The sequence below is a fragment of the Gallinula chloropus genome, assembly GCF_964237585.1.
Source record: "Gallinula chloropus genome assembly, chromosome: 10".
Taxonomy (NCBI): Eukaryota; Metazoa; Chordata; class Aves; order Gruiformes; family Rallidae; genus Gallinula; species Gallinula chloropus.
Genome location: NC_140095.1, coordinates 9,154,260 through 9,223,984, shown reverse-complemented (window position 1 = coordinate 9,223,984; position 69,725 = coordinate 9,154,260). Strand labels below are relative to the sequence as shown.

General features: G+C 50.1%; 2 protein-coding genes across 2 annotated transcripts in view; both read left to right on the top strand.

Annotated features, from left to right (window-relative positions):
* SLC22A4 (solute carrier family 22 member 4) overlaps positions 1 to 6,462 on the top strand; it is a gene marked incomplete at both ends in the record, with an annotated part of 21,506 nt that extends 15,044 nt beyond the window's left edge. The window contains 5 exons of the mRNA XM_084268709.1: positions 1,401 to 1,501; positions 2,521 to 2,735; positions 3,353 to 3,535; positions 5,593 to 5,728; positions 6,387 to 6,462. Coding sequence (XP_084124835.1) covers positions 1,401 to 1,501; positions 2,521 to 2,735; positions 3,353 to 3,535; positions 5,593 to 5,728; positions 6,387 to 6,462 — 711 coding nt within the window. The remainder of the gene's footprint in view (positions 1 to 1,400; positions 1,502 to 2,520; positions 2,736 to 3,352; positions 3,536 to 5,592; positions 5,729 to 6,386) is intronic.
* A 3,891-nt stretch (positions 6,463 to 10,353) lies between these two features.
* Positions 10,354 to 34,210, top strand: LOC311195207 (organic cation/carnitine transporter 2-like). Its single transcript, XM_084268569.1, has 10 exons — positions 10,354 to 10,782; positions 19,736 to 19,839; positions 21,183 to 21,337; positions 22,624 to 22,795; positions 23,734 to 23,860; positions 27,989 to 28,089; positions 30,640 to 30,854; positions 32,559 to 32,741; positions 33,171 to 33,306; positions 33,916 to 34,210. Exons 1-10 carry the CDS (start codon positions 10,390 to 10,392, stop codon positions 34,001 to 34,003), a joined length of 1,674 nt encoding a protein of 557 aa, XP_084124695.1. The 5' UTR covers positions 10,354 to 10,389; the 3' UTR covers positions 34,004 to 34,210.
* Positions 34,211 to 69,725: the final 35,515 nt, after the last annotated feature.

The window sequence follows — 69,725 nt, the reverse complement described above, 5'->3', positions numbered from 1 at the left end:
TCCTTGTGCAGAGAAACCAGGAACCTCTTCCAGCCTTGTGCCATCATAGAATCGTGTGTAAGGTTGGAAGGGACCTTTGGAGACCATCCAGTCCAACCCCCTGCGGCGAGCAGGGACATCTTTACTAGATCAGGTTGCTCAGAGCCCTATCAAGCCTGACCTTGGATGTCTCCGGGGATGGGGCCTCCACTACATCTCTGGGCAATGAGCAGTTGTCTGTATGTCATACCAGCACCCACGTTTTATGGCTTCTGACATCTCCAGACAGCCAAGCACTGCTGTTCCTTTGTGGTGTCTGGAGGAGAGGGATGCTGCGTGCTGCACCTCCTGAGGCAGGATCCAGCTCTGGACTGTCATGTTACGTTTGGGCTGAGCTGCTGAAGATCCCTTTTCCTGCTGTAAAGTGAAGTGTGTGTTCCACCTACGGGATGTTCATTCTACTAGAAACCATGGAAAAGCACTTTCTTCACAGCCAGTTTCATACTGGATGGGACTTTTTCAGGCTCCATTGTGTCAGTTTGCATTTCATCACCCCTGCGTGTTTTGAGTCCAAGTAGCAGCTCAGCAGCCCTTGGTGGGAATCTTGTGTGCTGAAGCATCTGACTGCAAACGCCTGAGGCTGATGTTTGTATGTTTGGTCCTCCACTGGAAGTACTTTCCAAACACTGCTAGAAGGATGCTCCTCAGAAACCATCCTCCCTTCCCAAGAAAGGGAATCTGGGTAGCTCCATGGGGAGGTCCAGGGCGGTTTGCTCTTTGGGCTTGATGGGAAAGCTTGGCCGTGAGCACTGGCTTTGCCCTGGAGAGGGCTCTCTGTGCAGGCAGGAGGACACCCTAATGCCACCCAGAAGATTTCCTCTTCAAGCCTCCAACTGGACCCTCCATCTCTGATCTGGGGTGGTGGATGTTCTCTTGTGATACGTCCTGGCCTCCACGCTGAGCCCTGGCATTGCTCCCCACCCCTGGCACGGTGTTGGTACCCAGGCAGTGAAACTGAGAGGTTTTCTCCATTTATTTCCCACCATTTGAGAAGGTTGAACAGAAGAGAATTGAGTGGACAGTGCATGGAAAAACACCTTTAGTAACGAGCTTACTCCTGGATGTGCTGTGCTAGATCCTTAAGGAGGTGTTGATGCATCTTCAGAGCCAGCATGGAGCAGTGTCTCAGGGCTACCCTTTTCTTGACCACAAAAACCTGGGAACCACCACGGAGTGGAGCTGGGTGCAGAGACAAGCTCTACCTAAGGACCTCCCATCCTGGTGCAGAAGTTGCCCTTGGGCTGGCTAGTTATCCCTGGTAGTCCTGACTTGGTGACTGCCCAGGCTGGTGGGTGTGCAGGCATTGTTTTGCTCTTAGGTGTGTGGGAATTTTTTTGGTTTTGTTCTCCTTTTTCCCTCAGATGGAGGATTGGAAGCCTCAGCAGCAGCAGAAGGCTATCCTTCTGGACCTATTTCGAACCCGAAACATTGCAACTATTACTATTATGTCATTACTTTTGTGGTAAGGAAATGTGTATTCCTAAAGTACCCAGGCAATAGAACAACCTCTGATTTGAGGGCTGCAGGTTTAGATAATAAGTCTCAGCTCCTCAGAGCCCATCTACACGTGGTCCCTGGTTGGTACTCAGCCCTCTGTGTCCCTGCACCCACACTGCATTAATCCACGAGTATGGAGACAGCAGCCTCGACTCAGATGTAAAACAGTTAGGAAACTCGGTGTAACAACGTGTGTATTTTAAAAATTCTGTGGCTTTTTGTTCACTTTGGTTTAGTTTTGTGGTTTTTTTTTTTTTAAGAAGCTCCCATTTCTCTAACCTCTCTTTGAAGAGAAGTGGCTTTCTTGGAGCAGAGGCAGCAGCTCAGTAACATAACAACCAGACCCATGGCCAGCAGTTTTGTTCCATTTCCATACGGTGCCCATCTCATTGAGATCCTGGTCCCTGCCTGGGCAGCCATGAGGAGTGAGGGATCCCAAAATACAGTGTAGAAAAACCAGGACCCTTTTCTGTACCTATTTCCCCCAGCAGAAAGAAACTGGCTAGCACGCTTAGCGTGCCATAGAAAGGCAGCTTTGAGATTTGAAGCCCAAACATCCAACTCTCTTGTGAAGACTGAGTAAGATGTAATGGATCTGCTGAGGGTGGGAGAGCCTGTAGCTGGACCTGGCTACAAGTAGGTACGTAGTAGCATGGGAAGCTTTCAGGAGTTATTTCGTTGTGCTGTTTATGAGCCCACTGCAGCGACAAGCCTTTGTGAAGGACTTCCACAAAGCTTTTTCCTTGGTCTAGTGTGTGCAGGAAGGAGAGAAGTCAGAGGTGCCTTCAAGCCGCTGTGGATACCATGACTGGAAGGGATGGCAGAATTAGATGGGGTTGCCACTGAGGCTGGGTGATTTTAAGCCACGATGCCTGTGGCGATGCGTTGTGACATCCTATTTTTGTAACAACACCTGAGGCAGCGCTGGAGGCTGTCAGACATGGGTGTTTCTGGAATCATTTGGGTTTAATTGCTTTTCCTCAGGTTTTTCACATCCATTGGTTACTTTGGGCTGTCCCTCAGCACTCCCAACTGGCACGGTGATGCCTACATCAACTGCTTCCTCTCGGCTGTTATTGAAGTTCCAGCCTACCTGATTGCCTGGCTCCTCCTGCGCTCCCTCCCTCGGCGCCACTCCTTATCTGCCACCTTGGTTTTAGGGGGAGCCGTTGTCCTCTTCATTCAGCTGGTGCCTGCAGGTACTAGAGTCAATACATGACTTAAGGATATAAAAAGTTGTATAAATGTTCTGTAAAACATTTGGAAACTACAAACACATTTAGATTGAGGCCATGTTTACGCTGGTCCCTCAGGGCCATGAGTTTTTGTGTGTTTTCAGATGGGTATGTGTGTGCTGAGTCATGCAGGGTGCTCATTTACTGCATCAGGTTACTGAGCTTTTTATAGTGCAGGGGAAACAGCTTGGAAAAGGAGAGCCAAAAATGCACTGTGATTTATCTGGTAGTGTGTAGAGGCTGAAAGAACCCAGGAGTCTCACAGGTTCCACTGTATGTAAAGGCTTGTGTGACAGAGAGGTGGATTTAAGCTTGTACTTTGTTGCTGTGTAATGTTGTGTTCCATTTCAAGAACACTGCTTTACTGAGAGAGAACAAAATAACCTGAGCATTTACACTGTGCTCACTGGGAGCTGTGGAGCCAAGTCATCTAGGGATGGGTAATTAAAAAAAGCCAACCCAAACCCACAACTGCCAGGGAAAAACCAGTGATAGGATCTTTGGGATGTTGAAGAAATACAGGTAGGAAGCACAGGGTGGTGTTTATTCACCTCAGCTGTGTTTTTTCTTTTCTCCTCCAGATCTTAAGGCTCTGTCTGTTGCCCTGGTGATGCTTGGAAAGTTTGGCATCACCGCTGCATTTTCAATGCTGTATGTGTACAACGTGGAGCTGTACCCAACAGTCGTGAGAAACATGGCAGTTGGAGCCACTTCCACAGCTTCCAGGCTGGGCAGCATCATTGCTCCTTACTTCGTTTACCTGGGTGAGACACCTTTTCTTTCTTGCTTTGCACTACAGAACTGCACTGATAACTTCTCAGAGCTTCCAGAGAGCAGGCTCAGCTTCAAGTCCCTTCATTTGTTGGTTTTTAAGTCCCTGCTCTCACGCTTGGTCTGAGTTCACTGTCAAACACTGTAGAGAGGAAGCAAAGCTCCTTGGTCACATCTTGGCAACAGGCATCGTTACCTCTGGGACACCAGTTAGTTTCCCAGGAGAGTGTGGGAAGAAGTGGTCTAGCAAGGAAGAAGTCTGGTGATTGGGAAATTGGTTGCATCATATTCTTTGTGTGCATCCCAAGATGGGTATGTGAGGAGCAGGTGAACCAGGCAGAAAGCCAAACATCCCCTGAATCTCTGCAGTCTGTGGAAAACATGCAGATTAAGCAGCACAAGAGCGTGTTTAATTGTGGCCTTCATGAAGTGTTTGGGGTTTTGTTTGTTTGTTTGAGTTACAGGTACTCCAGCACTCGTTTTGCTTTCTCTTGCTGTTTACACCTTGGTCTGTAAGCAGAATTATTGACTGTCTCCTAGCCTTTTTTGACCCTCATGATCACCACATGATCATGAGTGCTGCACAAATATGAATTGATTTTATTTTATTTAATCCTTTTTTTAAAGTACATGGAAATGATCCTCATGTTGCAGACAGGAAAGGGCTGCACACATCAAGGGAATAAGGGTGGAAGCTTCTGAATACCATCTGCTCGTTCTGAGGTGCTCAGTCACCTTGTTTTTTTTGCTCACACGTGACTTATTTCCTTCTACCATCACTGACCCATCTCAGAACTTCACTGGTGTACTGCTAAGGGGTTACTGTGGTTCACCATGCCAGGAAAGGGAGGAGGAGACGACTCACTGTAGCTCACCTGTGTGGTCTCACTTCCACATTCCAGTATAACTGTACCAAAAATGATGAAAATACATTGTCATCATTTCATACTTGGAGAGTGGGAATGTAAAGTAAAAGGGATAGCAGGACTGTGATGCTCCTTAGGGTGTTCAGTCTCCGCTGCAGAACAGGTAGCAGAAATAAAGAGTTGTAGGCAGGATAAAGTTTTACTGTTGTTTTCTCTCCTGGGTTTCCACAGACTCAACCTTTAAAACATCTTGTTCCAGTCATCAAAATAGTTTCCTAAACTTTAGGAGGTTTTAGGAGAATCCCATCAGCTGTTGATCTTTGCTACAGCTAAATTTGGACCACGCAGTTCATGCAGCCCATGAACACAGAAGAGATCAAATCACAGACTTCGGCTCTGTGTGAAATATCCAGGGATCTGCCCTCTAATCCCAGTTTATTCCATACATTATAACGCATACTGCTCTAGCCCAACTGAAAAATAAAGCTGTCAGGTCCAGTTTGGTACTTTCTCTACTGTAAATACTTCTAACTCCTAGCTAATCCCTTTACTGAAAGGCCTTTTCACTGCTGGGCTATTGTGGCTGGAAGCTCTTGCATCCTGCCCAAACACTGGTGTGCTGGCTGCAGGCTGCTGGCAGGGGCCGCTGCCTTCCAGCCCAAAATAATCTTCAGAGCAGAGCAAGGTCAGAGCCTCACGTCTGTCCTGGCCTGAAGTTCTCTCCCTGTGCAATAAGGTAGTTAAGGATTCCCCTGTTAATGGCCTGTTAGGGTATAATTGGCCTGGATTTGGTTCCTGATGACAGCGTAGTGCTGAAGGCTCTAGCAGTGATCCCAGCCCAGCTGTTACCTTGCACAGATGTTGGTTATCCCAGCTGAAAATGTACCAAAAAAACACATTGCCACCACACAAACACAGGGGATGGCAGGAGACTCCTGGGAGGTGTTGAGCATCCCAGAGCATGTGTTGTTGCTTTAGAATGGATGTGTTTTAAAGTGCCTGTGTTTGCTGGCAGGTCAGAGGCTTAACTCATTCTGGATCCACCTTTGATATTTATGAATAATTTCAGCTAATTCTCCCAGATTAATCCCACATTTACAGCAACATCTGGAGCGTAAACATGACATGTGGGTTTGCTGATTGTGGATGTGTCAGTAGGGTTGTCGTGACTTGTGTTCTGCCAGGTGCCTACAACAGATTCCTGCCATACATCCTGATGGGAAGCCTGACTGTGCTGATTGGGATCCTTACCCTGTTTCTCCCAGAGAGCTATGGCAATGCCCTGCCTGAGAGCTTTGAGCAGATGCTGAAGGTGAAATGGTAAGGTGGCTGCTGCTCATCCCGTGCTTCTCAAGAATTCAGGGCCTCTTTCTGTGTAGTCCCTCCTCGCTGTGAGGAAACCTGTTGCATCAGATCCACCACAAAACATCAAAGCTTTCAAAGCTTTTTAAAGGAGCTGCGGAGGGAAACTGAATTAGCCAAGGTGCAGTTGGACAGCTACCCGCCCCCCACCTTCCTGAGAATTGCTTTCAAGCAATAATAGATTGAAAAAGCTGGAGTTGCCTGCATCTAATCCCTGATCGGTATAAGGAGCTGTCATCATGCTTCTGGAGTAAGAATTCCTGGGCCAAGTTCCTGGGGAAGGGCACGTTGTTCTTGATCACAATTAGGGGCTTCTCCTTTGTTCTCCTATAGCTTTTCAGCTCTGCAGCTGACAAATCACAGGTAGAAATCCTAGAGTCAAACTGCATCCCCCTCACAAGTTTACTGTGTAAACAGCCTGGTGTAACCAAACTCCAGTTACCGGATTGTGTCTGAGCTCCAAGTGGTGTTTGCTGCAGTGCAGAAGGACATGCTCCACAGAGCACTCTCTTTTTTTCCTAATTTAGTAGTGTAACGTTGTTTTAGTGGAGGGGGGAGGGTCTGGTGATATCCTGTAAAACCTTGTTCAGCTTCTCAGTCTTCTCCTTGCTTTCAGTTTCAGGAATGGGCAACAAACCACTGGCACCAGGAATTCAATGGGGAGTCCCAAAGTGCTGATAACACCCATGTGAAGAAGGACACACACTCTGAGGGGCTGGAAGGAGAACAAAATGCAGCTTCTGCCAGAAAACAACAAATGAAACCCAAGAGTCAACACTACTGCACCACAGTCATCCTCCCCTGTGCTACTGTACCCAAACAGTTCTCTGAGCAGATGCTGTCTGCTGCCATAGGACTCTCAGGCTGTTAATTCGGTGTCTGATGCCCAGGGTTTGTCAGCAGATAGTGTCTGTGCTGACACGATTTGAGGAGCAAGGTAAGCTGGAAGTGAGCTGTAGGAATACAGCAGTGACTCCAGTCAGGTATTCAATGAAAGCTGCTTAGAGTGGGTGGGGGAGGGAAGGAAAAATGGCAAATGTAATGCTGGTGGGTTTTCCCACTGCGTGTTGAGCGAGTGAAGGGGAGCTGAGTGTCTGAAGATCTCAGCCCACACCCCTGAAGAAAGGATCCCAGCTGACTTTGAAATCTGTGTCCAGAGCCTGATAGACTAAATTGGGGCAGGATTGAGTTGTGGCCAAGCAGACACAGGTTTCTAGATCTTTAAACAAGCATTGGAGCATCTTTTGATGCCGCTTGCTTTTCCCTGGACCTGGGATCTGCTTCTGATCCCCTTGTCCCTGTAGAAGCTGCTGCTTTTTCCTAAAGCCTGAGCCCACTGACATCCTTGGGCTTCAGGAAGGTTCGGTGTCTTTGGGGATGGGGAAAGCCTTTGCACTGAGGAAGGACTGTAGCTCACTGACCTTCTCATGGGCCACAGTCCTATCCAAACATGCCAAGCTGTTTTAGCTTTAGGCTATATTGGCATATGCAATTTTTTAGATCTTTTGGTGGTGTTTTTTTTTCCCCCTGAAGTATTTAATTTCTCCTTTGAATATCTACCACATTGTCCTGTACCTTCAGAGAAAGCTTGCTACATTTTCCAAAGCTTCTGCAGACCCTCTGTACCACTTACAGATTTAAAGGGGATTTGATGCTCCCAAAAATCTGGTGTTCTGTGCAGGAGATGTGCACCTGCAGCCATCAAAAGTACCAAAGGGCTAATTTGCGACCAGAGTTTTTTCAAAGGCAGAATAATTACCCCAAAACCCACACCACCAAGGCCAGTGTTTTCTTTTTCAAATCCTACAGGGTAGGTACTTGGGTTTTGTAAAAGTTCAGCCAAGCTAGATCAGATGAAAACAAACACAGAGGTTAGAGTTGTGCTACTACTGTTTTGTGAACGCTGCATAGTTTGGGGGGAAAGCAAAGTACAATACTACCTTTTATTTTTCTATTTATTGACTGTGTGTGCACTTTTTGGCCACATAAAGCCTATCAGACCTGGTAGATTGATTTTTATCCTCTATAAATGACACGATTCACCTTCTGTAAGAGCAAATAAAAGCACACTGTCTCCTCTCACCTGTCAGAGGTAGGGCGGGTTGCCTTTGCGCTGGCATTTGGCCCAGGAGTGGAGCTCTCCCTCTGAGTTCAAGCCCAAATAGAGAGCTTTGTAACATGTAAATGCAAGGAGAGTGTGCAGTCATTTCAAGCTGCTCTCTGGGATGCAGAGATGCTATTTACTTGCCTGTTAATCTTCTGCAGTTAGGCCTTTGCCATAAACCTAACATGGCATGAGGCACCCATTACCCTGTGATGCCTGATGTTCTCATCCCTTCCCGAGCTGCAGTTTCTCTAACAGCAGCAATATTTAATCCTGGGTTTACTTCCTACAAAGCTAATCTATAGAATAGTTGTTTAGATGTGACTCAGTTTCTCAACGGAGCCTTTGTTGAGCACAGGATGGGTTTGAGGACTTGGTTAAATATTGGTGGCCATATTTGTGTGAAGATTTTATATATTGGGTTGATACTTATTTTATGTGATTGTAGGCTTGGGTTATTTCTAAAAGGTAAATATTTTTGTACTCTTGGAACTTCGTAGTACCTTTTAAAACCTAGTTTTCCTTTTTTAAATAAGAAAAAAGGCTTGTGAGGTTTTTTTAAATGACTTGTTTTAATCAGTCTCGTTCTTCTGGCTTATACTGTTCATCTCCAGCTGGTGTCACATTTCAGTATGTTGAGTGGCAGAGTTCTTAAAAAAAAGTCTTTTGCAAGAGCAGAATGCCCCTCTGATAAGTAGGTGGTGATGTTGCATGGTTTAACGGTGTCTGTGAAGAGTGAAAACAAGGAAAGGAGATCACCTCAGCTGGTGAAGCGCTGGCAAAGGGAGTTTCTGTCCTCTGCCAGTGTCTTCCCTGGGGTCACACAGGGATTCCTGAAGAAACCCAGAGCAACAGGCTGTGGAAGAACTGACGCCACAGGGGCCGTGTCACCATGCCACATCTGTCACCATGCCACATCTGTCACCATGCCACATCTGTCACCTTTACTCGGGTCTCTGTGTGTGCAACCTTTGATCCTCAGCTGGCTTATGGCTCTGCTAAAGCACATATGGAACTGGAGATACTGTCACTCGTTAACCTCTGTCTTCATTGTAATAAACATGTGCACTGGCGTATTACCTGCTATCTGTGTGGGGTGTCAGTGAAGAATAAAGCCTCCTAACCTTAATGCTCTGTGCAAAGACGTTTCAAGAAGTAAATAACAATGTATCTAGCACAGATAAAGTTAAAACCATAAAAAAAGCTCTTCCACAACTAAGTTCTCCCTCCCAGGAAGACTGTTACACAGCAGTATGGGTTTTCTGGCTCTCAGATGGTTCAAGTCCTACAAAGCCCCAAACACAGACCCCAGTTGAGCTCAAGGATGAGTCTGAGATTTAACTTCTAGTTTGCCCAGTTCATTTCCCAATTTCTTGGAGCTTTCTCACAGCGGGGAACAAAAGCTCTGCTTTAGTACAAGCATTCACAAATGGAGAAAATAGTGGATGCAGAAAGCCAGCCAGAAAGGTGAATTAGCCCCAGGGTGAGCAAGGCCAGCTTCTGCAGGGATGAACTCTTAGCTGAGCTCAACGGGAGACATGAACGTCGCAGCAGTGCCAAATAGGCTGGAATTTTCGGCCTCAGAACAGATGATAACTACGTTTATTAATTGTCAAACCCGCAGTACATGTTCCCTCAAACAGTGAGGGTGGCAGGGGTGGGGAGGTGCTGCTGCAGGCAGAAACAAGGCAGGAGCCATTTAATAACACTTGCAGAAAGCGGCTGCCTTTGATGGTGGGAAGAGCGAAACAACCGGCAGAGCGTTTCGGCTCATCTGTGCCAACAGCCCAAACCAAGTCCCCACTGAAGGACCCCGCAGCATCTGGCTGAGCCCTGGGGGCTCCAGGCGCCTGGAGAACGATGCGTCTCGGGGCCCGTTTCTGAATCCCGCGGGCAGGAAATAATGGATCCGGTGCCTGTCTTAACGGTTTGGCTCCAGCAAGGGCATGTCACCCAGCCGGGCCTGGCTGGCAGCGCCGCTGCGGGCAGGCAGAGCTGCCCGCGGGAGCGTAAGCCCGAGGCGCTGCCTGAATCACAGAATCTTAGGGGTTGGAAGGGACCTCAAGAGATCATCGGGTCCAACCCCCAAGCCGGGCCTGAAGCCGGGCCTGCGCCCGCCCTCTGGGCTCCTGAGGCCGCCGCGGCGCGGCCCTGGCAGCTCCCCCCGCGGCGGCGCGCCTCAGAGCGCTGGAGCCGGCGCCAGGCCCGGCCTCGCCTCCGGGGCCGAGCCCCCGCCGCGCCTCCCGAGCGGCCGGGCGAAGGGCATGCTGGGACCCGCCCGTGCCGGCCGGAGGCGGCCGGGCCGGGCTGGGCCGCGGCGCTGGCGGCTCCCCGGCGGCGGACCGGCCCCACCTGAGGGGCCTCTGCCTGCAAACCCCACCCCTGGCCGCTCCCCCGCCGGCGAGGCCCGGCCCATGGCTTGGCGTTCGGCGGGCTGCGCGGCGGCTCGGGGCGGTCGCTTCCTCCCCGTGCCAGACGGGCCCGCAGGTAGCGGCGGCCGCAGTCCGGCCCCGCCATGCGCGACTACGAGGAGGTGACCGCCTTCCTGGGCGAGTGGGGCCGCTTCCAGCGGCTCGTCTTCTTCCTCCTCAGCGCCAGCATCATCCCCAACGGCTTCAACGGCCTCTCCATCGTCTTCCTGGCCGGTACCCCCGAGCACCGCTGCGCCGTGCCCCGCGGGGCCAACCTGAGCAGCGAGTGGCTGAACGCCAGCATCCCGCTGGAGCTGCGGGAGGGGCAGCCGGTGCCGAGCCGCTGCCGCCGCTACCGCCTGGCCGAGCTCGCCAACTTCTCGGCGCTGGGGCTGCGGCCCGGCTCCGACGTGGAGCTGGGGTCGCTGGAGCAGGAGCCGTGCCTGGACGGCTGGGAGTACAGCCGCGATGTCTACCACTCCACCATCGTCACCGAGGTGCGGGGGCGGCGGGGGGGATGGAGGGGCGGCGGGAGCGGGTCCCTCTGGCAGCAGCAGGCGCGGGCAGGCGGCACCGGAGGAGCCGGGGAGCGTGTGGCTGCAGCCGCGCCGCCTTCATCCTGCGCTGTCCTCAGGGCATCGTCCTGCCGCTAGGTCAGGCGTGCGAGGTGTGTTTTGAGATCTGTTTGCTGTACAAGTGGCAGCCCAAGGGCAGTGCCTCGTTTGACGGGAACGCCTGATGAAACCCATCAAGCAGTGGGTTTCGTGGGGATCTGAGGCAGTGGCTTGGAGCGAGGGCCAGCACAGGGGCAGCGGTCCAGCTCCCTGGTTCAGAGATGTCTCCTTGAACTCAAAAGAGATCAAAAGCGTTTGGGTTTTGTTTGTCCTGAAGAACCCCAAACTAACAAAACAAACGGTTGAAGTCACCATGAGCAGTGCAAGGGGCATTAGTCAGGGAGCCCTGTTTTGATGCTGTGTCCCAAATGACCCTGAACTTCGCTGTGTGCCCGCGGTGCCTCTGCTTTGGTCGTGCCTGATGCTCCCATCACCGGGACAAGTCAGGTTCTGGGCTGCTGAGATGCAACCTGTGAGTCACGTTCTGCAGTCAGGCCGAGCGACCAAAGTTGTGTGGGTTGTCCCTCTGGTGTCAGGTGGAAGCTGTACAGAGCCACTGTTGACTTAAGATGCAAACAAATGGATTTTTGAGTAATATTTGAGCTTCAAGACATGTAAGTTCTTTTTCAGAAGGCTTATATAAACCATTTGTACAGCTCCTTTGCCTGACTCTGCCTGTGGACAAGTTTTGTAGAGCTGGAACTGTATTTACCTTAATTCCTTGCTTAGCAAAATGGGTTGTGATGGGTGTGAGTACTTAACAATCATAAGCTGATCTGAGCGCAGAAATCTTCCTCAGGAGGAGGATGACTGGGGTGAGGAACGCAGCTTGGGAGAGGAGGCATGGGAGTGGTGGCACTGGAGTTGTTGGAAATGGCCCCTGAAGATGCGCAGCAGCAGGGGCTGGAGCGGTTCTGAGGAGTGGCACAAGGCATTGCCTCACCTGTTTCTGAGGAACTGCTGTCTTCCTCGAGAGGAAGGCTGCCCTGAGTCTCCTGGTCACTGTTGTGAAAGGCTGAGCCGCTCTTCGGGCAGCGTAAGGCAGTTGGCATCTCCTCAGGGCAGTCACGTTCATACGGGAGCGTTCGGGGTTTGTTCCAGGTCCTTTGATACAATGGCTGCCCTGGCTCCCTCGCGGTTTCAGCCAGTACTTTGTAGCACATTTGCTGCACTTTGTCTCAGTGCACGTTAAAATGCCACGAGCTACCACAGTACCACTGAGGACCATTATCATCTATAAAACCCAGGAGCTGCTTAGGTTTTCCTGAGGCTCCCCAGCAGCTCTGGCCTGTCCCTATGGTTTGGCAGATGTTTTGTGTGTGTGGGAGGTGATGTTTGTCTGCCCAGGCTGTATTTATTTCCCCCCCACCCCCACCCCACCTTTAATATTAAGGTTTCTGGGGGAGTTTTGCAAGAGCTGTGGCCTTTCACATGCTTACAGGTTTCCAGTGTTAAGCTTGTTTAATTTCTTGGCTTGGCGCTGCTGCTTTTATGATTCACTAATCTGTTTGGCTGCATATCGCTAACTCATTGAATAATCATGAGGACCTTTGTTCCAGATTTCAGTAGCCAACACTGAGGGGGGGGGGGGGTGGGGGGAAAGGGAGGGAGATTTATTTTTTTAAAGAAAGCTTTTTCCCGAATTTCTGACGACTCTAGAGAAAGTCCTTGTTTATGGTTCTGCTTTTCAAGGGAGACTTAAAACATTCAGTTCCCTTTCATGAAGAGAGACCTCCTTTTCTCCCACAGACTTAACAACAGACGGTTGTTATTAGGCAGTCTGCAGTGTTTAACCAGCTCCAGTGTAACAGAATCCCCTTCTCTCCTTTACTTTTCGAAATGCTGTATCTTGGGAGACACGGAAAGCTTGCTTTGGCTCCAGAAGATGTCAGTGTCATTCTTATTCCTCCATAATTCCCGTTAAATAAGTATGTAGGAGTACTAAAAGTTTGTATGTGGTAGTGGAAGGAATAAAAGCAGGGGTAATTAGGGAAAAGGCTAATGTATTCTGCCAGTCATGTCTGTTATGGGGCTATACTGAGTAACTGGGAATAGAATCGAGCAGTGGAGTTGTTAGGAGCATCAGTGAACTGGAAATGTGATATAATAAGAAGGCAACAGATGATACAAGAGTGAAAGCATTTTAGTCTGTACAGGAGTAATTCCTACATACTGTGAAACTCAAATAGACACTGAATTCTGTATCCCCATATTCATCCCCAAGCAGTTCATGCAGGTGCTGTACTCAGAGCTGTTTTATGCCTGTTGTGCTCCCAACAAGCTCCAGAGCCAGTTTGGCTTTTGCTGAGTAAGGATGCACATGGTGGGACTTGCCAAGGTCCTGAGGCTGGACACAGGGCTGGTGCTCAGTGTCCTCCATGCACGTGCAGGGAGGGAAAGCTCTGTGCAGGCCCTGAGGTTTCCATTCCCTTTATGCCAGGGATTTGAGCTGTCTGCTGTGCTCCAGACCCCTGTCCCTGAAGATGAGCAGGTTGTGCCAGACCCTCAGGGAACAAGCAGAGGCTGCGGTGGTGACATCTGGAGTGACAGGGCAATGTGGTACAGCTGTCAAACCAGGGGTTGTGATGGAAGGCGGAGGGATGCTTTGCTTTTCCAAAACAAAAACACAGGCTAGTGCTAGGAGTTGTAATTTCCACAGGGTTTTCTAAGAGTGGAGCCAGCAGCTGAAGAGTAAATCAAGCCAGTGTCATTCAGGTTCAGCCCTCAACCTCTTCATTCACCCTAGTGCTGTGGCATCATAGACAAGAATTCACCTCCATTGTTCTTCATCTGTTAAAACCAGCACATCCTCCTCCTTGCTGTAGGTTGATATCTGCTGCTTTTTCTGGCTGAAGTTAATATTGACAACTCATCAGCCCCAGGAGCTGATGATAAAGCTGTGGAAAGACCTTTCAGTGATGGGCAGGTGCAAAATCTCAGGATTAGTTGTCTTGTCAGAAGGAGGTTAAAAAAAAAAGTCTGGTGTTCATTTAATACATAAATATGTGTGGCTGGCAGGTGTTTACAAGCACTTGTAAAGCCTGAGGCTTTTAAGGTCTGATTTAAGAAGCACATAAAGTAGGACTCCAGGACTGTATAGAGTGCTGACATTTCATAAAATCATAGGATGGTCTGGGTTGGAAGGGACCCCAAGGATCACAGAGCTCCAACCCCCTGCCACAGGCAGGGCCACCAACCTCCAGGCCTGGACCTACACAAGGTTGCCCAGGGCCCCATCCTACCTGGCCTTGAACACCCCCAGGGATGGGGCACCCATCACCTCTGCCACATAAAATAGGGTCAGTTTTACGAAGGAATGATAGGAAAAAAAGCTCTTTTAGAGGAACAATTAACGACAGGGTAATGTGCCTATTATGCTCTTTTAGATTAAAACTCAGCTTGTGTTTCTCAGTTTTTGATGTTGGGAGTCCTGTTGGATGGGGAGGGGTGGGAGTTAAGTTTCTGCACTGGAAATATAAACTATTTGGCTCTTTCCTTCCTGTTCCATGCAAGCTTTACCTCTGCAAAGGCTTAAAATGCTGCAAGGGGAGAAATTCAGCAGAATGTATGTTCTGTGGACACAGACTTGTGTTTACGTTTGGGTAATGAGCTTTAACGTAACAGCTACAACTTCAAAGTGCCTGGAGTGTACAGTGTATTTTCAGAGGAAAGGGTGTTTAATGATGTAGCTCTCATGTAAGCAGAGGACATTTTCATGGGGTATAAACAAGACCAGACTCTGAACCAAAGGTCACGAGTACCCAGTTGTGAGACTGAGAGATTTTATTTTATGAAGAACCTGCCTGTGTTTGCAGAGAGAAGCAAGGGGTAGGAGAGAGGAGAGGGCATTGGATCAGCTTCAACAATTCTCCCTAACGTGTTGATTTTCAAAAAGAAAATGTTAGCACATGGGACTATCCCACTTCATTTTCCAACTGGGTGTTGCTCTCAGCAGGAGAGGAAAAAAGGTTTAAAAGCAAAATAAAGGAGCAGAGCACAGGCTGTGTTGTAGCTGCAGAGTCCTTTTCCTGTGTGGCTTTTCCTTGTGAAACAGGGTGTAACCCAGGGAGGCTCTCTCAGTTTTTGGATTGGTCATAGTTCATCTTTGTTTGGGGTTCTAGTAACAGTGTTAGGGAAGTGCTCCTGCGGTGGAACAGTTCTCTGTCATGAGATGGAGAACTCATGATCTGAGAAACACACTTTTTTTTCAAGTGAGCTCCTAAATGACATTGTTGGTGGCCTTGCAGCTACTTCTCTAACTGTCCAACTTGGTAGTGATGTGTATTTGCTGGTGGCATAGACTTGTTTGCTGCGATGCTCTGCGGCAAGTACTTCTGATGTTTGGAAGAGCTCCCCTAGAACTAAACTGGCTGTTCCCATGTTAGGGTGTAGCTGCAGAGTTCAGGGGAAATGCTGTGCTCAAATACAATGGGCTTCTTGTTACCAGCTACAATCGTGTTACTCCAGTTTTACCATCTTGGCAGAGGTGATGAAGTTGCAGTGTAGGGGAAGCAGGGTGAGGGAGCCGTGTCGGTGCTTGGGTGAGAGCCACTGCAGGGTTCACTGTCACTGCTCAGCCAGCTCTCCTTTCCAGGCAAGTGGTATTCAGCAACACAGAGCCTGTACACAGGGAACTGGCCTTTACCCCTCAAGGCTTTGGAGTGCCTAGGGAACTTAGAGGGATGCTGTCTTGTACTTGGAGCATCCTGGCTGCCCAAATATCCCTTGCAGTTATAATTTGATACTGTTATTTCATGCCTTGGCTATTGTTCCATGGTTTGCTGTTTGAAGATGGTTGCATTGTTATTGTGGTGTGTGTGAACATTGTAGGCCAGTTTTCTTTTTGGATTGAGGTGAGTTATTAATGTTATGATTAAAGCTGTAACCACGTGAGGCAGACTGCAGGAAATACTAGTCTAGCCAGGCTGACACTTGTGTGGTAGTAAGCACATACTTCTACCTATGCTAGCTAAACCTGTGGTGATGCTTCCTGTCCAGGTTGGGTTGTGACAGAAGGCTGGACACTAATAAAATGTGTGTGAGGAGGGAGGAGGTCTGAGGGAGTAGTTTAGGGTTTTTATTCTCAGTTTTGTAACCAGGCTTGTCCTATAGTGAGGATTTTGGGGTTGTGGTTCCAGGTATCTGACTTGCCCTGTAGTGATGAAGCAGGACTTGGAAAGTGCTCTCCTAAAGGGATGCCTGAGTGATGACTGTAAATACCTAGGGCTGTTTCATACTCTGGCCCTGAACCTTTGTTCAAGAAGCAACTGCTTCAGTCTCTTTCCCTTGTAGTGTCCCCCTACCTTCTCCCCAAAGCTGTCCATGTTTTCTGGCTGTCTTCCTTTCTCCATCCCATCTTCCCACCTGTCTTCACCAGCTGGTACCAGCAGGAATCCTTTGTATCTCACCATGCATCTCACAGAAGTGATTACTGCTGCTAGGTGTGGGGCTGCTGATGGAGACAACGCCCTGACTTGATGACTTCTTTGGGAAGCACCTACAGCCCAAAGTAAACCTATCTTATTAAAGCAGCTTGCAGATAAGGTGCAACAGAAGGATATCCATCTTCTAAAGTTATAATAAAACTGAGTGAGGCTGCTCTGTGCCATGCCTTGAGCACCAGTGTTCAGGAGCTCAGTGCTTCCCAACATCAGCAGCCACTGTTTGAAACAAAGCTGGAATGTTTTTCTTCTGTTTGAAGGCCCACCACCTTGCTGAGGTTAACCTTATCTCACTCACTGGGGCAAAGGCCATTACAGCTGGCAGGATAACTCAAAGGATACTAAGAAGTGAAAATAGCACATGATTTTGGAGCACTAGGTCATGGCATACCGTGTCCAAACAGCAGTGCCAGCAGCAGGATTCAATCAGTAACTACACCTGGGTCACTCACTCTTTGCCATGCTGGTCTCCTAGCAGTGATGCTTCAGTGACTTCTTGGGCTGTGCACAGCCAGGGCAGGTTCTGGCTGCAGAGTGGCTTTGGACATCACTGACTGGCAATGTGGTAGAGCTGGTTGGTGAGTCGTTAAAAAGTTGAAGACGTGGGCATTCCTTTACCAGGGCAAGGGGTAACAGACCTTAAAATCCCTTTGTTCTGATTGCTGTGCATCTGTGGAGCCTGTAAATAACTGGTATTGCAAAACCAGGTAGCTTTCCTTGGAAATGTGACACTGAAGTTCACCCTGGTGCCTGGGTCAAGTGATGGTTGGCATAACAGCTCCTGACATCGCTTTGACAGAGCAAAACAAGCTGGTGATCGCTGCTGTGTGTTAAGGACCGATGTGTTTCCACCTGCCAGGGCAAGAAGCTTTTGGCAGAACAGTGTAAAACATTTTAATCCCATGAACTTTTCCAGGTGGTGCCTCCACCTCAGTGGTCTGAAGGAAATGTTTCAGTGGGCACAAGCGTGCCAGTGTCTGGAGAGCTGCATGCCAAGGAACCGAGTGTGAAAGAGCTCCAAGGAGGCAGGGAACTCATAACCACAGGGTGATCAGCTGGAAAATAACCACCTATTTAGTAATGATGGGCTCTAAGTCACTGAGATTGATGTTCGGCTAGATTTGAGATGTTTGGTTAGATTTCAGTTGTGTTATTGAAGAAGTCTGGTGCATGTCATTGTGTGAAAGCATATGATAACCACAGAAACCTTTGGCCTGTATAAATTGGAGAATGATCATTTGCTGAGTGTTTCCAAGGTGCCAGAGGCATTTTGCTGAAGCTTCCTGGGTGGATTGGCCTCTGTGGTGGTCACAGAACTGCTCAAACCTTCTTTGAGTAATAATGAAGGCTAGCTTTGATTAAGTAAATAGAGATTTAATTATAAATACCATTAATCTAAATGATATTGATAACTAAAAGCCTTTACATCACATCAGAACATTGGGATTCTGACGGAGCATCTGTAGTGATGCTCAATTGATGGTGTGGGTAGGGTGTTTGGAGCATGGCCTTGAGGGCTGGTGCCTGTGCTGCAGGTTGGGGGGGGGGGGCTGGAAAGGTTTGGGGAGTAGGGCCATGAAGCCTGATACAGGGAGGTTTTTCAGACACAAACCCACAATTGATTTATCAAAGGGGAGTGGTTAAGAGATGATTTGACTCCCATGAGCTTAAAATAATAATAGTGATGAGTCAAAATGATACACTAGCCTAGGGGTTTGCAGCTAAGCTACACAGATGGCCACGAGCATGCAGCCCCTGTGAATGAGCAGCATTCACCTCCAGAAAAACTTCTGTTATCATTCAAAACAAGATGTTCTTCTGCCAAACAAGTGGTGGGTTGGTGGAGTTTTGCCACGAGGGCCTGGAACTGGAAGGCAATTACTGGTGTTGTTCACTCAGTGTGTGTGTGTGTGTGTGTGTGTGTGTGTGTGTGTGTGTGTGTGTGTGTGTGTGTGTGTGTGTGTGTGTGTGTGTGTGTGTGTGTGTGTGTGTGTGTGTGTTTTAGTGATCCCCCAGCCCTAAAACACATGCTGGGGTGTAGTTGTAGCCTGAACTGTTAATAGACTGAGAGCTGTGAGATTCCTGGAGCCAGAGGCTTGATGCTGAGGAGACAGAGTTGGCAAATGAAGCCAAACACTGGTGTTCCCACGTGTGGATGGGGTGGGTGGTGGAGCTGGGACACATGGCTGCTGCACAGGGAGGTTTTCTGGGGTACAGCACAAACCTTAGAAAGCTTGAGAGGAAAACACACTATGCATAATTACTTGTAATTGGGGGAAAAGGGGGGTTAATTATTTGGGTCAGGGAGAATATTTTCATTTCAACCTTTTTAACAGAGATTAAAACCTAAAAGTTTCCATCCCTGGAACATCAGAAGGGCCCTGTGGGAGCTGTTTGAATAACTGAGATGAGGGTTTGGCCTCACATCAGAGGCATTTGTTGCCTCCAAATTCCTCTCCTGTGGGGCTGTAGCACCTTTCTGCCCTCTGACAGCAGGCTGCTGGGTGAGACTGGGAGAACTGGGAACTCCTCCAGTCTCAGTGCAGCAGTGAGGTGAGGGAAGAGGCATCCCTGCTGGGTTTTGTCCTTTCTTCTAATATTTACACACTTCCCCATCACCCCCACACCCCCCAAACCAAACTAAAATGAAGTTGGTCTAGATACAAAGCAAACAGGAGTGGTATTTCAAACACATCAGACTGAAACTATGGCACTCTGTCTTGTTTTCTTCCTCTTTTTTATTTTCATTTGGGAAACCTTGGTTTGTTTGGGGTGTGTTTCAGTTTGCATTCTGAAGATTTACAAGTGACATCAGGTTCCCAGTGAGCGGTCTCCAGTCTCCCAAAATCACATAAAATCATATTAAAACATAACAAAGGAGGAGGTTTGAGTTTTTCTCTATTGTTCTTTGTATAGTTCAGTTAGAAGTGTAGAGCTAAATTTGGAATGTGAGTTCTAATGGCAAACTTTACTATAGACAGGGAAATGCAGTTTGGGGTTTATTCTCTCTCCAGTGCAAACCAGCAGCAGTTGAAGGGGCTGCTGAGCCTTTGGAAGGGCCCTGCCCCACGCACGTGGGAACTGTTGGTTGCTGTCTGTGATACACGTGCAGGGCAGGCAGCACAACCTTTGACTGTGCAAGGACAGCGTCACCCCTGGAGGTGACGTTGGCACCTCAGGGGATGCTCCTGAGATGGCTCAGGCCAGGTGCCCTTTGCCCAGTGTTCCTTCCCATTGTTTTCCTGGAACTGTATCCATGCCATAGGTTAGTTACTCCTCTCTCTGTGGAGGCTGGCTGTCCAGAGGGTAGGTGTCCATCCAAGTCAGCCAAGACCTTTAGAAGGAAGGAAGGGAAAGCCAATTCACTGGCAGACTCTTGTTCTCTCTCCCCACAGTGGAATCTCGTGTGTGAGAACGACTGGAAGGGACCCCTGAGCACCTCCCTGTTCTTCGTGGGCGTCCTGGTGGGATCGTTCATCTCAGGACAGCTTTCAGACAAGTAAAGTATATACACCAGAGCTGCTGGCTCTTTGCTGGATGCTGTTTTGTAAGCAGTTCTCATGCATGAAGTCTGCACTGTGTTTTCCTGTGGCTCCTAAAGCGTCTTTGTTCTGTGACTGTGTAAGCTGAATGTACACAGAAGTGTGGAGTAAGTGTCCAAACCAGGTCAGAGCGTTACAAAGCTCGGTGGTGGGTGTTCTCTTTATCTGTGTATTTTTTTCAACAAAATCACTTTCTGGAGCAAACTGGTTTTATGCCAGAAAACAGGTCTAGGAGATAAGTTTCATCTGGAAAAATCAGATCAGTGACATTCTCTTCTGATTACTTTGGACAGTGTTCAGAGAGCTCTCTGAGACTTGTTTGCCTTTCTTTTTCTTTTTTTTAATTTTATTTGAGGTCAAATTTTAAATTCTCTTTTTATAAACACCCACAGTTTCTCTTGCTCATCATCAAATGCAGCATCTAAGTCAAGTGAGTTGTACTTGTGGAAGCTGCAAAGCATGAATGCTGTTCAGCTGTACTCCAGAGCAGCCAGGCTTTCTCCTTTGGATTTCTTTTCCCCCTGTATTTCTGGTCCCCTGTATCTCTAGTACAAGCACTGGCTTGCTTATAGTACAAACATGGGGGGGGGGGGGGGGGGGGGGGGGAAGAAGACACAATTCATTTTTGTGATGTTGACAGTTATTTGGTTCTTTTAAGGCCCAGTTTTTCTGATTCTCTCCATGGGATTTGCTGTGCAGACCATTGAGTGCTGCCTTCCTGATTCCCAGAGAACAATATGCAGTCCTCTGATGAGTTTAATTTCTTCTTGATAATATTTCATCCATAGAATTACTAGAATCCCTTGAATTTGTTCATTTTTTTAGCAAGGTGGAATGAAGAATCCAGCATGGAACCACCTACCATTAGTAGCATCTTGCACACCAGGGTTTTACCTCATGCAGAAGCTTTCCTCCTTGTTTTTTTTAACCATCCTGATCTCTGTCAGGAGCTGTGTGCTCCTTAGAGGAGAAGCAGCATCTAATACTCTTGCATTTTAAGTATTTGCTCCTGATGGTCTGTCTTCCTGCTCACCTCATCAGGAAGGAAGGAAGGAATACTATACTTAGAGGCAACTTAACCAGCAGCCCTTGGAATATTATTTTTTTCCTTGGCCAGTGGATCTTTTTTAAATGTATTTAGAGTAGTTGTGCCTGTGTCACATTTCCCAAACCTCTCCTTTCTGCAGATGTTTTGTCTCTCTCTCAGTTTGCATAGCATTAATCTCCTTTTTCTGTTTCTGAAGATTTTATCCATGCTGTTGTGTAATCTTTCTTCTCTTTTTTAATCTGCCCATGGAAGGTTTGGCAGGAAGAATGTGCTCTTTGCAACTCTGGCCATGCAGACTGGCTTCAGCTTCATACAGGTCTTCTCTACCAGCTGGGAGATGTTTTCAGTGTTCTTTGTGCTGGTGGGCATGGGGCAGATATCCAACTACGTGGCAGCGTTTGTTCTCGGTACGTAAGTCCTGCTGGGCCCAGCTCGTGTTCCTCAGTCCTGTGCTTTTCTTGTCCCTTTTCAGTCCTGGCTCAGGCTTGATTTGTTTTGCCAAGCAGTGCTGGTTAGAGCGTGTCCTCTCCACGCATGGATAACTCGTCCTGTCCTTGGAAGTTTCCAGCTGATGGAGGTGCAATCTGAATGAATTCTGTGGTTTTACCATCCTAAAGAGGCAGGAAACACAGAAATCAGTTATTTTAAATTAAGTCCATCTTCTAGTTAGAGAGGTAGGACATGGAAGACATGAGTTTTCAGGGATTTCCATTGTCCAATTTGGGACCTAAATGCCTGTTTGATCTTAATACCTGCAGAAGAGAAAACATGGAGTTAAGTGTTACACAGTCTTCTCCAAACAGCCTGTAGCAAAACCATAAATGTCCTAATGCTTCTTGCTTTGTATGCTTTCAGTTTAATGCTGTATTTGGTCATGGGAATATGAATTACCTTACAAATTTTGAGATTTTTTTTTAAATAAAATTATTCATGTTATTTACAGTGAGCTCACTGTCCAGAGGACCAAATGTTAGTGAAAAACTCCTTTTGAGCCACAGGCAGCCAGTGAAAACAGCGTCTAGCTAACCTCACTACAGACACCCTGCTGCATCTCCTGTGGTCTTTGATTTCTGTGGCAACAAGGAAGATTCCCTTTCTTCCCATGCCTCTTGATTTGCAGGTCCCAGAGCATTGCAGAGGGATGTCTTGGCTGTGCACTGATGGCCACTGCCAGTAGCCTGGCCTTGCTTAGTGACCCAGCACGAACTCCTCGTGTCCATCAAGACAGTGAGGTGGTTTTGGCTGATAGCATAGTAGTCTTTTAGAAGGTGATACAGGGTGATACAGCTCAGGAACCTAATTTAGGCATCTCTTATTAGTCCCTGAAGGAAGCTGGTCTGTCTCCATAAGCTGAATGTATCCCATAGCAGTAGAGCTGAGGTTAGCTGGTGTGTTTTGTAGTAGGGGTTTAACCCCTCAAGTAGAACGTGAGAGGCTGAGAAGATAAAATTACTGAAGTATTCAGCACTTTGAGTTACAGCACTACTGTAAAGCCTGGTTCTCTTCCTTTTATGTGTACAATTACCTGCATGAAGCAGATCTGTGGTGCCTTTAAGACTCAGGGCAGGGCACGCTGTGTGCCGTGACTACCCACTGTAGTGTATTTCAGAGCCGATTGCTGAAGGTGTTTTGGGTAAATTACTTGGTTGCTGTGAAGTTAAAATCCTAATCTTCCCTCTCTTTCTTTGAGCAGGCACAGAAATCCTTGGGAAGTCCATCCGGGTGCTGTTCTGCACGCTGGGTGTCTGCATATTTTACGCGTTCGGCTACATGCTGCTGCCCCTGTTCGCCTACTTCATCAGAGACTGGAGGATGCTGCTGCTGGCACTCACTTTACCTGGGCTGCTCTTCATCCCCCTGTGGTGGTGAGTGGAATTAACTTAAGACTTTACTCTTTCAAAGGTCCTGTCTGCAGATTTTTAAGATCCAGCCTGTACATTCAGGAATGGGCAGGTGAAGGCTCTTCCCAGCCTTTCAGCTGCAGGTCCATAGCTGTGTGGGTGACCTGATTCATGCCTGAAAAGCCTGTTCTTTGTTTTCTTTAGGCTTTTGTAGAATTAAGTGATGCACATATGAAAAACTATAAAAATAAGTCCGTAAACCTCATCCTTCTGCCTCAGCTGGAATCCCTGAGCTTTTAAGGGTAGGTCTGAACTGAGGGCAGGATGAAAGCCAGATGTTTTGAGAGACTGGGCAATGTTAGGGTGATGTCAATACATAAACCTGCAAAGCAGAGCTTGCCTATCCGTGACACCTCTGTGTTTTCTTCCACAATTCATGAAATACCTTTAGGTGGCCTGTAAAGCTTAAGTAGTCCACACGGTGGTGGTGTTTCCTCACACATTCATGTTTGTGAGGCCATCCGGCTTCTGACAAAGTAGAGTGACTCAGGCGAATTCTCCTCCCTGACTTCCCTTTGTAGGACAGTATTTACAGTTACTAGTTTTTGTCTGTGTCATTCTCTAAACATGTACCTCTCGATGTATAGCACGCTGCTCGTGTAGCCACATTCCTGAATCCTGTAATTAAACTGGTTTTCCACATTTTTGAAGGTTATGTTTGCTCTTTTCCCTGAGTCATTGCTTATTTCTTTAGTCCTAAAATCCACAAGTGCATGTTAGCTGTTCTTGTTCAGTGTGCTAGTCGGCTCTTGTAGAGCTGATTTCTGTTGTCATTGCTGTAGTTTCTGCAAGATGTGGCATGTTTTGAGATCTCTGTGGCTGGAACAAGTTGTACTGGTGCCTGCAGGGGTGATTTCTGAGGAAAGGCAGGTGTGTTGTGTTACTCTGAGCCTTTTCTGCAGGATCATTCCCGAGTCTCCACGGTGGCTGATCTCCCAGGGAAGATTCCAGGAGGCAGAAGACATCATCCGAAAGGCTGCAAAACTCAATGGTGTTACAGCCCCAGATGTAATACTTGACCCTAGTGAGGTGAGATTCATTTATCAGTCCAGTTCTCTGCTGGACCTACTAATGAGTGTATAAAGTGATTAACTTCCAGACATAGGAATATAAGCAGAGTGCCCTTTCCCTGCTTCATTGGGATTTTCAAAGACCTTGCTGCCCCATTCCCATGGGAATTCTAGTTCATTCTAATGCAAACACCTCTTTGATCCAGTTTACAATCACCTTTTCCCTTCTAACTCTAGTCTTTGGGGGGCAAGGTAATGAATTTGAGGTATCAGTTGCTTTGTGATCAAACTGCTTGGGCTGAACAGATTTTATGCTCACACAGACTAATATAGTTCTGTAAAGGTTTCTAATGCAGGACTAGTCCTGGCCAGTGGCAGAGGAAAGGATGTCATCCTAGTTCAGTTCCATATTCAGCTCCAGTTCCTCTGCCATGTTAAGGAGAGCAAAGCTTGAGCTCCCTTCAGGTGGACTAGCTAGCAGTATCTTTTCTTCCCCATCCTTTTCTTCCAATATATTCTTGTTTCCTCTAGGTATCCCCCCTTTGTTTGAGCTGTTGGTGTTTTTAAGGTGTAGAAGCAGGTCCACAGTGGTTCAAACATGACCTCAGGAAGTCAGACAGACTGTTTGCATAATCAGGAGAATGGCCATCTCTCTGGCCAGCTCTGTAGGGTCTGGCCTCTTGCCTAATTTTGGTTGACAGTTGACATAACCTGGCCTAGAGGCCTTGTCAAGCAAGGGAATATACAAGTTATTTTCATGTGAAGGACAAAACAAAGAGGAATGGTTACCCATTAAACTGCAGTGTGTTTGCTGTTGGGATTGAAACAAATTTGGGTTGAAGGTAGCTGAGGTGCCAACCACCCTGTTCCCTATTTGTCCACTTATTTGTAGATAGTAGGACAGACATCCTGGTCTTGAAAGGAAAACCCAGATCTTCTTGTGATAGCTTTTTCCCTGGATTTTCATCAGAACATGCCTTTCCCCCCTTCTCCCCCTTATGCTGTAGCCATGAAAATTCACCCATTGCCAACACTGCAGCAGGACAATGGAAAATAAGCTCTGGCTCCAACATCTGCTTAAGGTTACTGTCCCTGCAGTCCTCCATCCCTTTTCTTAGGAAGGAATATGGATCTGCTTACCACCTCTGGAGGGAGCTGGGTTTTGAAGCATCAGAAAGTAGGGACAAGAGTAGGGATGTTGCCCTGGGGGAAACGCTGCCGTCTGCAGCAGGGAGGACTGAAGTACACAGTGTGGGTTAATATTCTGAAGGAAAATGAGCTCAGTTAACAGACACTGTTGAAAAGCAGGACTCCTGTCCATCTTTTTACTTTTTAAGGTAAAAGTAAAGCTGGGATGAAAACCTCTGTGCAAAGCTTTCCTTCGTCAGAGGTCTGTTTACACGGCTTTTCCATCTGCCTTGTGCAGAGCTGGACAGCAGAAGGCTCCCAGCCTCTCTTGAGTTGTTTTGGAAGCCTGTTTACACTGCAGAGTTTTGTGGAAATCTGGCTGGCCCTTAGCCCTTAGTGCTGTTGGAACGTGGGTCCTGGATGGAGGAGCAAGCAGAGCTGATGTCTGGAGTACCCCTCGAACCCACGCGGCCCAAGAGCAGCCTCTGTGATATTTACAGTCCAGAGGTTTCAAAACCCAGTCAGATCCAGCAGGTGACTAGTTGCAAACAAGCTGCAGGGCACAAACAGGGTCTGGTTGACTGAATTATCCCATAGAAGCATTTGGGTGACATCATTTTACCCTTTCTGCCCTTCTCCCAGCTGCCTGTTCAAGCCTGTCCTCCTTGTCTGCTTACCCAGCTCCTAAAAGGCAGGGTCCCTTTTTCTCATCAACTGTGACTCTGAATTTTACTGTTCCTGGTTTTGTTTTGTGGTTTGTTTGTTTTTTTTCTTTTTCTTGTTTCCTGTTTGCTGGTTTCTTGGCAACAAATAGTGGCAAAACTGGAGAGTGCTTAGGAAAGATCATGTGATTTATGAGAAAGGGCTGCAAGCTGTAAAGCTGACTGCAGTTTGGGTGCTGGAAGGCTTGGCCTCAGGCAGGGTGGAGGCTATCGAATGTGAAGAACTATTTGCCTCTCCTAGAAAATTACATCTGTAAAAGCAACTATGCTGATGCTTGGCATGCATGAGCATCAGACTGCTGCTTTATCCAGGTCGTCAGAAGAAAATAGCTCTCTGATGGAATTTTTACCTGACTGCAGACTTTACATAAGCTTGATGTTCCCATTAGCTCAGATACAGTTTACAAGACACTGAGGAGATAATCTGTGTTTTGAATTGAGGGACAAGTTATGGGGTGTCCAGCAAGGAGCTTGCCAGAAGAAACATTACTGACTGAGCATAGAAGAGAGATTGATGAGGAATTAAGTTAAACTAACGGTTGCTTTTGTGTCTTTCTTGGTGTGTTGTGTCCTACAATGCATCCAGCTAATTCTCTTGGACCTGCTTGATGTTTTGGGGGACAAAATATTTAATTGTGAACTAATACAGAGAAGAGGATTGAATATTAGACCAGGCTGAAAGGGTTCAGACAAGTTTAAAGTAGTGACTAGCTGTTGTTTTGAAGCTACAGCCATAGTTTACTTTTATTGGCAATCATTTGCACATGCCATGAAGGAGTACACAGTGCCAACAAAAGGCCTTTGGTCTTTAAACCTATTAAAATTTATTTTTACATTCTCAGGTCACACAGACCTAAAAATTCAAGGAAGTAATTTTCTATACAGCTTGTTGTGCTTGCACACAATAGAGGTCTGTCAGGCAAGAGTGATTCTTCTTCTTGGGGAGTGGATAAAAAGTCTTCATGTAAGTATTGCGAGGTGGCTTGGCAGCTGACAATTCAAAAAGTGTCTTAAAAATACTCCAGTATTACCTTTTTTTCTTCTGATCATTCTGAGCTGCTAAGCTGGATGTCTGTTCTTTTCTCAATTAGGCAGCTGTCAATAGTCACAGATTCAGAGATACCAAAATAGCCTAACAGAAAAAATAGCCACTGTGTAAGTTTAAGATCAGAATCTTGTTAATGCTTTTACTGTAAGACTATTCAAAATACCATTAAACTGATGAGTAAGTAGCCTGTGATAAATCCTGCAAACATGCCATCTTTTGCAATAACAGAAACATGACATGTCTAGAAAAATGTGGCTCTTCAGATGTGAGAGTGGCTGCAGCAGCATCGATAGCTTAAGTAGTGGAACTTGTCCTCTTCAATCACCTTTTATGTAGTTTGAAAAAATCTCTCCCTTGTTGCTTCCTTAGAGCTCTAAAGTCCTAAACTTAAAACCAACCCAAAAGAAGCCTCAAATAAACAGCCAAACAAACACATTCTTGTTTTCATGCTTCAGGGATGAGTGTCTGCATTGTTTGTGTGGAAGTGGTTTTATTTTGAGGAGCTGGAAAGTTTCATGGGGAAAGAAGTTTGTTGTCTCTTTGCTTCTATTCTCAGGAGACCTCAAAAGCAGGGTAGGTAATGATGGGGACTTTTCAGCTCATTAGCTGGCTCGTCTCAGTTTATTGTTAGGTCCAGCACCAGGAGTCACTTACTGCATCTGTCCTGCTGCAGTGTAATCTTGTCTGGACTTCCCCTGTCTGCAGTGGACACAGAGGACAGTTGATCATTCTTTTCGCTGGGCTTTGAAGACCATTCTTGGTCTGAAGCCCTCAGCCTTCTGACCCTTAAGCTAAATAAACCCTCTACTTCTACAGAGTAGGTCTTTCAAACTGTCTCCTCATCCTTGTTGCTCTCTTCTTGTCTGGGCACAGTTGACTTATGTGATCTTCAGGGTGCAGCACTCAAAATTGTATGTAAGGACCCTGCCAGTATGAATCATGAATTAATGGTGTTGCTTTATAAGTCAAGTAGGAAAATAACAATAAGCAATTGCTTTGTGATGCCTCAGGGAGAGGAAAAACTCAGCCTAAATTTTAAGTGACTTTAAATTAGGGAGGAGCAGCTGCTTTCACAGGTAGTTGTCTGTTATGGCTTGTATGTGTTTGGTTAAAAGTGAAGCACCTGTTTTAGCTCTGCAGTGTATCAAAATACTGATGTATGGTGTGGGGGTGGGATTTATTTGCCCAATAATCCTACTTCCAGGAAGCTAATGTTCTCCTGGATTCTTCTGCTTGCTTTTTTTTCCAGCTACAAGATTTGAATTCCCAGAAGCAACAGTCATACACGATTCTGGATCTGATGAAAACAAGAAATATCCTAACCATCACAATTATGTCAGTGCTTCTTTGGTGAGTGAGTGTGGTTCAGGAGGATGGCAGCACAAAAGCAGCAAAACTATTAAAAACTGCTCTTGGAACAGCAGGGTATTCTGAAGAGGTACAGGCAAAACCAGCTCAAAAAACACTGACCTGAAGCAACAAAATCCTGGTTACTGGGTCCTTCCTTTCAGTACTGGTCTTAGAAACACACCTGGATTGTTACTTCTCTCTGAAGCAGCCAGTTGTATCCCGAGCTGAGCAAGAATCAGAGCAGCTGGCAATGACGGTGGGAATCCAGCCTGATACTGGGCCTTGGGGAATCCTCATCTGACTAACAAAGCCTCTTAAGAGCAGTGAGTCATGCCCTGTCCCTTCGGATCTCTTCCTGCCTCTTTGGTGGTGTCTCTCAAAGGGATAAAGCTGCCTTGGGTGGTCTAACCTGAGCTCTCCCTAGACCTTCCTCCTAGTTTCTCTACCTGTCATCTTCACTTGAAGCCATCATTCGCTCTCAGTTTGATTAAACATTTGTCACTCTATGGGAAATACCAGTGAAGCTGTAATTGCTCAGAAGAAAGAAAATGGAGAGAGTAACTTGTAGCCTGCCAGAGGCTTTAAAATGAGGTTTAATTAGTGCCTATAAAAGTGTCCTAACTGAGGAGGCCCCTAAAGTGCTTTGGAGCTAACTAAGCCTGTGTGCTGCCTTACTGAACAGTGTGGTTTGGTGAGAGTTCAATCTGCTGAGCTGCTGATGTGGCCTTTTGGGTCAAAGGATGACTTTGCTAATATTTAAGCTGGATTCCCTTGGCTGTCACCAAGCACAGTGCTACAAACACACCGAGAAGGAACTTGAGCAGGAAACAGCTCAAAAAAGTATTGCTGGTTCTTCACAGTCAGTATGGTTTCCATTTAGTGTTCCCCCCACCAAGTCCAAATGCTGACTCACCTTTAATTAGAAGTGAGCTGGAGAGTTGAGACCGCCCTGCTTCTGATCTGCTCAGAGCAGATAAGTAGTTAGTTCCTAGATGCAGCCGGAGTTACGTGTGTGGTTGTAGACATCAAACTCAAAACCTGTTCCAACAGCATTTTTGGTATGTCAGAGCATCTCAAAGAAACCACGTGATGTGGCAGCACTGATGTAATCCCTTCCGTAAGCTGAAGGGCTCCTTATCACTGGATGGCTGAGGGTTTAGCATGGCCACAGAGTCTAACATGTGCAACCAACTGACACCATCATAACCTCCTCTGGCAGAGAAGTGTTCAGGTGCTTTGGGCAGTTTACTTGCTATTTTTGGCTTGCCTCTCCATTGTCTAACCTGCTTTTAATTCCCCAAGTAGAAAGCATCCTGTGCCTCCTCACAGCAATGTTTTCCTGCCCATAGTATACTGATAGTATGTTCTGTGTTAAGAATTGAAAGATCTCATGAAAGCAGCTCTGTAAAAGAGACTAGCTAGAGACAGCAGTACAGCACCTTCAGTGAGTGTTTTCTTAACTTGAAGTAAGTAGTGGGCCTTTTAAACTCATACCTTTGAATGTGCATCAGGGAGGAGAAAGTCTGGCTTCTTGCCACCCTGGGATGTGCAAATACTCCTAAAGATCTCCTAGAGAATGGAGAACTGGATCCAGGTTTGTCAGTGTTACAAGCCAAGGTGAAAGTGAGTTTCAGCAAGCACAGCTTATTGTATATAAAAATAACTCCTTGGAGCACGGGGCTGGGTGTACAGCACAGCATGGTGGGAAACCACCTAGCTCCTTCAGAGGAGAATAGCCTTAGCTGGCAGGGTACTCACAGCAGCAGAGGGGTTACCCTCAACTCTATGACTTTGCACCTTGCCAGGTATGCTGGGCAACTTCTTTGAAGCAGTTGGAGTGTGAAGGCTCTTTCCAGGGGAAGTGAGGAGGAAGCAGAGCAGGATCCACTTCCTGCTGCACAGGGATTTTGCTCTGGGTTCTGCTGTAACATAGGTGATGAAGGAGATGAAGTGCTGAGTGCTCTCTCTGTGCCTCACCACTGCTCCTGGACACATCCTGACCCAGTGCCCTTTGTTTCCCTGTTTGCCACGTATTGCTTGTTGATGAAGTGTAGCCCTCCCTTCCCAGCATCTCCCAAAGCGTGGCAGGATTTGTCTCCAGGGTCAGTCCTGTGTTTCTCTTGATCACCTACCTGCAAGCCAGCTCTTGCCTGGCAGTGGCACAGATAGGATGGCAGTGTGCCCAGCCACTGAGCTGTGTCCTGCTACACTGACCAGCCCAGGCACAGAGCCATACAAATGTGACTTGGACGCTCCCCAGCCAGCTTGTGGCGTGGCGGAGAAGAGCCCGGATTGTTTGGGTCTGCCAGGATGCCATGCTGCTCAGGCTTTTTATATATATTGAAAGACAACAAAGCATCAGCAGTGTTTAATTGTTGTCTTGCTGCTTGTGAAGTCAGCACTTCAGCTGCTCCAGAGGTGAATGAGTCTGATGGATACTGAATTTGCCTTAAGTCATCCTTTCTGTGCTTAACAAAGGTGTAAGAGAGATTTGTGGCATCCTCAGGAAGGTGAGAAACATGCTTAATCCTGTTATTCTGCTCCTTTCAGGATGATAATCTCTGTTGGTTATTTTGGACTCTCTCTTGACACACCTAACCTGCATGGAGATGTCTATGTGAACTGCTTCCTCTCAGCAGTGATTGAAGTTCCAGCCTACATCATTTCCTGGCTGCTGCTCCAGAATCTCCCCCGACGGTACTCAATGGCTGCTGCGCTGTTCTTGGGAGGCTGTGTTCTGCTCTTCATTCAGCTGGTGCCCTCACGTATGCAATCGTTAGTTGATCTCAAATGTGTCTGATAGGTGAAGTGCAGTGCTCTGAACTGGGCAGATGTGGAAGAAAAGTGGTCTGAGGGGGCTAAATAGCTTCTTTCCCCACCTCTGCCCCTCTTTTGTGTCCAGTTCTGGGCTCCCTGGTATAGAAAAGACAGGGATCTCCTGGAGAGAGTCCAGAGGAGGCTACAGAGATGATGAAGGGCCTGGAGCATCTCCCCTATGAGGAAAGGCTGAGTGACCTGGGGCTGTTCAGCCTGGAGAAAAGAAGCCTGAGAGGGGACCTTATTAATGTTTATAAATATCATAAGTATGGGACACAGGGGGAAATGGCCAGCCCCTTTTCAGTGCTCTGTGGGGACAGGACAAGGAGCAATGGCTGCAAGTTGGAGCATAGGAAGTTCCACACCAATCTGGGGAAGAAATTCTTCCCAGTGAGGGTGAGGGAGCCCTGGGAGAGGCTGCCCAGGGGTTGTGGAGTCTCCATCTCTGGAGAGATTCCAGCCCCATCTGGACACCAACCTGTGTGCCCTGTCCTAGGGACCCTGCTTTGGCAGGGGGTTGGACTCGATGATCTCTGGGGGTCCCTTCCAGCCCCTATGATTCTGTGATTCTTCCTTGGCTCTCAGTGCAACCATCACACAACCCATCACTTCAGACACTCTTCCAAAGGTAGATCATTGGCTTTGATCTCTTGGGATTAGCATTGCTGTCCTGGTTTGCCTTTAACAAACATCCCTGGCAAGATGCCCTGGTAAGGACCAGGTGTTCAAACCAAGACTAGACCAACCAGAACTTGGCAAGCAGAGGTTACCAGGAGGCTGCAGAAGTCTCTTCCCCAGCAGCTGATGATGAGTGTCTCTGGGTTGTTTAAACGGCCCTGTTCAAGGGACTCATTGTGGAAGCATTTTGATAAGCAAAGAGCCTTGTACTGAATTAGTGTCAATAGATAAAATAACGTTTGGCAACAGCAAAGAAGGACAAAATTACATCTATTTGCTCTCAAACCATACATATCTTCAGACCAGTTAGATTAATGGGCTTGTGGGCTCCTTACTGATAATGATGTTGAATGGGAGGGGGTGTTGCTTAGCACTTGTTTAGAAATCAAAGAATAATCAAAAGGGAATGTGCAAGGAGTGCCTTGCTTATTTTATACAGGTAATACATCTCTTGTGTTTTCCCTCCTGTCCTTTGAGCCAGTCAGATAACTGATACAGTCAGGCCCTGATACGATCTGTTTGGAGTTTCAAATCTAACTGTCCCAGTTAAAGTCAGCCTCACTTCCTGTAATTAAATTATTGACTTGTAGCTGGGAATGTTAATGAGAAGCCGAAGCAGGAAGCCAAAAATGACTTGCTCCAAATGCTTAACTTTGCTCACTTTATTCCAAGGGAATACATGGCTTTGCTTGCAACAGCAGAGCTCTGGCCCCTGAAATCTGAGAGGACCTTTCCAGTTCTTGCTCAGTCTTCCTTGTTTTCTGCTTCCCCATGCTCAAGAGGAAATTAAAATGTTGAGTCCTGGTAATTTAACTAAATAAATAAATGTTGCCTGTGCTTCTAGACATGCACAGGGAAAAGAAGACAGCAGAGACTGCAATTAATTAGACAGAGGTTACAGAAACACCACAGAATTAAGGGATACAGTGAATTTTCAGAGCTTTATTGAAGTCCCTCCTGTGTTTTCATTTCAGATATCCGTGCACTGTCTATTCTGCTGGTGATGTTGGGGAAATTTGGGATCACATCTGCCTTTTCAATGGTTTATGTTTACACGGCTGAGCTCTACCCAACAGTAGTGAGAAACATGGGAGTTGGAGCGAGTTCCATGGCCTCTAGACTGGGCAGCATCCTCTCACCTTACTTCGTTTACCTGGGTAAGTTAACCAGTCTGTGGGGGAGAACCTGGTGATTTGGAAGCAACCTCTGTCCCCAGCTCAGTGTCCTGCCTCTCTGGGGTGCTGGGCTTTTTTGCTCTTCTCTACTTCCAGGTCTTGCATGATCCTGCAGGTAAAAATGGGGTCTCAACATCTCTGGGGAATGGTCATGAAGGTAGAGAAGTTGTGGTTTGTGCCCTGTTGAAGAGATGCTCTGAGCTTACAGCCTAACCAGCTCACTAGGGACAGCTCTGAGAGCTCTTTTCTCCTTTGAGTCCCTAAACCCACCTTTAAATCAGCCTATACTTTGAATGCCAGGCTCTGAGGGGGTGAAAGCATGAATCTTGCACTGAGAAAGCTCTCTATCCGGGACACTTAGGGCTGTTTCTTTGGGTTCTTATGTTGGGGTTTGGTTTTCTTTCCTGCTAGGTGCCTATGATCGATTCCTGCCTTACATCCTGATGGGGAGCCTGACTGTGCTCTCAGGAATTCTGACTTTATTTCTGCCTGAAAGCTATGGCATGCCTCTCCCAGACACCATTGAGCAAATGCTGTCGGTGAAAGGGTAAGTGTCACCTTCTGATCTTAGCACCCCTGTCACCTCCTCTGAGGAGGGGACTCGCCCAGACACTATCACAAGGAAGGTCTGGTGTGGGTAATTTAGTCAGTGCTCTGAAGATAGAGGAGCTTGGCTGGAATCCCAGTCCTTCTTCCCAAGTGTGTGTGTTTGTGTGTCCATCATTAGGTTCCAAATTTATCCCTTTACTCTGAATAAAAGCACCTCTGAGGAGTGGGTTTGTTAAAGTGCTTTACAAGCTGCTCTCAAAGATAAAGGGACGCTTTGTGGGTGTTAATCTATCTTTCTAGGTTCTGCAAGTCACAGAAGTACTGGTGAAGGGCTGAACTCTTACAGTTTAGTTCAGCTGACCTAGAAAGGCATTGAGAGCATTTGTCCTCTTGCCCCAGCCCTGATTGCACGTAAGGTGGCACATAAGTAAACATACACCTGGTGTGTGAAAGGGACCTGTCTGATGGAAGCCAACAAGGTATTAAAACTGGGAGGCTGTAATTCAGATGGGGCTCAGGATATCAAAGAGATTTTATTCTGTTCTCTCATCCTTTTTTTAAGTTATTTTCTTTTTTTCTTTCCTCTTTCCTTTTTTTTTTCTCCCAGATTAGAATACAGACCTGCATCTAGTAGCACAAGGGATTCCAAGGAGGAAGAAGAAAATCCAGAGATTTTTAAAAGCACAGCTTTTTGATGGAACTCCTGGGTATTTACTCCTGGGTACTTGCTGGTAGACTGAAAATCAAATGGACTTTACTTCTAATATCCTAGAAAGGGCTAGTGGCAACACTTTATTTCCTGTAATTTTAACCTTATTTATTAATTTAAGCACTGTGTTCCCTACATTCTCTTTTTATATGAACATAAATACTGTATAGCCAGAGCTGTTTCGATGCAGTCACACCACAGAACAGAGTCTGATCAGTCTTTTGTAATTTAACTGTGGAGTTCAGCTGAAAGATACTTGAAAACGAGTTCAAGGGCTGGCAGGGTACCTGGATTCCTCAGTGAACCTTGTCCAGAGCACACATCAGGAGGTAAAAATTGCCAGGGAAAGCTGCTAATTGGTCTTGATTCCTTGACTTCTGTCTCTGGACAGGAAACTTATTTATTACAGTGCATGAGAACATGCCTCTGCAGCCTGCCTCAGATGACTTTGCACCTGCTGAATTCCTTAGCCAATTCAGAAAGATGCAAAGAAGGATTTTGAGAATGAGTTCTAACTTGCTGTGTTTTAACTCAGCATGGATTGAGAGGGGTGTCTTGCACAAAACATTTGTAGCACTGAAGTTTTGCTCATGGAATTCACTTGATTCCAAGGCTGGTTTTCAACTGTACCTGTATGGTGAGTTGTTTACATCTGGCCCTGGACGTGTCCTGCTCCCAGGCTGTGTGTGTTAAACATCTGTGTGTGCAGGGAGCACTGTGAGTTTGGGGTTCTTCCATTTCCATGTCTCTTGGAAGATTTATGTCTAATGTCTTATGATTAATGTCCAATGATGAATGTCTTCTGTGCAGTTTGGATGATGGAAACAGTTCTATTGTCTTCATTTCACCCTTTTCATACATGTACACACACACATGGTATATGTACACCTGATTTCTCTGTGCCACTGCACTGACCCCACAGGGGAACGTGTCACTAAGGGTGAGGGAGCCCTGGGACAGGCTGCCCAGGGGGTGTGGAGTCTCCTTCTCTGGAGAGATTCCAGCCCCATCTGGACACCAACCTGTGTGCCCTGTCCTAGGGACCCTGCTCTGGCAGGGGGTTGGACCCCATGGGCTCTGGGGGTCCCTTCCCACCCCTACAGCTCTGTGAGTCTGTGCCCAGAGCAGAACTCAGACAGGATCTCTCCAGTGCCAGCTCTGTGTGTTGAGAGGTCTGTTACTTCACTCAGCTCACGTAACCAGCGAATTGTTTTCAGATTGTTCTGAATAACCTCAGCAACAACCCTCCCTGACAGCCTGCCAAGAAGTTGTTCCTTGAGTCACAGCAGCGCCCGTGGCCTGACCTGTGTTCCTTTAGTGTACACGATCCACAGGTACCCCCACTCTCCTTTGTGCTGCCTGTCATGTGTTACCTTGTGAGTGGTGACCGATTCCTCTCTCCTGGCGCTTGGCTGTGTGTGCTCTGGCTTGTAGAGTCTTACTGAACAGAGCTAAACCTTGGCAGCCAAAGCTTTTTGGGGCCTCACTCTCTGCTGCAGCAGCTGGTCCTGGAGTTTTGCATCTTCCTGCTGGATTTCCATACATCGGTGGCACCAGTTGATCCCAGGTTTTTTAACCAGTATCACATGCTCTGTCCCACCAGTGTGCACCCTCCAGGCTGCCTGTCTTAAAAACAAGCAAGTAGCAAAACCCCACAACACCTGTAGAGGTTTGTTGGGCTGGCTTGGATTGTTTCAGGCTTTAAACTCTTCCTACCAGTGTCTTGAGCATATGTTTTGCCTACCTTGAGTGTCTTGAGCACACAGTTTGCCTCACTTTCCCCACATTTTCCCAGTTACTTGCCAATTATTTTAATTTCTGGCTGCACCAGGGTGTCAGCTGGTGTCACCAGGTCAGAGGCTGATACTGAGAAATGTAGTTCTATCCTATCATCAGCTCTTCCAAGGAAAGAAACCCAGTGTTGAGGCAGGCCTGGTGTCACTCCTCTTGACAGGCCCTTGGCAGCTGGCTTGAAAACACAGCGTGGGATTTGAAGCTGGTGCAGAAAATGAGAACTGAGGATTATGTCAGGCCTCACTGCCCATCACAGCCTTGACATGAGTAAATACACATCAGGAGGGAGCGCCTGACAGCCCGTTTCCTTGCCCAAAAGACATGGCATGGTTTGCCAGGCTTAATGCTAAGTTTGTAATGCTCACTGCAAGTGTAAAAATACATCCTAAAGCTCAGAATGGGGATTTTTCCTTTGGAAGCCCTCATTCCTAAAGCCTCATTTCTAAACCCTCATTTCGAGGAACTGGAGCGTTTAGAAGCAGCTTCTTTTGTGTCCTACAGGAGAATTATCTGATAACCACAGGAATCCCAGTCAAAACACATTCAGCTGCAGCTTCCTTGTAATGAATTTGCCAGTGTAAACAGCCATGTCCCTCAGGTCTCTTCCTGTAAACTGCTCCAGAAAACAGCCCGACATGCAGGATACACACTGCCTGAGCCACAGTCTGGTGGAAATTCCTGTCCCCCAGTGCAGAGTCTGTTCCATGTCTGGTTGAGCTGTAACTTCTCACCCACTGTGTTACCCAGGTATGAGCCTCCACACTGAGACTTTTGTTCTCCAGTGTTTCAATGTTCTGACAATGACTGAAGTTTTCTGTGGGGGTTTTTTTTGTTGTTGTTGTTTGGGTTTTTTTAAATCCAGCCAAATTGGGGAATTTCCTGGGTATGACTAATACTACAAAACACAATGGCAAACCCTTTGTGTCCAAAAAATCCACTTTTCTCTTCCCCCCCCCCCCCCCCCCCCTTGCTCATCCTTTTTAAAAACAAGAAGTACAGGTCAGAAATGTGGGCAGTTTCTTACAGCATACTGAGTTGTTTTGTATTTTCCTCCTACTTTTCTCTAAGCTTGCATCTCAAACAAAGAGCTTGTGGGTAGAATCCAGCTAAAACACCTTTCCAAAAGAAATGGGGGGAGTATTTTGGTAGAGGTGAGTGATGTAATCATGCAAACAAGATGAGAGGGGCTGCTGCAGATCTTGGAGTGGTGTTGATGCTGGCAGCAGGTGAGATTTGCAGCACTGAGTGTGCCTGTGGGTATACCTGCAGAATACAACACAGGGGCTGCTGAGTGCTGGGGTTTTGGACGTGGCTGACTCCTGGACAGTGTGAGGTGTCACTGTCAGGCACGTCACCTCATGTACACTGATGCCAGGCAGGGTTGGGAACGACTCTGTGAGGCTCTGCTGTAGTCAGAGCGCTTTGTCCCTACCTTTGACTCCCCCTGAGGAGCCGGGGTGTGGGATGGGTGAAGGTCCATGTGGGAGATGCTTCTCTCTGCCTCGTGGTGGGTGAGGGAGGTGTGGGACAGCCTTGAATCCCAAGGTGATGTCCCATGCAGAGTACCCATTCTGTAAAGAGATGGTGGGGTTCAGTGCCAGTGTTTGAATGCACCTGAACACAGGTCTTGCCTGGTGGCTGGCCAGGGGGAAGGACCTGTTCTGTGCTCTGCTGAGGGCAAAGGGACAGGATTTGCCTTTGAAAGAGCTGTGATAAACCTACAACCTCCTTGTACTGCAGAGGAAGAACAGATAGCTCTGCTGTTCAGCCTAAGCTTACCCTGGGAACTACTGAATGGTTTTGGTGCCCATTGCCTGCATTACAGCAGCAGTGTGGGCTAGATGAAATGACCTGGTTAGGCAGAGCTCTGAGGACCATGCTCAGTACAGTTCTCCACCAAGGACAACAGCCCTGAGTTGGGAACTGGAATCCCAACCTTTCCCCTCCTCGAGCAGCTTCTTTCATCACATGGGGGTGTCACATCATCCTGTGACTTCATTTTCTTGGCTCTTGAGTGGAAATGGCACCAACCCCAAAGGCACCTTCACTGGGGGTGTTCCTGCTCGCTGGGCTGCAGGCAGCAGGTTCTCTGACCCCCCTGGCAGTGCTCACAGGGGCATCGTTCAGCATCTCATCTCCCAGCAGCAGGCAACTTTGCATGACTTCTGATGCTATTTCTGTTACCACCTTGGAAGAAGAAAGCCCAGGGAGGTGGTGTGGTGCCTGGGCTGCAGCAAGTCAAGCCAAGCAGCAGGTTTTAAATGCTTAATTATATTCTCTTAATTGCACAATTCCTTGTACACAAAGCTGCCTTCAGCACCCTGCCTGTGAGGTGTTAGTGAACACCTTTGCTGGGGGCTGAGCTTCCTTCTGAAGATAGGGTTCTTCCAGGGTGCTTTGTCTGGAGGTAGGCTGATGCTTACTGGATTTGAGGTTAACAGGAGGTGGGTGTGCTCCTCTGCCTTACAGCCAGTTCCTGTTCAACACCCAGAGGGGCTCTGCTGCTCACAGTATGTGCCTGAGGAAACCCTCTGTCTCTGCAAATAACCACCCATTTCAGTGTTTGTAGAATAGAACCTTAATCCTGGGGCTTGCAATCAGTTCTCTTCCAGTGCAGGCTGGGCTCCAGCACCAGAGTGCCTTCCCTACAACTGCTCTGGGGAGCAATGACCTCAGAGCCTGTGGACAGGTAGAGAAACTGCTGGTGGGAATGTAAATATTTCTGTCTGAACTAAACTGATTCTTAACCTTGTTTTTTTATGGAAAAACACTTGTTATTTGTGAAATTCAGAATAAAATTATATCTGGAATTATCTTTAAAATGAAGTGGTCTTTTTTTTATATATCTTCATGTTTAAATGTGCTGGTTTTATCATCAAGATCTTTTCCTCTCTCTTGTTTTTATCTCCTTTCCCCCCCTTTTCCCTTCCCTCCCCCCTTTTCCCTTCCCTCCCCCCTTTTCCCTTCTTCCCCTTTCCTTTGTGTCCCCCACTTTCCTTTGTGTCCCCCCTTCCTTTTTTTTGTGTCCCCCCCTTATCCTTTTTCTTCCCCCTCCTGTTGTGGTCTTGTACCCTGATTAATCTTACACGTTATGACTTTTTTCCTCCTTTTTTTCTTTTCAATGCTTATTCTAAGCAAGAGGTGGATGGGTTTAGTAACTGGAGCACTGGCTGGCTGCTGTCTGGGGAAGAGGTGGATGGGGGAGGTGGGTGCTGAAAGCCTGGGAGGTGGGAAGGAGGGGAAGTGCAGGCACTTGCTTCCTCCACTCCCTGTGGCAAGGCTGCCCCTTGGCAGGGGGATCTGCACGATGTCTCATGAGACTGTTCTCATGGAGCTTCTTCCAAGGGTCAGCCACACAGGGAAGCAATAATTCAACTTTTATTTAGCAATGAGAAATGGTGAGGAGCTTCTCTCAGGTGCTACAAACATCTGTAGCAGAACCAGAGCTGAAGGTGAGAAGCTGCAGCCGTCGCAGGGGCCCGTCCCTGGGGTCCCGTGGTGCTTGTGGGAACACAGAGCACCACCAGCATGGGCACCTGGGCTCGGGGTGCTGGAAGGCTTAAGAAACAAGCTGGGGACTCTGCCCGATTTTTCTCCCTCAATAATGAGCGTTTGGCCCATCTCATACAGGGTACACACAGGTCTGGCTTCTCTCTAAAGATCCTTGGTGAGGAAACAGCTCCTCTGAGTTCAGAGCAGCCTCCACAAACGATCTCCAAGGCCTGAGCCGCTCCTGTTCCTCTGGGACATTTCCTTACTTCCTTTCAAACAACTTCAGTGAGGTAGCAGGAAGTGTGAGGATGAGGTAACAGCAACAGGGGCTTGTGTCAGATGTTTACAGAACTGCATACTGCCTGTCCCCAGAGAAACCCCTGCTGTCCTCCCCTGGAGTGCTGATCTCATGCCTCAGGAGTGCAGACAAGGCCAGCAGAATGAGAGAGGGACCCTGTATCCAGCCACAGGTCGGTCCCAGAGCTGCTTCCCAGTTTGCTTTCCAGAACCCCAGCTGGGAGGTGAGAATGGGTGCTGCTCTCTGGGACCGGCCCAGGGGCTGAGATTGGTTTGGTTTGTTTTTCTTCTTACTTTCTTTGAAATAACTGAAGGAGCACTGACATTTGCAGTGCAGAAATCCTGGGGAGAAATGGCTATCCTCAGGACAAAGCCCCTGCCCTGGGGAAGAGGTCTGACTTGCAGAGGGCTCACGAGCCTCTCCACAGGATGAGGGGCACGTTCAGGACTGTGTGTCTGGGGAAGCACCATCCAGAGCAGCCCTGACAGCAGAGGAATAGCAGGCTTTGCCAGGGTCAGGCAGGACCCAGGGTTTTTGAGGAGTTCTTGCATTTCAGGATGTATTCATGACCTTCCCTCACCCATGGGTGGTTCCCATGACCTGCATGTCGAATGCGACTGAGGTAACTGAAGGCTCAGTAAGTGTCCCCGGGAGCTGCAATTCAGGTCATGAGTCACCTCTGGAGCAGGTAAGTGGATTCTCAGATCACTTCAGCAACGCTTGGAAGCCTGTGTAATCCATGGGCTGCTGGACCAGGATGGGGATTCTGGAGCTGTTCCCTTGGGAAGTTGCTCCCATTTCCCACAGCTCAATTTTTCTACCTGCAAAACAGCAGGATTGTGGTTCTGCAAGTTTATAAACAGTTGTGGAGAGCAAGGGGTGGCTGTGTCACCAAATACCAACCCCCTTCTTTTATTTGACTCAGCTGTGACATCTTGGAAAGTACCCTAGAAGCTGTCTGCAGCCCTCCTGTGCTCAGGAGTTGCCACCCCAGATCCAAGTCCAAGCCCTTCCCCGGGTATTCCCCTCCCTTGCAAAACAAAAAACCAGCAAGACAAAGCCCTGTGAACAAAGTGAACTCCTTGGTGCCTCCAGCAGCCTGTGTGCTTCTGGGCTTCTTGGATTTGAAGTCGTTCTGCTGTGTGGGGCCAGGGAGCAGCTTTCTGGGTGGAGATGAGAGGTGCTGGAAGGGGACACACACACCGCCCCCCCCCCCCCAATCCCAGTCTGCACTCTGCAGCATCTGGATGCAGGTGTCCATAGCTGCAGGCAGCACAAGGGCTGAACGACCTGGAGAGGAGTAGCCTGGAGAAGAGGAGGCTTGAGGGGGGACCTGATCGTGCCCTACAACTCCCTGGAAGGAGGGTGTAGTGAGGGGATGGGTGGTCTCTTCTCCCAAGTAACTAGCAATAGGGTGAGAGGAAATGGTCTCAAGTTGCATCAGGGGATGAATAGATTGGGATTCTAAATTATAAAGTTAAATTTAGAAAAAATTTCTTCCCTGAGTGTGGTCAGGTGCTGGACTGGGCTGCCCAGAGAGGTGGTGGAGTCACCATCCCCAGAGGGGTTCAAGCAACACGTAGACATGGCACTCCAGGACATGGTATTGACATGGTGCTGTTGGGCAGATAGCTGGACTTAAGATCTTAGAGGTCTTTTCCAACCTTAAAGATTCAATGACTCGATGTTTTTCCCCTCACTTGCACCATACATCTGTGATGTCTCACACCAGCAGACCTTGGCTCCATCCCTTGCCTCTCTGCTTTCTGAAGAGCCACCTGCAAGCACACCTGCTGCTGGCTCCTGGGTTAGATTCCCTTTCAGGCAAGGTAAAGAGCAGGAGCCATAAGTGGGAAGTGCCCCAAACTGCCAAATAACTGATTCAATTTCTGAAGAAAGCAGCCTGGAAGTGTGCAGCCACTCAGTGAGCATTCCCTGCTGCGCTGCCTTGTCCTGGAGCACGTGGCTGTGCAGGGGGATGAGGAGATGTGTGGTTCCTGCTAATTGTTCTTGAGAGCCCCAGCTCCTCTCCCTGTGCCAGGGTGGGGAAACTCGCTCTTTGCTGGAGATGGAGCTTCTTGGGTTCCTTAATTGTGACCATCTGGAGGGTTCTGGGCCCCTGGGGGGAACCAAGTTGATTCCTTTTGGTTTATTCATTAATTGTTCTCAGCCGTCTGACCTTCTCTGGCTCTGAGAGCTTTGTTTCCAAGCTACCAGAGCTCATACAGCTTGGTCAGAGGGAGCTCTCCTGGGTTAGGAGACTGTTGCCCTTGAAGGCAGTCACTCCCCGTACCCCAAGCACCCCCACTTCAGGTCCTAAATCACCTGGAAGGGGCCAGGTCTGTCACATGCGGGGGGTCCTGGGCCCTTCGGGGAGGAGCTGCGGTACCTCCCCGCCTGCCCAGCTGCGGGTCCTGCCCGGCATCGCCCCCAGGGACCCGGGGAAAGAGCAAACTCGTGTGTAAAGCGAGCGAGGAGCCGCTTCGGCCACCGACCTCGGGTACCGCTGGCTCCGGGTCCGGCGCCCCCCGGCTGCCTCCCAGCCCTGGGGCCCGGCGGGGGCCGAGCCGCCCCCCAGCCCCTTCCCGGAGGGCGGCGGGCAGCCGGGGCCGCCCCTCCTCCAAAGGGAAAGGGAAAGCGAAAGCGCAGCGCGGTGTCACTGCGGAGCGGGGCCGCGGCTGGGCTGGGGGCGGCGGGAGCTCGGCCGGCACCGCGCCCCGGGCAGCGACCCCCGGAGCATCCCAACCCCGGAGCATCCCCCCCCGGAGCATCCCAACCCCGGAGCATCCTCACCCGGAGCGTCCCCGCTCGCGGAGCATCCCCCTCGGAGCGTCCCTGCCAGCCCCGCGGCAGCGGGAGGTAAGTGGGATTCTCGCCGGTCCCCGGGCATCCCCCGCGGGCTCGGGGATGGGAGGGCTGAGGGTGGGGAGGACACACACGACCCCCGGGGGCGGCGTTGTGGGGAGGGGAGCGGGGGCTCGGGATGCCCCGGGAAGGGGCTGCGTGCTGCTGGGAGCGGGGCCGAGCCCGGCTGCGTGAAGGGATCTCTAGATACCTGCCCGCGGCCCGGGGTGCCGGGCGGGGGGAGCGGAGCTGCTGCTGCCTCCGGTTCCCTCCTCTGCCCTGGATAGGTGCGAGTTTGGGTGCGATAACTGCCCGGTTGTAGATAAGATTGTGATAAAGTCCCATCCATCCATCCATCCATCCATCCATCCATCCATCCATCCATCCATCCCCCTGCCCTGGGCTGCTCCGGGGGTCCGCAGGCTCCCAGCCCCCCCGGGGACTGGTGTTGGGACAGCTGGGAGCTCCAGCCGGCACCTGAGCAAGGCTGAGCTTTAAACTGCCACCCAAGGAGTTTTCTTTGGGGCGTGTGGCCCCGAGATAAGGGGTTTCCAGGGGCTGGGGGTGAGCCAGGCGCTGCTCCCATCACTCGCCCTGCGCCGTTTATCCCCCTGCAAGTTCCTGTGCTCAAGTTTCCGGTTGTTTCTCACTCTGCCAGCGTTTGAGCTGGAAAAAAATCCCTCCTGGATGTCTGCCTCAGCTTGGCTGCCATCCCTGTAGTTATTTGTTTGATTCCAGCCGAGGGGGAGGCAGGGGCTGACCCTTGTCTCTCCGATGGCCGTGGCCGTGGTGGCCTTTCCTTGGAGCAGCGCTGCCTGGCCAGCCTCTCCCTCTGCTCCGGGCAAGGAGTTTGCATTTGGGAAGGGAGACCAGATGTTGTAAAGGGCTGTTGCCCAAATATAAGCTGATTTACACTAGTTATAATAAGCTGTAATCTTAGTTTCCTCCTACGTCAGGTTGTGCATTGATTGAGGGTCTGGTAAACAGCAGGAAGAACAGGTCAAGGTCGGGAACCTGAAGTGGGTGAGACGTAAATGTGGATTTAGAGGAGACCAGTGTGAGCTGGGAGGCTGGAGGACAGCTAGAGTGAGGGTCTGCTGAGGACAGGGACCAGCCAGGACTGGGTCCCACAGCAGCAGTGGCTGCTGGAGCCAAGTGTGGAGTCTTCACCCTGGCCTTTGGCAGCTCAGTGCAGTTTGTTCCTCCAGCAACAGCCGTGATCTCTGCCTGCTCTCCCACTGAGCAGCTCAGGCATGCTCAGGGCTTGCTTTTCCCACAGCCCAGCTGTAGGTTAATGAAAAACAAGTGACACCCCTCTGCTTGCCCTGCAAAGGGCCGTTGGGGCAGGCAGGCATGGGTGCTGCAGCTGGGGAGAAGATTCCTTCCACCCCCCAGCCAACAGTGTTTGGAGAGACAGTCTGTGTTCAGCCAATATTCACACCACAGGCTCAGCTGTCACCCTGTGCTCACATCTGCTTGTTTTTAAACTGGGGGTGTGTGTGCTGGCTGCAGGGGTGTGCCTGGGCCCAGGTACCCCCCAGGCACCGAAACAGCCTGAGCCAGGATGCGGGGTCGGGATCACACTTCAGGCAGTGGCAGAGTGCAGGGTGCTCTGACATCCCTGTCCCAGGCTCATGTGTCGTGCCCAAGAGCTGGGATGGAGAGGGCTGTGGGATGGAGGGAGCTGCAGGAGCAGCTGCTGGGGCAGACAGCACAGCAGGCAGGAGCATCTGCCCAGGAGATGCTCTACAGAAGTGCTGAGTGCTTGGAGCAGTCACAGGGCTGAGAGGGAGCTGAGCTGTGGAGGTGTGAAGTGTTCACTGGTGTGTTTGAAGTGTTGTGGGACCGGTCGTCACTAGAATGGTGGTAGAATTGTTGTCCCTGCCCTGCCTCAGCCCAAGGAGTGAGACTGTGGGACCAGGGCCTGGAATTGTGCAAGAAATACTCTGCAATGCATGTTGCAGAAGAGCTGGGAGAGGATGTGGTTTGTCCCTGGAGCAGGGTTTTACTGGCATGGAGAGAACACCGGGCTTGAGCCATGTGGAGAGACAGGCAGTGGGCACCAGGCATCTCCTGTGGGGACTGGGGCAGGGGCCAGCAGAGGTGCATTTGTGGTGCCCGAGTGTCCTGTAGCGATGAGTTGATGAGCCTTCAGTGCTCAGAGTCTGAGTTCCTGGCCACAGTCGTGTTGTTTCCCCATGGAGACGTTGCTCCCAGAGTCTGTACCCAAAGGGATACATTCATCACTGGTAAAGCTGCACGAGCTCTCACACAGCTGAACGTTGGATGGGTTTGGCCCACAGGTTCTTGTTCAGCTTCTCTGCTCTTGAGAACTGGCACCAGTTTGTGGTACTGGGGAGCGGAGTGCTCTGCACTGGGATGAGGGGCAGTGGTGGGTGTCTGCTTTCCCAGGAACATCCTTCTGCTTCTCCCTGGGATCCAGCCTGGCCTCACTTTCTTACCCTCATCTGGTTTTTAGCAGCAATGTTATCAGAGCTTTTAAAATCACCCTCAGGCCTCGGGGCTGGAATGAGGGGCACGGGGGTGCCCGTGGGATGCTGCAGGCATGTTACTGCTACCGTGGCTGCTGCTTTAGCCCCTGTTTGACCGATGCTGAAAGCACCCAGTGCCAGAGCCCGTCCTTATCTGCTGCTTTCCGTTTTGCAAACAAGCCACAGACCAGACTGCTTTTATGATTAACTTGTGGCTGCAAAGCAAATACTGCTCCACACTTGTGCTAACACACAGGTTTCCCTGCCTCTGCTTTCTGCATGAAGGTGCAGGTTTTATAGGTGATAATCTGGCTGGTTTGGGAATTAAAACCTCCAAAGCAGAGATGGTTACTCAAAGCCGTGGCTGCCAGCATGGCCAGCGTGCTCAGAGCAAGGTCTGCCCCGGCCAGCAGCTTTTGAGGTGGCTGGGCAGCGCTGGGTTGGGGTGAGGGTGCTTCCATGGGCACCTCCAAAACCAGTCCCCTGCAGCCAGCAGACTCCCCTGGGGATTTCTCCTGGCCTCTCGATGCAGCCTGGGGGAAAGCTGGGGCTGGAGGGGTGTTCCTGGGGCCTGTCCTTGCTCTTAGATGTGTCTTCTCAGCCGGAGAGCGGGGCAAGCTGTGGGCCTGCGTGGCTGCCAGCTGCAGGCATGTGGAGCTCTGCTCTGCAGAGCAGGAGCAGGGCACAGTGATGGGAGGGATGGGGTTTAACTTGCAGGGGGTCCACCAGCCCCAGGTGGGAGGAGCAGGGCCTGCACAGGGGCAGCATCTCTGAGCCGGGGCAGGGGCAGCACCCAGTGAGGCTGGCAGGGGCCAGGGCTGAACCTGATGCCACTCTTCAGTGACTCAGAGGGCCCAGGAGATGCTTTTGGCTGGGTCCTCGTGATCCCAGCACCTGCAAAAGGGGAAAACCCAGCACTGGGGAAGGATCACCATCCCCTGCGGCTCCCAGGCACTGACCCCCCTCAGCAGCCAGCTGGGGGGTCTCCAGAGGGATCCTCGCAGCTCACCCACTCTCTGCCTCGAACAACGTGTCTCCACGGGTGGCTGCGGACGTGCTGACCCCCTCTGAGCCGTCACTGCTCTTCATCCTGCCTGGGCTGTGACCCAGCAGCACGGAGACCCCACCAAGGACCTTTGTGCCTCTCTCCAGAGCTGTCCCCTCCCGCGTGCCGGTGCTGCCCCCAGTCTCTGCATCCCCACCGCTTCGGCTCCTGCTTTCAACATGGGCCGAGCGCGTTAACTGCTGGTGTCTCCACTGACTCAAAATGCTGCCTGACGTAGCTGGTTTAGCTGGGGGGGTCCGTGCTGAGCCAGGGGCATCCCAAACTGCGTGACCCAAGGCAGCACACGGCCATGCCTCCGCTCCCAGGTGCAGGGGGCGCGCACGGTCAGCTGCATCCTCAGGACTGACTCTAAGAGGGACGGGTTCCTCCCAAAGGACACTGGTGGAGGGATTAGCACCGAGTACTGTGTCACTGCTTGGGCTTTCTGCCATTCCTTGGCACCTTCTGCAAGACCCACAGCTGGGTTGGGGAGTTCCCCAAGCATGGGCTGGGGAGCCAGAGCCCCGCTTCCAGCCCCCAGTGCCCTTTCCAGTGCTCCCACCGCAGGTGAATGTCTTCCTTGGGATGAGTTATATCCTGGGCCCGGACTGGGTGGGGAGGTGGTGCAGGGGAGAGGACAGGAGGGACATCCTGGCTGCGTGGTGTCGAGCTGCGCCTTCCCCTGGGGACTGCAGAGGGCAGTGGCACCCACGAGAAGCGCAGGTGGCCCTGGGTGCTGGCTGGGAGCTGCCCTGGACAGGCCCGGGGCAGGTGGGATGGGAGCCCAGGGCTGGTCCTCGGCAGCAGCACCAGTTGCTGCATCTCTTGCTGGGCTCCATCTTTCTGCCTGGGTCACCGTGCTCTGCGTGCAGGTGGTTGCTGCTGGCTGCCAGGGGTGCCCCAGTGTCTCAGCCTCTGGGCTCTGTCCCTCCAGTTAAGACAAGACCAAACAGCCACCTCCATGCTGCTTCCTTCCCTTGTGCTGCCCTGATGGTGAGGACACTCAGCTGTCTGTGGCGATGGGAATCAGCCATGGTCCCTTCCCTGTTCCCAGAGCCAGCTCCTGTGGGAAGGAGTCCCTGGGTGCCTGGAGCACGGTGTGGGTGCCAGTTCAGCTGTGCCAGGCTGGGGGCAGAGCTCTGCCCGGAGCCTTGGGAGAGCCTGCCAGGCTCTGCCCTTCGCCACCACAATTCTCCTCCTCTCCCTTTCTCTCCTTTCCTGGCAGAAGTGCAGCCTGGAGTCGTCCCTCTTCTGGGAGTGTTTCCATTCTCATTTAACGGCAGCAATTGCCACGCACAGAGGCCCGGGGAGGCCTGGGGAAGCCTGGGAAGGCCTGGGGAAGCCTCCCTGAGCCTCACCAGTGACTTTCTTACCCCAGGGACCCAAACCTCAGCTCCCAGCCCCCGCTGCAGAAAGCCTGGCAGTGCTTCCCTTGTCCTTCTGCCCGCTCATTCTCTCTGGGATCCCAAGTCAGGCTCCAGCACCAGCTTTGAGCCGAAGCAGGGGAGCCACATCTCCTAGCTCTCGGGGGACCCTTGTGCAGAACCCCCTGGCTTCACCCCCACATTGAGCTTATCTCTGGGGCTACAGGTCACGTTTAGGGCTATGATATGATCGTTGGTGTAGGCAGCAGTGTGACTGGAGAGAAAGATGTGTAAAACACAGCTGGTTTCGGGTCTCTGGGCCCGGTAACGTGTGCTGGGCAGCTCCGTGGGGCTTCTTTTTGTCTGTTGCTGCAGAGATCTTCTCAGCATCTCGGGTGCATCAGGAGTTTCGGTCTCCTGCCCCATGTTTGTCACAGCTTGTTCTCAAGCTGACACCCATCCCACCCTTTCCTGTCTCATGTAGAGCTGCTGTGGGGGAAGGCGAGCTGCTGTGGCAGCCACACTTATCGCTTCACAGCAGCCCTGGACATCTGCCAAATTCAGCCCCATCCTGCAGCCAGCTCAGCTACAAAAGCTTCATAAGAGCAAATACAGCCAGCTTTCTAAAACACTCTGGGCTTTCCACTGTAGGCACTAGGGAGCATCGTGGGGTAATGGCTGGATGTGGAATGTATGGCAGGCATCCTCACCACCGAGGGGACCTGGAAGGGAGGTGGAGGAGGCCAGGTTTGGTGGAGCAAATATGAGGGGGCTTGAAGAAGGAAGGGCAGAGGGGATGTGTGCCCTGGACGCCCTCACCAGCACTCTGTAGTTGGCAGAGGGAGAGCGGGTTCTTCCTTCCCTGGTTCAGATATGCTCATTGTGCAGCTGCTCTTTGGGGGATTGATAAAAATTACTCTGCTTCATTACTGTGCTATTAACGGCCAGGCCCTCGCTGCCAAGGCTGTGGTGTGCAGAGGCACAGCAGAACCTTCCCCAGCCTCTGTGGGATCACCCATTATTATTATTACCACCTTCCCTCTGGGCCCGTATCCGGGCTGCATGGAGGAAGCTCTGCTCACAGGCGTGCCACCCAGCTGCCACCTTGAGATGAGTTTACCCTGATACAGAGCTCCTGCAACTGCCCTTTGCTGCCTGGTTTGTGTGGCACAGCACTCCCATTGCATTCGGGAGCAGGTTAAATTGCTCTGCTAACGAGCCTCTCAATCCCCACTAATTCATGGATAGGTCATCAGTTCCTCTCCAGCACAGCCCTTCCCACATAGCCACAGAGGAGTGGGTACACCTTCTGTGGCTGGGAAAACAGCAGAGAAACCTTCAGCCCGTGCTGATGTGCTCTGGGGTGTGTTTCCTGTAGGTGATGTAGGTTAAACCCCCAGCACAGGTCTGAGTTGTCCCAAGCTCCTGCTTGGCCATCACGACGACACTTGTGGCTCTTTGCTGTGAAAGGGGAATCACCAGGGAAAGTCGGGGTTTCCTAGCCAGGGGGAGGGCACTAAGCTGCTGGTGAAAGTGCTCAGTGACTTTGGAGGAGTTTGGGCCAGTCCCTTCACCTTACAGACCCTTCACCTTTATTTTGGCAAAATCCATCTCCAGCTTTTCCTTATGCTGCAGGGTTGAAGAGCCCAGATAAGTCTCTCCCAGCTGAGACCTTGTCCCTGGAGAGGGGAATGGTCATGGCAGAGAGCCCCAGGGCAGCATCTCCTCTCATCCATCCATCTGCCAGCTGGCAGGACCAGCTCTTGCTGTTGGGGAGCAGGCCATGGCTTCACAGCGGGACGCCGCTGCTTTAAGTGACCCTTAATGAGGGAGGTTCTGCACCAGTTATGCAACTTGCTGCTGTTCATCTGGTGTGCAATTAAGCTCAATAAAGCTCACTTGCCAGCTCTCCCTTACAAGCACCTTGTTTTGCACCAGCAAGTGAACGTGACCAAGGGCTGGGAAACCAGTTCTGCTGCTCCTTTACGGGAAAGGGATCGTCTCTCTGGACCTTTCTCCTAGGGTGGCAGCAGCGCTGTGCCGCTCACAGGTGTCTGCTGTCGCCTGCATGCGACTCAGCAGCTCTTCTGCTCTCAGCTCAGGGGACCAAACAGCTTTTGCCTTGGCCTCATCTGATGGTTGAAGGTGCAGAAGGGGGAAATCCGGAGGTGACAAACTTTGAGCCTCTGCTGCTTTTTTCTTTTTCTTTTTTTTTTTTTAAATTTCCTCTGGGTTTCCCATAATACCTGTTGAAAAGCAGTAGTTGTGTTCTGTCTGCCTAAAGCATCGCCCACAGGGTTACCCCCCGCATCCTACGAGCTGGAACAATGGGAGCGTGCACCTTGGGAACGAGAGATGCCTGTGAGCCCTGGCAATGAGAGGTGCAGGGCTCCTGCCTTGCCCTGCCTGAGCTGTGATGCTGGGGGGCTGCCCATGCTGGGGTGGGGGTACATCCTACTTGGTGGCACCAGGCAGCCTGCTAATTACCCCCCCCACCCCCAGTCATTAGAGAGGCAGTGCTGCCTGCTGATGGGAAGCACCAGACTGGCCTGATGCTGCTATTTGGAAGTGTGAAATTGGTTTTAGCATGACATCACTGCACCTTAATTAATTTGGCCGTAGCCATCCTTGCATCTTGGGACCCAGCCCCAGTGAGATGCTGCAGGAACGCTGCCCGCAGGAGCCCACATCCCGCCCTGCCTGGTCCTGCACCTGCCACTGGCTCTCTGGGGCTGCTAATTGAGGGTTTTGCATATCCTGGGAGTTATTAAGCAGCTGCTGGATGAGGGGTGTTGGCACAATTTCACTTAGGAGAGAGTAAGAGTATGCTAGGAGTCTGAAAACCGAATTTAGTATTAATCTGGAGCAAATGGAGTCTTATCACTCCCCGTTTCTCCCACCTGTGTCTGCGCAGAGTTTTGGGTCTGGAGTTAATGGTTTCCAGAGGGCAATAAAAGCTAATGGCTCCCAGACAGGCTGTGGGGTGGAAAGGTTAGACAGCCGGCTATTTCACGTCGCTGGAGAGCAGTGTGCCTGCCAGCTCCTGCGCTGCCCAGCACGCTGCTTTCTGCTGCCCAGGAAATGGCTTTGCAGAGCAGCTCCAGCTCCACTGATGTAATAATTGTGCTTCTAACGATTCATTATTTCCCTACCTGCCTCCCTTTAATGCTCATTCATCAGTCACTATTTGCCACCTGTGTCTGGCTTTGCCAGTCTGTTTTGCTGTGGGTTTAGTCCTTGCTTTGTTGTTGTGTGATGTAATATGCCTGGATGCAGCAGGCTCCAACCGGGTCAGCAGTGATGGGGATGGATGGAGCTGATGAAGCTGAATTGACTTCATGCTCCTTTATGAGAGAAAGGTAACCATGTGCTGTGTAAAAGCAAGAAGGGAGATGTTTTAATTCCACATGTGTTGTTGGCACGGATCAAAGTTCCCCTTTCATGATCCTTTCCCAGGGAGAGCGATGCCAGCGGCGTCCAACGGCTGGTGGACCAGGTCCCACCACGGCTGCTGCTCCCACCCTGCGTGTCAAACTGAGCAGTGGAGAAACCAGCATGTTCATGTTGAGATATTATGGCAAAGGAGAGATTAGATAGAGAAAGAGGATTCTCTTATCCACTCAACCCTTGGAGTTCAGTCCCCAGGGAAAGCTGGAGCGGGTGCAGCGGGGGACGATCAGGGGTCAGGGACGGTGCTGCTTGATTTGGCCACTTCACCAGCGTGCCCTGGCTTTTGCATCCTGAATATTTTTGCCTCAGAAAGCCACAGCCAAAAGCCTCCTTGAGGAGGTCAGTCAGCAAGCACGGCAGCCACCCTTCCATTTAGAAAGCTTCTTTTCTGAACCAATGAAGAGCATCATCAAAATAGCTGACGATTCCCATGCAGCCATTGCATCATCTTTCTCTGAAAAGCTATGGTGGTTGACAGCAGCGCAGCATGTGGCAGGCAGGCGATAACAAGCGTAAATCCAGGAGACCCTCAGCGCACAGAGGTGCTCTGGGGGACCTGTCACTAACGAGAGGTTTTCATTTGTCCCAAGCATGCTGTGCAAACAAAGGCAGCTCCTGCAGTGCAGGCTGGCCGTGTGTGCGTGTAGGACTTGCACCCTGGGTGCTGGTCTCCCTGGGTGTGTTGGGCAGGGTACAGGGGACCCGCTGTGGGGGATGCTCCTCTGCATCGCCCTGGATTGTGTGGAGGGCTGGAAATGGGTCTGAAAGCCAAGGGCAGCCTGTTCCAGTGGTGCTGGGGAGGTGTTTCCTTGCAGCAGCTGCGTTAGGGTATACCCAGCCGTGAGAACGTGTGTCCTGCAGCTGTAACAGGTTCCTCAGTGCCCAGAGATGATGTACAGTGCTGTCATTGTCACAGACTTGGGGGGGATTCCCTGGGGCTTTTTTAAATAGATATATATATATTTATTATTGCTCGCCTTCTCTGCAGCTCACAGCAGAAACAAGAAAGCTGGGTTTGACCCTGGGTGATGATGGAGCAGCTGAGATGACTGAAATTGTCTGTGTTGCCTTGTTACTCATTGTGAACAAAGTCTGTTGGGGAGAGCAGAGCATCTCCTGCCTCGAGAGGGGATCCAGCCATAGCGTACTCATCACCGTGCTCGCTGGGGCAGTGAGGTCTGTGCCTCTGTGAATGCTCAGGGTGGGCCGGTCCCCATGCTCTGGCTCGGGAGCAGGGGACACATGCCCATGTTTCCCCCCCTCAGCAGCCGTTTCTGCTTTGCCCCTTCAGCGCGGCCGCGTTTCCTCGTATGATTCACACGAGCTCAACCTTGAGAAAAACCAACCCCCGCCGCCCCACGCCAAGGTCTCGTGCTTCACACACACTCGGAGCTGGGATCACAAGGGGAAGAGCTGCTCCCCTCTTCCCCCCACCTGCCTCCAGAGCTCCTGCCAGCCCCGGGCATCCCTCTCCAGCTGGGTGGCATGGCAGGGCACAGCCAGGCTGGTGGGAGAGGAGGGCAGGACTCGTGCTTGCGTATTTTCCCAGCAGCCATGGTGCAAAGCCCCGGGCACCGCGCTGCCGAGCCTTATCACCAGGTCTGCTCGATTCAACCCCCAGTTTGTTTTCTTCTGTATCAAGCCAAGCTATTGACATAGGAGCTGAAACAGGTTTGCTTGTGTCAACAGCCCAATCTGCAAGCCCTCCTCGCCTGTGGGTTTCCTTGTTTAGAGAGAAACTGTCCATCTGCCGTGGCGTGCATCCCTCTCATGCGGCGTGCGCAGGGAGCGGCCACTGTTTGTGGTGCCAGAGTCACAGCTGCTATTTTAAGACACTGATGCCCCGGCTGTTTCTCAGCTGAGAAATGACAAGGGGTATTTATTTCTTTTAATAGACGTATTTGAGCAGTGAGCCACCCTTTGTGTCTTTGAACTACCCTCCTTCCTACCTTGGGTGCAGCCCAAGGGAGATGGAGCGAAAGAGAAGCTGTGCCGTTGGCTTGAGCAGCATCACAGCTTACCCCATGGCTTCCCCTGGGTGAAGCACTTAAGAGGACCTGCAAGCTTCCCATCTTCCCTCTTCTCTTTTGAGAGAAAAGCATCTCCTAAGAGATTTTAAGCAAATTATTTGAGTTTGGGATATTTAGCCCATTTTAAATGAGCTTTCGAGCTCCAGCCTGGGTACAGCACTCAGCTGCGTGCTCCAGCCAAGCCAGGCCTGTGACCTTGCTTACAGGAATCATGTCGTTAGCTTGGGTTTTGTTTGGTATGTTGGAGAAGAATGGAGGATGCTGTCTCCTCGCCAGTATAAACAGAATCGAGACAGTTTTAGAAAAACAAAACAAAAAAAAGAGGCTATTTGTTGAAGTACATCTTCCCCCCTAATTTATCTTGCCTCTTCTCCTTTGTTTAGAACCGGTGTATACCTGGAGCAAGGGACAAGAAAGCCTCTGTGAGCATTCAGCAATAGGACTCTTCTCTCTTATAGCCAGCAAACCTGCTTTATAATGTCTGTTCTTTGCCTTGGAAGGATGCTGGGGGAAAGGGAAAAGTTATCCTGGGCAGCTAACGCTGTTTTTTAATGTCAATAATACATCTGGAGTACGGATGAGTTGATGGGTTGGGAGTTGTGTCTGCAGCTGCTGCTCGCTGGACTCCAGGGCTGTAGGGGTCCTGGTCTTGGGTCCCCTCTCCCTAAGGCAGCGGTGTCCCCCCAACTGCCCTGTCCCCCTTCTCCTCATGCTCCGCTTTCCATGCGCAGCACCTGGGTCTCCGTCGGAGCAGCGGCTGTTGGCAAAGCAGAGCCAGGAGTCCACAGCCCCTTATAACTGCACTGACTGGAAGGCTGGCTGACTTTGCAGACCCAGCAGCAGTGTTTCTGACCACACGTGTCCTGGGATGAGTTTTGCCTTCCTGATGTGCTGTGTGGTCCCACCATGGGAGCCGGACTGGTGCTGCTGGTGCGGGCTGGGCGCTGGCATTGGCTGGGGACTTCTGGGCTATTTGGAGCCTGATGAAGGTGAGCCCAAGTTCGTGACTGTATTACGGCCTCGAGCAGGAAGTGTGGTGGCTTCCAAGCGAGTCTCTTGTTTGTCAGGGCTTATAATGTTGTCGTGTTTGATCTGGACACGTATCTGTGAACGTTTCTGAGACCGATTGCACTGCAGTGCGAGACAGCCCTGTTCCTGGAGTCCGTGGTAGCACAAGCTTTCCTTGTTTTCTCTTGTGATCATGGAAAAAACCCCACTCTGCTATGGAAATAATCAAAAAAAAGGGATGAAGTTTTGTGTAAAAACCATAAAGTGATGAAGCTGTTCTGTGCTGGCCTTAATGTTGGTTTGAAGCTGATCTGCAGGAGAGATAATGGGCTGGGGTTACGGCTGCTGGGTCATTGGTTCCTGCTCCCATAAACTGGTCCTTCACCCCGCTGAAGTACATGATCCATCCTGTACAGTGTCAGTCTAACTCCAAGACACAGAAACACGGCGATAGGTGATGAATGGGGAATGAATTGGTGTGTGCTGGGGTCTGGAGACACTCGTGTGCCTGTGTCACAGCGCATCGGCAGCACCCAAAGCTGCCGTGGTCACACCAGTGGAAACCTGGCCAGAGGGTTAGGAAACCCCAAATCCACCAGGAATCATTCCCCCTGGGAATAAACTCTGCGTCTGAGGGAGCAAACCCAACCATGATGATCAGGGTGAGGAGCATCCACAGTGCCTTTAGTCCTGCTGGGGCGGGTAAAGCCGCTTATCGCTGGAGCTAGGTAAAGGGTTACCATGCCATAAATAAGAGGTTATGATGTTCCACATGAACTTGAGTCAGCAAAACATGAACTATCGCTTCCCGTAAATGGGGTGAAGCAGCAGAGGGGGGCAGAGCTGAGAGGCAAACTGACAACAGGCAAAATACAACTACTTTGGTTCTCTCCTAGAAAGCTGCAGCAGCGTTAACCCGCCGAGAGCTGTAACCACGGCTGAGGGAACTGCCTTGGGAATCACAGGGAGCTTATTTCATCAGGAACTCAGTTTTCTGCTAAAGGAGAGCAGATGGGCGGAGAGGTTTTGGCTCATCCGCGTGCTGACGCAGTGCAGTGGGCAGAGCGCTGCGTGCGTGATTAATTGCAGCCTAATAGCCATGGTAATTTTTACCGTGGGGCTGTGTCCACAGAAAGCTGCTCTGGTGTCTGGGCAATAGAAAACAAGCTCATAAAATATCTGAGCAGTCTTGCTGAATTAATCCTGCTCTACAGCAGAATAAATGGCTAATGGAGATGTATTTGATTTAATTACGACTGTTTAACAAACGCGGGTAGCGCTTCGGGCTCCGGGTTGTGTTACAGCCAATGTTTCCTGGACTTATTTATATAATTTAGATTTATTTTAGTCTTACTGTTTTAATCCTGTAACAGTCCTTCCAGCTGACATGTGGACCCAGGCTCTAGCGATAGGAATCATGGAGCTTTGGGGGTTGGAAAGGACCTCTGGAGATCATCTAGTCCAACCCCCGTGTCAGAGCAGCATCACATCTGTGAGGTCATAGAGGAACACATCCAGGCAGGTTTTGAATGTCTCCAGAGAAGGAGACTCCTCAACCTCTCTGGGCAGCTAGTTCCAGGGCTCTGTCAACCTCAAGTTCCTCCTGACATTCCCATGGAACTTCCTCTGCTCCAGCTGCATCCGTTGCCCCTCATCCTATTGCTGCCCATCACTGAGAAGAGCCTGGCTCCATCCTCCTGACATATATATGCCCTTTATATCTTTATAGACATTGATGGAGCATGTATGCCCTTTACATATTTATAGACATTGATGAGGTCACCCCTAAGTCTTCCCTTCCTCAGCCTGCCCTCCCGAAGAAGGAATGGTTTAAGGAAGTGCCACTTCTGGGCTGCAAGGGGAAAATCAAGTCTTCCCGCTGAGCCTGGGTACTGAGCAGTCGCTTTTGGCCTCATCTCACATGTTACCCTGGTTGGGTTGGGTGGGAATCCTGCAGCCCAGGCTCCAGCTCGGCCCGGGACACCGGCTCTTCTGAATCACTCACAACGTCCTGCGGTTTCATATCTTCAGCCCTTTTTACCCAAACCTCTCTAATTGCCCCATAAACACGAATGGGGTGGTTTAATATGCACCCAGGGGCTAGGAAAAATGTCAGGATTCCTGCTTTAAAGGTGATGAAAGCACGGAATAGGGAGGAAAAGCAAATAGCAGCAGGTTTCCTGATCTTAATCTGCTGCGTCGCGCTTCCTGTTGATGCAGAGCCCGTTCCCCACTGACCTCCCCAGTGTTACTGATTCACATGCTGTAGGTGAATGAAAGTTATAGGGAGTTCCTGAGCTAGATAGTCAGGCAGCCTAGATGTCTTCATACTCCTGGGCTTGCTTTCTTGTTTTAATTTAATCCCTAGAATGAATCCAGCCTTGATTAAGGTTATAATTAGATGTTCGGGTGCTCCTGAGCTGCAGCACTGTTCCTGTGCATGTGTGAGGCACTGCTGAGAGCTCCTCACTCAGCCTCACAGGATGAGCTGTTGCCCATCGTCTCAGGCAGCCACCGGTGGAAGTGGCAGCTGCTCAGGCAGCTTCTGGGAATCCTTGGAATTTCTAATGGGAGCTGATGCTGAGTGTGCCAGCAGAGGGATGGGGAGCGCCTGGGTTGGGGTTTCTTCAGTTAGGGGTTCACCCTCATGGGCGTGCACAGGGACCGTGAGCCTTTCCCATCCCGTTTTCCAGCTCACCCTCTCACTGGAAGTGCTGCAGACACATCCCTGAAGTTCTTCGATGTGGCTGCTTCCCACTTGTGATTAATTGGCATTGAGCTGCCCCCTGCTTCCTTCTGTGCCTGCAGACCCATGAGGCTGAGGTCCTCCTGCCCACAGGACACTCTGTGTGCTCCCCAGGAATCTGGGATGTTTCCCAAAGCCTGACCTTAGAGATTGGATTTGCTAGGAAGATTTTTAGGTAATTAGGTAATAAGGGAGGGGAACGGGTTTTACTCCAAACAATGCAAAGCCTCTGGGGGTTTCCATGGCAGAGCCTGGCACTGCTTGAATCTGCAGCAGATTCATTTTGATTAAACTACAAGAAACTGAAAAAAATGTGAGTCAACAGTTGTGAGGTGTCAGGCTGACTCAGCCATTTCTCGGGGGTGCTGGCTGCACCCCATCCCTGCCATCCACATTTGCTGGTGGGGACCTGGAGCTGAGCTCAGCCAGGAGCTCGAGCAGCCAACATTCAATAACATAACTGAATATTGTGACAGACCCACCTAGAGCTGGGCAGGCATCACCAGACACCGCTGCTGCCCAAGCTTCACCTTCACCCACAGCATCTCTTAAGGAGCAGTAATGAAGTGTGGGTACCCCAAGTCTGCAGGGCCGGTAGCAGGCTGGGGATTCTCAAGCTCTTTGATCCATCTACTGCCCACCCCATGTGTCATGGGCTGCCCAGCCCTTGACACTGGTTTCCATGGGTCGTTTATTTTTGGTACCAGGGTCACCACAGCGCCCTGCCCGTGGCCCCACAGTGAATTTCTGATGGTGGTGTTCATACCCCTGTGATTTCCTGCTTGTTATGTTTGCGTGGGAGGGATTGCACATACTGGGGGGGGGGGTGCGTGGGGTTAGAGCAGTCTGGAGGAGCTGGGGCTGAGCCCAGCTTACACTCTGGTTTCAGTGTCATTGAACTGGAAAGCTCTGGGGTTTGTGGGGGCTTGGTGGTGCAGTGATGTACAGCCAAGAAGAATTGTTTATTGGGGTTGTCTTGGGGTTTCTTTGGTTGGTTTTGAGTTTTATTTTGCAGCTGGCAAGCTGGTTACATGGATGAGGAAGTGAGTGTTGCGGGATCGGCTGAGAATTAGGTTCTTGTGGTCTGTCCTCAAAAGCAAATGCCTCATCTGTAACTCCAGCAAGGGGCTGCTGGCTGGAGCTGGGCTGGAGCTGCTTCAGTGCTTCTCCAGAGCTGCTGGGGGCAGGCACAGGTGCCTATGATATCTCTCCTCCTTGGCAATCTCCCCTCAGATAGGTTTTAAAGCTTTTGAGCAACTTTGCTGTGGTGACAGTTACAGCATCCACCTGACCAGAGAACAGGAAGAGCTGGAAGGGGCATTTGCATGTCAGGGGAAAAAAAAGTCAAAGAATCAAAGTGGCAATTGAAGAGGGGGAAGAAAATCATCAGAGTGTGGCAAATACCCACTCGTGTTTGATGCTCTGAGCATTTCAACCTGGTTGCTTCCATCCCACAAGTATGCTCACCCTCCACCCTCCCATTGTGGGCTTTATTAATAACCTCTGAACAGCCCCTGAGGGCAGGGAGCTGCAGCCTGGCCGGAGCTTGAGGCAGTTCTAGATCCCATGGGGTGAATTAGCATGTGGGGAAAAACCCCAGGAGCCACCCTGCATCCTCAGCTGTTGGGACCTGGAGCTGGTTTCAGAGCTGGAGTTCAGCCACCATGGTCCCTCCCAGCATCACCGGGCACCTCCAACCCCCTCAAACCTACTCAGTAACGTGCGAGAGCGGAGGATTGAAGCGGTTGGTCCTCTGTGGCTGCAAACCAGCTTCTGCATCCCAGACTCTGGGGTGGACAACAGGATTTTGAGCTGCATTTCCACAGGGTTGTCAGCAAACGGAGCTTTCTGTGCGTGGCAGGATGTCGTTACCATGTGCCTGGGGCGTGTGTCTGCTCATGGTGCTTCTGCACTAACACCCTGTGGCGTCATTTCCTCCCCCTTCACCTCCACTTTTGAGTGGGGTGACAGCTCAGAGTCGGGGTGGCTTGGTGAAGCCCCCAGCAGGATGGAGAACCCAAAATGGGCTCAACAACAGCCGTAAAAAGGGAAGGAAAGCAGCATTGCCTTCAGTCCCTGAAGCGTGATCCCAGCGGGAAACTGGCTGGGAACCACCATCCTGTGGGGAAGCACCCAAATCCTTCCCCTTTTGGCTCCCAAGGGGCTGAGTCTGCACCTCAGAGATAGTTTTTGATGGACTCTTAGGAAAAAAGTTCCCACCTCCCCCTCCTGCAGCCCACTCCCTCCACCCCAGGAGCTGGCACCGTTGGTAAGAGATGCTGCAGCTTGGCCGGGCAGATAGGCACCATGCCAAGGCCAGATGCCTTCTGGTTGACCTAGAAAGAGTCAAAATGTTGGTCTTGGTGTGGTAAAAAACCAAAAAAAGACTCATTGGGAGGAAGTTCTGAACAAAAAGAAACACAGCGTGCACAGACTCACCCGTGACTTGGCTGCTGTGCCGCGGCGGCGCTGGAAATAGCTGCAGAGCCCGGGCGGCCTCGCGGGGACAGAAGCTTCAAGAGCTGCGGCTTCTGCTGAAGCGTGAGGAGCAGAGGGCTGACAGAGGGATGGTGATGCCACATCTGTGGCTTCTGCTGAAGCGTGAGGAGCAGGGGGCTGACAGAGGGATGGTGATGCCACATCTGATAGGGAGGGTCCCTCGCTCGGCCTTGAGGGGCTCGCCTGGTTCAGCATCTTGCACCTTTGAAGGTTGACCTGGATTTATTGGCTTGGTTTTTGTTGGGTTTTTTTTAAAGACAAGCCCAAAATGCTTTTGCATGGATTTTGAGAAAGAAATCATAAGCAAATGAAGCACAATCTGTACAGGAAATTTTGACACAACTGTTGTGACTCAAGGTATCAACACTGGCTGTGTTATGTAACTGTGGGTCTCGGTGCTTTCTTCTTACCCTGCCCTGCAAACGTGCTACTGGGAGTTAATGGGAATAAAAGAATTTGGCAGGTGTGAAGCTGAAAACCCAAATTTTCAGGTTTTTCAGTTGCTTTTGCTGAAGCCAGTGTAAGAAAGGTCTCCACTGAACTCCAAGCTGGGGGCTGTCACCCACCGTGATGCTCCTTAACACGGAAACAGGGCAGGGTGCACTGGGGAGCAGGGTCTCACCCCCTGGGAACAGTGTCATCGGTGGTCAGGGACCTCTGTGCGTTTGAATTAAAGGTTGGGTAGGGTGTGTTGTGAGCAATGTTGTCTGGCTGAGGACTCTGACCACAGAAGTGGGGTCAGGAAGTGCAGGAATGACTTCTGGTGGTAGCTCAGGTGGACACGGGTCACGGTCGGGCTTTGGCTCCTTTCAGCCAGACAACTGTTTAACAAACCCGGCTGAAACGTTGGATTGTGACTTTATGTTTATGTGGGGTGATTCAAGCCCAGTTCAAGTTGACTTGTGGGAGATTCTCCTTTGATCTGAAGCATGTTCTCTGAGAGGAGAGCGCTGCTTTGGGCGCCTTCCAAGCAACTCGGATTGTTATTTGAGACAAACCATGCTCTGCACGGTGAAGTGTTTGATTTCATCTCCTCTCATGGGGTAACTGAGTGATCCCTGCACGGTCCTGTGCTTTTCATGGCTGGAAACCAGTGCTGGCTGGGTACAGGGTGCAGGTGAGAGTGATGCTGGTTCAGATGACTCCCCGCTGCCCCCAGCCATCACTCTTGTGCAGGGAAACTCCACCTAAACATGATCTGAAGCCTTGTAAATACAGGATACAAAGGCAGCTGCTTCCTAGGGTGAAGCATGAGTCAATCTCAGCTGGACATCAGCGGCTGAGAGGTGATCAGGCTTCTGCAAGGGCTTGTCCTGGAGTTGACATCTGCTATTTCCATCCTTCTTAGTGCCTGTGCGTTTTCCTACTGGGAGAGTAACCACTCCAACCAGCAAAATTCCCAAACCAAATGAAATATATATAAAAAGAAATATATAAATATATATCTATAAAAGAAAACATATATTAATATATAATATATATTAATCCCATATAAAATAAGTATTTGACATCTATTATAATATAATACATGTATTATATATATTATACTATATAATATATATCTACAATATATATTATATATTATATACAATATTATATATTATATAATATATACTGTATCTATTATATAGAATATATTATATATAATATAGCTATTATATATTTAATATTAAAATATATGGTTTTTTATATATATTTCCATAGCTCTCATGAGCCATCTTCACAGGTAACTCAGCCCAAAGTCTTGAGGCTGCCTTTTAAGCAGCAGGCATATTGGTGTTCATCTCTAAACATCTTGTAGGTCGGTAGGTAAATAACTTATGGAAGAAGAATGTGGGTGATTCTGGTGTCATGCAAGAAGGACTCGGAGCCCAAATTGTGCTATGGGCTTGGTGGACAGTTATTTGAGTCTTTTGGAGCGTTTCTGGGGTGGTACAAACACCAAAAAATGTAGAAAATTTCACATAGGGACCTTGTACCTCGTGCACCTTCCCCCATCTCACCTCGAGTTCCGGTTCTTGTTGTTTGGTTTGGCTAAAATCAGAAGGGAAAGGGTAATAATTCTGGTTTCTCACTCTGACCCAGACCAGGGAGTGTGGAGAAGCCTTTCTAGGCTCTTTCTATGATGAAGTGTGTCCTTTTTTATCCCAAGCCTGTAAACAAGTAAAGGGAAATTTGCTTTTTGAATTATGACACCTCCGAAACACTTCCCTCACCTTGGGTAACAGTAAAAGAAATGATGGGAAGCTCCAGCCTTTAAAAGGCTCCTGGAAGCAAAGGACTTTCTACTTTTATTTCAATTTAAGTTCATTCTTGGGTAACAAATCTTTGCTTTTCTAATGGAATATAGCATGTGTGACATGGGATTTTCCAAAAGCAACATCTTATTTGGTTGTTGTGCTGCTGGCCCTGATGGAAGGGGTAATATTCCCCCATAGCCCTCACAAAGTTGATCTTCTTGTGCTTTGTACCTCATGACCACAGTTATCAAAGAGAAATAAATTACTTCGTGGGTTTTTTTTTTTTTTGGGGGGGGGAAGTTTTACAACTTATATTTGATTTTAAAATATAAGGGATTAGAGGGGGGTGGAAGCAAACAAGAATACTTGTGTAAATATCTGCTTTCCACAGAAATTGTTCGATTTTTTTGGTGATTTATGGAAAATTGCTTTGCTCTCCTCTTCCTCCTCTGCACTGCCTCCTCCCTCTTCCTTATCCAAACAGCTTTTCCTGTACTTTGCAGCCAAAGTTTTTCTGTTTTCTGCTGAAGAAAGCCAGGCACCATTTATTTGGGTTTGGGTTTTTTTTTTTTTACCTTTGGAGGCAAAGTGAAGATTTCTCTCCCATCTCCCACCTTTCCTCCAAAAGAACCCTCAGCTCTCTGAGCCCTTTGGCTGTCCCTCCTTCTTAGGAGGCAGAATCATCCCAGTGATAACTGAGATCAGTTTGTTTTGGGAGAAAACGTGAATTGCTGCTCAGGGGGGACCTCTTCCTTTGTGTTTTCCCTTGGTAGATCCAACCCACGGTGGGTTCCCCCATGGACCTTTATCATCTCCTGCCTGCGTGGACCATTACCAGCTTAGGGGGGATGAAGCCTGGAGAGCAGCAATGGACTGAGCATCAGGAGATGCTGCATTTACTCTGCTCCTGCCTGACGTCAGGGTGACTTTCCAGGAAGCCCCTGGATTTCCTTGCAGAGCCCATGCCCAGCCATCCTCATCCGGGGTGAGCGCAGTGTCTTTGCTGTTGGGGGACTGGGAGGGGAACTTCAAGCTCCAGTGGTGTGTTCACACGTGGAAGTGGAGCCCTGCGTGCTGCTCTGTGCCAGGGGAAGCAGCTGGTGGGAAAGTACCAAAGGGAGGAGGAGGAATAAGTGGAGCCTTGACAAAGCTGCTGCAGGCTCAGGGCAAGGAGAGGAGGGGGGTTCCGAGGTGGAGCTGCAGGAGCTGCCCTGGGGATGGGTGTCGGGGTGTGCTGATGCTGGGAGATGGGAGTCCTGGAGGGCACTCAGGGTTTGGGAGACACCATCTCTGTGCCTTCATCTCTGATCCCCCCCCAGCCCTGGATTTTACTTCAGAGCGTGTCTGGGCACTGCACCCTGTTAAGTGATGTATCTGGGAAAGCATCAGCCAGAGGCTGGAGCATATCCCCGTGCCAGAGCTGTCTCTTGGGTCTCCAGCAGTGCAGAACCTCCCAGCCTGGTTACACAGCTTGCCTGGGTTTTATAGCTTAGGTAGCCACAGACTCCAGAGCATCAGCTACAAACCCAGCACCAAGCCCTGCGTTAGTCACCTCATCCTGCCCCAAACCATCGCACAGGAGGAGGTGGTGGAGAGTCCCAGCGTGGTCGGACACCTCCAGCTTCTTCTTACGTGCTGGGTGGTGTGTGAGGTGTGGCCTGGTGTTTAAACACTACCTCAGGTCACAGGGAAAGCACATTTCAGACAGATGAAGCACCTTAAGGCAGTGCAGGAGGTGAGGACCGTAGGGAATTACTTTTCACAGTGAGCCGGGGATGCTGGAACGGATAAACTTTTGGGAAGCAGAGATTCTGCAAAACTTTCAGGATCCCTGATCTAAGTTTTCATCTTCCACCTGCACAGCAAAGGGAGATCTGGTTCTATCCAGGGAATGACTCCAGGGTTGGGAAATACAGTTCTCCATCTCCACGTCCTGCTGTGGAGAAGCTGCCTGCGCTGCCACCCGCCTCGCACAGGCAAGGCTCTGGTGTGAGGAAGATGATGGCACCTTCCTGCTCTAAGGGAATATACTGGGAGTAAGGCTGGGAGGTGGGAGGTGGGTGGCAGGGTGTAGGCAGACCTGCCAGTGGCTGCCCCAGGGATGGTGCTTGGAGAAGAGCTGTATAAAATAGAGTGGAGGTAACGTGGTGTCGGCTGGCTTGGTGCCAGCGTTGTAAAACCCCATATATACAGAGAGAGGTGTGTGTGTGTATATATATATATATATACACAGCACTTGCATTGATAATAATGGTTATCAGCATGTGAAGAAATCAATATGCTTTGGCAAAGAAGGAATACTATTTGTCAGCTGATCTAGACACACAGGGATACTCCATATGCTAACACTGTCCCTCTCCTTACAGCGCCCGGTATGGGGTTTGTGGCCAGAAGAGGCACAGGATGAAGGCAAGGCTGGGACACCCCTCCCTGGGAGGCAGGGTTGCAGCTTCTCCTGGAGCAGCAGTTGATGGTCTGCACACCCAGCAGCACTGGCCGTTGGCAATGGCCATGGGAAGCTCTCACCATCCTTGGGTGTTGCAGCTCTTGGGTGCCTGATGGGACAAAGGGACACCACGGGCAGAAGCAGAAGAAAGAAGGATGAGTTAGTCCTGGATCATCTGAATCTGGGTTCATGGCCGTGTGCTCTGCAACCAGCAAAGATTCAGGTGGAAGTTTTGGCACTTCTTGTGACTTCTGCAGCCAGACCCTGTGTCTGCTCCTAGTAAGAGCCTTGGGAACACTGGCATTCCAGGTCTTTTCCAGAGAAGCAGATTCCTTTCTATGGAACCAGCTGACCATCTCATCACTCAGCTGTGTCATGACAGGGATGAAGGACAGCTCCCACCTTACGTCATCTCGCTCACCAGCAGAGGGTTTGACCTTGCTCACACCCCTGCTGCTTCTTGGCTTATCTTCACTGATGTTCAGACTCTGACCCTGCCAAGATCGTTACCAGACCATCTCTGGATCCCAGTGGCCACACTCAGCAGCAGAGGCCTCCAGCCAGGGCTTTCTCTGCCTAACACAAAACAAAGACCAACCTGTGCTGACCTCGTTCACCCCACCTTGAATCCCTCTCTTCAGGAGGTGTCTCAGCCTTCCTGGAACCACCTGGTTCATTAGCAATCGGGCTTCTGAATGCAGACCTGCTATTCACACTTGCACATGGGGACCTGGTGAGATGGATGTGCATGTTGGATCTCAATAACCCAGTCTTCTGGGGCCTTGAAGGAGGTTTGGAAGGAAGTTTGACTGGTTTTATCTCTCACCAGGCAGTGGGTCCTCACTTAACTGGGCAACTCTGGCTGGATTTCTCCATGTAAAATCTTCTGCAAGGGTCAGGAATTGTTTAGAAAGTGTTTGATGAGTAACATCTGCCCCACTGAAAACTGAATTAGGGGTGTTAAATAGGAGTGTGAAGGAAACAGGGTTGAGGGGGGAAATCTTTGCAGTAACCTCTTTTAGTTCAGGTTTCAAATTGAAGTTTCCTCAGAGATGTTGTCAGGACTCATCTGTCCTTTGCACAGGTAACATGTGTGTGCATGTGTGTCACTACATGGCTCCTTCCAAGCCCAATGTTGTACTGGAATGCAGCAGCAGAGAAATAGAAGATATGAAACTGGATGGGACCACACTTGATACTGCATAAAATGCAGCTCTGGGATTTTCACTTCTTCTTTCCTGCAGCGTTACAGATGCCTGTATCAAGTATCATGGCTGATGAGCTTAAAAAAGGAAAAAAAAAAAGAAACAAATGAGAAAAAACCCACCCCAAGCCTGTGGCTTTGGATGTGTTCACTTCGAGCTTGTGGTTAGCATTTCCCAGGCTGCTTAGAGGTGAGCATGAGTTCAGTCATCGCACCACGGCTTCACCAGCCCCTGCTGGTGTTTCTAAATGACTCTGATAAAAGCTTGTGAAAAATGGACCTGTGGTGAGTTGCATCACCCTTGTTATGCATTTTAAGATGGGGACACAGCACAGGCTGTGTGTTGGGGTCACGCTCAGCCTTCCCTCGCCGTCCTTCCCCGCCGCAGCCACCCTGCAGTTGGGTGGGTGCAGCCTGGGGTGGGTGCAAACCCCCTGCATTCTGCTGTGGATTAATTGCATAACCCAGCAGCTCGAGCCAGGCTGGTTCCCCGCTTTGCTCTACAAATTTTGCCTTAGTGGGGGGTTTATGTGACCCCAGAGTTTTCTCTGATAGTGCTGCTCTGGGTGGAAGACCCCAGCCAGCAAGCACAGGACCCCCACCAAGACCATGCAACCCTACAGCAGCCCTGCACTGCCTGGACCCTGAACTGGGCAGCTGCTCCTCAACCCCCTTTCCCTTCCAAAATGCAAAGAGGGTTTTTCCTCCTCAGTCTTCAAGAGGTTTTACTTCAACCTCATCAAACTTCACTGCCAAATAACTCCGAAGAGGATGGAGATGAAGCAGCTGATACATGAGAACACGTGTCGCCGATCAGTGCTGAAGAATCCCTTGCAACCCAGCGGCCTCTCTGTGTGTGTCTCTGAACAGCCCCAGTAGGAAGAAGAGGGGGAGTCCCCAGTTTGGCAGCATCACCTTGGAGATGAGACCAAGCGTGGCCTCGGCGTACAGCCAGGGCTGTTGGCTGCTGCCCATTGCCTGCTGGTGGTGGTTGTGGTGCTGGGCTGTGTCTGTGTGTTTTATTTGTGTGTAAATATAAGAAAGCAGAAGCATAAACCCCTCTGTGTGCTTGGTTGTTCTTGAATAAACCCACGGAGTGACAGGTTTGGGGGGAGGTAACACAGATGCTACAGCTGCAACAAGCGTGAGCATCCCTGCTCGCAGCCTGGGTAGCATTATTCAGGGGAGGAGGGTGTTCCATGAGCCCCAGGTGTGATATACACATCCTGGAGCACCTCCTGGTGCAATTAGGTGAGCGTTGGGGGCTGCATGAGGGAGCTGCACTGCTGGGTAGGGGCTCAGTGTGGATCTGCACCAGGATGGTTCCAGCATCCATCCGCACCTGGGCACCGAATGGTGATGTGTCACCTGGACCCACAGCACTCCCTGCATCTTCCTGCCACTGGGACGTGACCCTTTGCTAAACCAAAATAGTCCTTAACACCTAGTGTGGGGCCCAGATCCTTTGTGCTTAGTGTTTTCCCTCCTGCCAGGGCAGGGAGGGAAGTTTGGCACGAGGAGCCAGACTTTGCAACCCCAAAGCTGCTGTTGTGGGTGCAGCTCTTACACAGGAGGGCACGGGGTGTCCTAAAGCAGAGCCAGGCCCCACACCATGGTGTGTTGGCACCCTGACACCCCTGGTGATCCAGAGCCTGGCTCGGACAGCTTGCTTTCCCATTCTTTCTAAAGCAGGAGTGATTGTGTGTGAAAGGAGGTGCCTGGATGTGAAACCAGCTAGAAATATCCCAGCCACTTCTCCTTTCCCATCAGTCGATATTGCTTCAGTTCCCATTTCCTAACACTGCCTCTTTCAGCGCCTTCGGGCCCTTTGCACCAGTTCCTTGCCAAGGATTTCTGAGCCTTGGACCTACTTCAGCTGTTTTTAATCCCAACTTTGATATTCCTGCTGCATTTTGTGCAGTTATCATCCCTTCTGTAACTGGCTCCCCTCTTTGATGAAGACCAGCGATGCCAGATAATTCCACCACACTATTTGCAGGGCTCTGACCATGGATATAATCCATCCCCTCCTCTCCTCCTGCCTACACCTGACTTTTCCCAGCTCTTCCTCTTAGCTAGACCCTTCTCCCAGCTTTCTCTTCTATCAAACCTTGTGCCACGTCCCTGTCCTTTAACACTAAGGTGAACTGGGCACCAACTTGTATCTCAAGTACCCTGCAACACCTGAGAGACTCCCAGACCATCAGGAAATCCTTGTGGTGACTCAAGCTGGAGCCAGCCCAGTGATACCTGCAGCCACCCTCCCATCATCTCATCCCTAGAGTGCCTCTTCTGCAAGTTGGTCTCTTTTCAGGGTGTTAATTAGTGCTGCTTCCACTGCTGTGCTCCAGGGCCAGATTTTACACCACAGGTGGTGCTGGTATTTCATGGCAGTGGGGAGGGAAAGTCTTTCTGGGTGTTTGTTCTTGCACCCAGAGTCTGGGTGGTCATCCCTGCTCCTGGGCTGCTTGTGCTTCCTCTCCCCAGGCTGAGACCAAGCACAACTCATGCCTGGACAGAAACCAATGCAGGTCAGTGCTGGTTTTAGCCAGGGGCCTTGGTACTGCTTCAACATAAAAAAAATTCACTGAGACTTTGCTTGCTTCCAAGGGACCCTTCATCAGGCACTCCCAGAAAGGGGCAGAGCCAGACCCAAGCCGCCTTTGGGCTCTGACAGCCCAGTGCTGCATCCCTGAGCTGGTCCCTCCCCACCGTGGGCATCCCGGTGCCCCAGCACCAAAGCTCCTCTCAGCCAGCTTCTGCACTGTGGGGCTTTGCACCCTGAGGGGAAACCAGGCAGTAAATCAGTAGTAACGATGGGGCTGGGAGCAGGGAGGGTTTGGGGGCTGGCTCCTGAGTGTGCCCAGCTGGCTTTGCAGCAGATTACAAGAAACTCTCCCCAAAGCCCCCTGACCTCTGCAATTATTTCTCTCAGAGCTGTGAGGGAAAGGAAACAGGGGTGTTCTGGTGAGCTACCAGGGCCTGGTGTGCTCCCATGGGCTGCTGTTTACCTTGCAGTGTGGGGTTTGCATTTGAATGTTGGCAGCAGCAGCTGCAGCTCCTCACCTGTGCTGCTCTGGGGGTTGCTGGGGCATGTCTGGGTAGCTGCATCCTGCTCTCAAGCAGTGAAGTTATTTAGCCCAGGGAGGAAGGGAAGGAGAAGGTCTGTTTATCTGCAAGCTGGGGCATCCCTGAGCAGGGGCTGCCCTGCCAGTGATGGGCAGCAGAGCCAGGCTGGGAGCATCCCCTCAGCTCCTCTCTCTTCCAGGTATGCTGATATTGTTGAAATGTTTATTGCTGAGGAGGGAAGTGGTTGAGTGTGATCCCAGTGGTGGGGGTGTCCCAGTTTGCTGTCTCCTGGGGTTAGAGAGGAGGGCCCGAGGTGATTTACTGGGGCACTGGGTTGAAAAATAAGGGCAGGGAAAGTACAGGGCCTGGGTTTTAATAGCTCTGTTGCTCTGGGGTTTCTGTTGTCTGTTGTACAGAGGTGTCTGAGGAAGTCTGTGACTTCTTGCTTGAGCTACGTGTGGTTAGAAGCTGCTGCAAGTCATTCTTAGGTTGAAATCCATTTTCCCCTCAGCAGAGTAGTAACTGAGCATAGCTGTTTCTATGTGCTGTGGGCTGTCACCCATTGGTGGCTCTGAGCATCGCTGAGTGTCCTGAGGAGGAGGAGGAGGGTGTTCCTGGTGCAGCTGGTCTGTGGCTCATTCGGAGCTTCAGGCTTTAAGACCAAGCGAAACTGTTTCTTCCTTTCCTCATTCATAGACAGAAGCTGAACTCTCCCAGCTCTGGGCTTTCCTCTTCTCTTCCTTCCCCCTCCACCTGCTTAATAGTTCTGTCTTTTCCTCTCTTCCTTTCTCTGTACCTGTTCTCTCTGTAGCTGCCACTTCCCAGGACGCCTCTGTCCTGCTGCGATGCTGCGGAGGGGACCGAGCCCCAGGGCAGCGATGTCTGTCCCTGGGGGGAGGGGAACAGTGTGCCAGCAAGGAAGGGACTTCCAGGGCACTGAATGCCTCCCCCTGCCCTGCCTGTGCCAGCTGCCCTCAGCTCCTCTGTGAGAAACAAGGAGTTGTCTTCCATGGCTTATTCTTAGTGCTGTGCAGGATTGCTGGCCGAGCTGTGTCCCCCCAGAGTCAGAAATGGGGGGGAGCAGATGTACCTCAGCATCTTCCAGCAGCACCAGGCTGCAGAGGTTCCTCCCCCCCTTTCCAATTCACTGAAAGCTTTTTGGTTTGATACTTCTTGGTTGGGGGCTGGAGGGTTTCCTGCTCTTGGTGGTTCAGCTGTCCCCACGCAGGAAGTTGAGAGTCCCCTTCTTGGAGTTTGATAAAGCAAATATCAAGGCATGGGATGCCTTAGCTGGTGTGAAAGGCCACAGAAACACCACAAGAAGCCTGGTTGGGATTTGCCTGGGCTCTCAAAGCCGGCGCAGATGGTCTCACCTGGGAGCTGCACAGAGAAGCCTTGTATGAGGCATCCCCCATTGGCAAGATGCAGAGTAGTAGGAAAGGATAAAACCACAGGAGCTGTGAGGAAAAGGGGATATCCAAGGAAGCAAGATCTCCATTCATCAGGTGTGGCTCTCCATGGTGCCTAGGGGCAGGTGGGTAGGTTGGCCAGCCCCAAGGCACGCTACGGAGATGCTTCAGCACAGGGTGGCTTAGGCTAAATCTCTACAAGCATTTTTACTGCCACCTCCCCAGGCAGACAGGGAGTTCTCACTTACAGAATGGCAAACAGCCACACAGGACGCACC

Coding starts and splice junctions, on each gene's coding strand:
- LOC311195207 (XM_084268569.1), top strand. CDS start 10,390: ATGCGCGACTACGAGGAGGTGACCGCCTTCCTGGGCGAGTGGGGCCGC. Junction 22,796..23,733: donor CTCTTCATCCCCCTGTGGTG/GTGAGTGGAATT, acceptor CCTTTTCTGCAG/GATCATTCCCGAGTCTCCAC. Junction 32,742..33,170: donor ACCTTACTTCGTTTACCTGG/GTAAGTTAACCA, acceptor CTTTCCTGCTAG/GTGCCTATGATCGATTCCTG.